This window comes from Dermacentor silvarum, chromosome 2, assembly GCF_013339745.2.
Source record: "Dermacentor silvarum isolate Dsil-2018 chromosome 2, BIME_Dsil_1.4, whole genome shotgun sequence".
In the NCBI taxonomy this organism is placed as follows: domain Eukaryota; kingdom Metazoa; phylum Arthropoda; class Arachnida; order Ixodida; family Ixodidae; genus Dermacentor; species Dermacentor silvarum.
Window position 1 is genome coordinate 196,691,724 of NC_051155.1, and position 60,948 is coordinate 196,752,671.

Below are 60,948 nucleotides of genomic sequence, written 5' to 3' on the forward strand. Positions count from 1 at the left end.
GGTTGTCACCGCAAGCCGCCACGTGTGTTGCCTTGACGACGGCATCACCAGTTCCAGACGGCGACTACATAGTGTCTCCACTAGTTGAAGTACTGTTGACTAGAAATACTGCTGTGCCGCACACCCTCGTGACTGTGGTCGACAACCACGTCCAGCTCCCGCTTCTAAACTTCAGCAACTCAACCCAAGCTCTCCCGCAAGGCATCTCAGTGGCCAACGTATGTATGCACTTGATGAATGCGACGTCGCGGCACTAGACGCCGACACTCGTTCGTCCTTTCTCGCAAGCGGTCCGGCAAGTCACTCCCCGACGAAATTACCACGATGATTGCTCCTGATCTTCCGACTTGTCAAGCCGCGGAACTCCACCACCTCCTAGCGACCTATAGGGATATCTTCGACTTCGATGACCGCCCTCTCGGTCAAACGTCTCTAGTAAGTCATCGAATACATACCGGAGATGCTATTCCTATCAGACGGCGACCCTATCGTGTGTCCCATTCCGAACGCCAGGTCATACAACAAGAAGTCGACAAAATGCTCTACAAAGACGTCATAGAGGCTTCCTCAAGTACGTGGGCGTCACCTGTCGTCTTGGTCAAAAAGAAGGATGGCAGCTGGAGATTTTGCGTCGACTATCGTGCCTTAAACAAAATAACGCGCAAAGACGTATATCCGCTGTAACGTTTGAACGCATGATGGACTCTCTCCTTCGTGGCTACAAATGGTCTATCTGCCTCTGCTACCTAGACGACGTCATTGTGTTTTCCCCAACGTTTGAAAGTCACCTTACCCGTTTGGCGACCATTCTAGCTGTCTTTCGTCGAGCAGGACTCCAGCTCAACTCCAAAAAATGTAGTTTCGGCAGACAACAAATCACTGCGCTTGGTCATCTTGTAAGTGCTACAGGTGTCCGACCTGACCCTGCCAAGATTAGCGCTGTCAAGAACTTCCCTGTGCCCTCGTCTACTAAAGCTGTTCGGAGTTTTGTTGGATTATGTTCGTACTTCCGCCGTTTTATACGCAATTTCGCCATCATAGCCCGACCCCTCACTGACCTTCTCAAGAAGGATGTGCCCTTCACGTGGGGTCCCGACCAAGCGACTGCATTCTCGGCGCTGACCAACTTGCTCACTTCACCGCCTATATTGGCTCACTTAGACCCATCCGCGCCTACTGAGGTTCGCACAGATGCTAGTGGGCATGGAATCGGCGCCGTCCTCGCTCAGCACCAGCATGGCCACACACGTGTTATTGCATACGCCAGCCGCCTGCTCTCCCCATCTGAACGGAACTATTCGATCACAGAGCGCGAGTGCCTTGCATTGGTTTGGGCTGTCGCAAAATTTCGCCCTTATTTGTACGGCCGCGCATTCTCGGTTCTTACCGACCACCACGCTCTTTGTTGGCTGTCCTCGCTCAAAGATCCAGCTGGTCGCCTTGGTCGCTGGGCTCTGAGGCTACAGGAATATACCTTTGAGGTACTTTATAAATCGGGCAGGCTACATCACGATGCCGATTGTCTTTCGCGCCATCCGGTGGACCCTGCTAGCGTCGCTGACCACGGACATGATTCCTGTGTACTGGCCATCTCTGATTTATGCGACACCAGCACCGAACAGCGTCGGGATGCAGCCCTAAAGCTCACCATTCAGCGACTCTCTTCTGCCCGTTCCGACCCTGCTCTACGCCAGTATGTCCTACGCGATAACGTTCTTTACCGTCGCAACATGAAACCTGACCGGCCAGAATTCCTGCTAGTTATTCCCCGACACCTGCGTACCACCATTCTTCAACATCTGCATGATGCTCCAACTGCCGGTCACCTGGGAGTTTGATGCACCTACGACCGCGTGCGACAGCGGTTCTTTTGGCCTGGCTTATATCGTTCGGTGCGCCGATACGTTGCTGCCTGCGAGCGCTGTCAACGCCGCAAACGTCCTGCTCTTCCTCAGGCTGGCCTGCTTCAACCTGTCGACATTCCACCGGAGCCCTTCTTCCGGATCGGCCTTGACTTGCTCGGACCTTTCCCTACGTCCGTATCCGGCAACAAATGGATTGCCGTCGCAACTGACTACGCCACCAGATATGCCATCACGCGCGCCATGCCCAGTAGCTGCGCTACCGACGTTGCAGACTTTCTGCTCAATGACGTCATTCTTCGACACGGAGCTCCGCGTCAGCTTCTTACGGATCGTGGACGCTGTTTCCTTGCAAAGGTCATTGACGAAATTCTGCGTAGCTGCTCTACTGAACATCGCCTTACGACAGCCTATCATCCACAGACCAACGGTCTTACCGAGCGGCTCAACCGAACTCTCACGGATATGCTGTCCATGTACGTCTCTACTGATCACCGCGATTGGGACGCCACCCTACCCTACGTTACTTTTGCCTGCAACTCGTCCCGACATGACACTGCCGGCTATTCGCTGTTCTTTCTCCTGTACGGCCGCAACCCTGCGTTGCCCTTCGAGACGCTCCTTCCTGCTGATCCATCCGTACCAATCGCATATGCTCAGGACGTCCTCTCTCGAGCCAGAATGGCTCGCCAGGTTGCTCACACTAGGCTATGTGCGTCACAGGCCTCCCAAAAAGAGCGCTATGATAGCCGGCACCGCGAAGTGGAGTACCTTCCTGAATCTCTGGTCCTACTCTGGACGCCGTCTCGACGCCAAGGCCTGTGCGAGAAGCTCCTCCCTCGCTACACAGGACTCTACAAAGTTCTCCGCAAGCTCAACGACGTTGACTACCTCATCACTCCTCTCCAACATCGCCCGTATTCTTCTTTTACGTCTGCTGCTGATGTTGTCCATGTGTCGCGGCTAAAACCCTACTACACCAGCAGTGCTGGCTACCTTTAGAAGGCGCCGTGACGGCGCTCAGTCCGCCGGGGGTGATGTTACGAGGCATCGCGTATGAGCCTGCCATTAAAGGACCGCTGTGCTAGGCGAAGAGGAAGAAGACGGGACAAGCCTCGTGAGATGCTGTCAGCCATTATCTGGTAGCAGCAGCCTGTATATATTGTCTCTCCAGTGTACTTGTGAATCCCCGTGACAATATCATTTATTCAGAATGTACATATTCGTCCCCAATTTTCTCACACAATTGCCCGCTTTCTTATGTCAAATACATTTGAACAATATGTGTGTCCGCTACCCATTGCTCATGCATGCGAGCTTCTGTGTCACATAATCATTTCTACATATGCTGCTGAGTACATGCCATTACTAGTGTGTTAATCAGTGTCACTGTCGTTAGTGCAGCTTCTCATTTTCTGTAAATACATGGCACTGCGTAACTATATTAGACAAATTAGACTTTTTAAGCTGTGTAGTGAATCGAGGCGCATATTCCGCACATGGTACGCAACATGGTTGCTTACCGGTGGTTCATGGGGCTTAGCGTCATCTGTGTGAGGAGGGAACACTTCCGGCGGAAAAAAAAATTTGACGTCATATCCGTCAAAAACAGAAATGAAGTCATCTTGTTCTCATAGGCGCGAAATTTGTTTTCGGAGGCCTGCCATTAGAGCTGTATATGCAATTGCCCCGCCATTCGACTCCATGGGCGTTCCGAGTTTTCAGCGCGAAAGGCGATGCTGGAAAAGATCAGCCGTACGGGTGTCGAAATCGCATGGCTGCACAGAACATACTTTCTTCGGAGGCCGACGAACGCTTTGGGCGTAGATTGCGTAGAGTGCTCGTCCTTTCGTCGGGCGCCAAGCCGGTCGGCCAGCGCTTTTGCACGAAAACAACTAAAGTAAACAAGTATCTGACGGTCGCAACTGACTACTTTTGACTGCACAGGTTAAGAAACAATAAAACTACCCGCGTCACCTAATTCAGACAAACGTCGACATCTTAAACAACACAGCATGTAGTAACTTCGACTGTTAGGGTGATCAAAGTGCTGGTCTACTGAACTGAAGCATTGACGTGGGCTATAACTGGTACACATGGAAGTCTAAACAGCGCGAAGGACGCGACAAGTAAGAACAGAAACGGCGAAGCGCAGTGTATACCTGCACTAATGCTAAATTAAATTATGGGGTTTTACGTGCCAAAACCAGTTCTGATTATGAGGCACGCCGTAGTGGGGGACACCGGAAATTTGGACCACATGGGGTTCTTTAACGTGCACCTAAATCGAAGTACACGGGTGTTTTCACATTTCGCCCCCATCGAAATGCTGCCGCCGTGGCCGGGATTCGATCCTGCGGCCTCGTGCTCAGCAGCCCAACACTATAGCTACTGAGCAACCACGGCGGATCCACGGCTATAGCACGTTCTTTTTCTCACGCAACATGCACGCGATCCGTCTTTTTCTTCACCGGCTCTGGTGGCGATAACCCATTCGTGAGCAGCCCAAATGTCACTAGTCCGAGCGACCCTCCACTTATGTTACCTCCAGGATCGGCCGGTCTTCAGCGGTGGATGATAACAAAAGAATGGAATCGAGCGAGAAGAATCGCTGCATTATACCGACCCAGGTTGTACTCGCACCACTGCGAACGTTTACTACAAGTGCAGCTGAGCGAAACGGCTCAAGCCTCGCTGCTTCTAATTTTGCACTAGCTCTCGTTATGAGATACTCAACATTGTTGGCGAAAATGTGATTTTGTTTCCCTTTCTTTCTCTTCCCTCTTTTCATGAAGAATTATGAACCAGCACAAGCATTCAACCGTCTGTGCAACCACCACTGCACTTTCCAAGTTCAGAGTCCACGCATTCGCGACCCTTCCCCATCCTTAATGGTGGGCTTCCCGGCTGCGAGCGGCAAAAGCCGCAATCAAGCCAATTCAGGCGCGTGATGTTGTGCACTTTGGTTACTTGCGAATTGCGACAGCTGCCAACGAAAGACAGAAAGCAGGTCGGCACACCGTTGTTGACGCGTGCACATCCTTATACGCAAGTCTAGGCGTTATTGTGTAGCGGCTGGGGTATGAATCCTTTGGAATAGAAAGCAAACAAAGAATCGCTGAGCTTTAGCCTATTAGTTTTCGACAGCGTTATTGTTTGCTCTTCCAAAGTCGTCGAATTGGCACGCTTGATAGAGGTGCTCCATCTTGTACGCGGTCTTGGCGACCCACTTAGCTAACGTCTGCTGCTATACGAGGCTCCTTATAGATGACGCGCTTCTTTTTCCTGTAACACTTATAAGGCCGTCCGGACAGCTTAATCACACGGCCCGCATTTCACGGCAACGATCGTCTTCTGAAAAGAAGCAGCAGCAACAGTGACACTGTAACAACCGTAACTATATTCCCTCTCGTATCTCTTGTTCTCCTCGCATTCCCGTTTCGCATTGCAGAGGATAACGCAGTGCGCCAAGACGCACGCACCCGCACAAATAGGCGGCGCAGCACAACACGCGCGAAGCCGCGCACGCACATTCAAGTTCGCGATCGCAATGCTTGTCGCATTGACGTCTTTCGTAACATCTCCCTCGATGCCTCTCCATTCTTCGACGTGGCAGTGCGTCGCGTGTAATCCATGCGGGCCTTCTCTCGATATAACGAAACAAAGCTAAGCGCACGCAACCGACCGCGATAGAGGTATGTACGTGCTTCCCGAAGCTGCAGCTGCAGCAGCAGCGCAGCGGTGGCATTGGCAGCGAAGGGCACATAGGTTTCCTCGTACGCGTGCTCTGTGACATATCGGGGCGACGCGCTGGCATTGTGTGCTGCCTGCGAGGATACTTCGATTTACCCGTTCGGATCGTCTGTCTGCTGCTTTCTTTTCTGTTTCTTCTGTTCTTATTTTCTATTTTGGCTTTGAGGGCAGCTTCTTCACCGACCGCTGCGGTGACCTGGCTCTCTTTCTGCGGGTACCCTTGTCGCGCACGCGCGCTTTCGACTATGTAATACCCTTATAGCGAGCCAAGAAAGGAGAAAACAGCCCGCGCGCGCGCGCGCTCTCAGCGGTGGCGATGTTTCTAGCGTTTCCTCCGTGCTGGCGGCGCGTGAACGAGATCCTCCTTCCCTTTGGCGATCTAGCTGGGTGCGTGAGCGCTGCGCGTGCCAGACCCCCACCACCGGCCGCGATATTATTTCCCGGTTCTAGAGGCTTTCCTCCGCGCACCGTTTCTGTCTCTCTTTCTTATCTTTTAAATGTTTTTGTTGCGTCCTACCAGCGCCGAGCGAGTTCTGCACCACGACGTCATTCGGATATACATCGCCAGCGCTGCCTCTCCTTTGCTTTCTGCTCTTCTCTCTTTCTCTCTCTTTCGCGTTCTCCCTTTTCTGTTGTTGTTTCTTCCCGTTGTTCTTCTTGTTTTCGATTACGTTTCTTGCTGCCTCCGGTGGTTCTTTTTGTTTTTTTCAGTGGCTTTTTTTTTTTTGCGCCGGGAGTCGGCCTATGCTATAGCCTGTACAAACACGTTACCCCGCTCGGATCTGCACGTTTCCACCGCCGAGCGTCTTTTGTGCGATAAGAATAGCCTGGTCTGAACTGGCTGACATAATAGGCGAGCAATCTTGCTGCCGCGCACGAAGGTAGCAATGCGCGAGTTTTCGTGCTTTCGATCGAGTACGTTGCTAAGCTTATACACTCCGATACAGTGGTCGAGCGTGGATGTTGCGGCTTTCGGGATGTGTGTTGAGCTCAACGTCGTAGTTTGTGAACGAATAAGTTGTAGCACCCCGAGTTCCATCAAAAAAATTAGGGGCAGCTTCACACTAGTGGTGCGAAGGTGGGCAAACAGCGAAGCTAGTGACTCCACCTAGCTTTATCTCGGTTCGGCCAAGTTTTTGCGAGGTTATACTTCGAGACTCGGCCACGTTTTGCGCAAGATCACCCCGGAATCACCGACAGTCCAAGGAGCAACGAACACTCGGTTATTAAAGTATCTGGACGCTCAAGCGCTCTTGCTCTGTTTGGCGGGCTCGTAACTCCGGATCTTCTGCGAATCGCCGACATTTCGGCGGCGCGATATTCGGGATCGGACCGAAGTCGTCTCACTTGCTCTCAAGTTGCGGCGCGGATGCTTTCTCGCCGCGCTTCCTCTTCTTCGGGAGTGACGCGCTTCTTCGGCCGCCCCATCTTCGCGGCGATGTGCTCGACGCGGAGACGGTGGGGCTTTTGTGTCGCCGAGGCGGCGACGCGGAGCTACATATCCCGTGGGTCGGCGCAGTGACGTCACGGCTTAGCTCCACCTCTGCGCAGCCGTGGTAACCGCTCCGCACGGTGCGGTGACGTCATGGCTCGGCAAAGCTAAGGCGAAGCGATGCGGTGCGCGAGATGACGTCACGGCTCATGCAACTGTGGCGAGGCTCGGCGCGGTCGGGCCAGCTGGGGCGAAGCGTTGCTAGGCGACGCATGGTGACGTCATCGCCAGGCGGAGGTTTTGCAGCGTACACTCGACGGACCATCCTCGAGCTTAAACAGTTTCGCTAGTTCACAGATATGTGCCATTGCGCTTGGACCCTTTCTGCACGACCTCCAGGATCGGCCCACATTTCGGCGTTACACCTGACGGCAAACACCCAGGTTAAACAGCTTCGCTGTTCAAAATGGAAACACATACTACATATAAAGCAGGTAGCACGCGTTGTTGACGAAGCTCCTGCAGGTCCGGAGAAGAGAGAGGTCCGGAGAAAGACAGAAAGAAAGCCTAATTGTGGTGTTGAACGTCGCGAAACGGTCCAGTGTACTCGACGGACGCCGTATGCACTGGAGGGCTATGAATTAATTTTAACCTTTTCGCATTTCGCCCCCATCTCAATGCAGCAGCCGTGGCCGATAATCAAGCCCGCAACCTCACCCTCAGTAGCACAATGCCATAGCCACTGAGCCAACATGGCGAAATAAATAAATAAATAAATAAATAAATAAATAAATAAATAAATAAATAAATAAATGGGTGTCTCGGTGAAACCGAACATAGATAAAACAAAAAAGGATGAATACGAATCCTAACGTTCAAAACGCTTTCTTTCACGAGTTTTCGTAGCTAGTTTCACTGGTTTTTGCTCCAGCCGTGAATTCTTAAACGTTATGTATCACCTACTAGCTGCTCCCGAAACTTACCCCCTTTCCCCGCCTAGGGTAGGAAACCGGACATGCGTCTGGTTGACCTCGCTACCTTTCCTTCCTCCTTTACCACCTCCTCCTCCTACCGTGGTGTGCTGAGATCAAAGATAACGGAGTGATCGAGTAATACCCATGGCTATTGGTGGCTCGGATATATTGTCATAGCTGGTGCACATCTGATCGAGTCTTCTTCTAAAGGGTACCCATTTTGTCCTCTTTCGTTCTCGTCGTAGCTGGGGTGGTTCTGGTCTTGTATAGTGTTTCCTGGGAGTTATTGCAGGAGTCATAATTTTAGTAACTGTTTATGGGAGTCTTTGTGCATGAAGCGTGAATTTGGCATGCGAGGCGTTGAATGGAAAATCGCGGGAGCTGGTACTTGCTGAGGTTAACTCCGGCAGCGAACTACGGCAGTGCTAATAACAACAATGAAAAGGACAAGAACGACAACAGTGTCGGTTTAGGCGAAAACACCCCACCGTCTAACTCGAAAAGGTGCTGGTATTGCTGACGCATAGCTCGCGTTTGCCATGTTTCTCCGGGGTGCAGTGTTGGCGGCACATTGGTTCAGGATAGAGGCGGACACGATTTGGCATTTCTTTTGTTTCATTGTGATAGCAATGTTACGGACACTCCAGGTGCCTTTCTGCCGTCGCCGTCGCCGTGATGTTCCGCCCTAAGTCCAAGGGCGATAACATCGTCGCCGCGCGCCGTATGCTGTATGTGAGTGAAAGTGTGCGAGGGTGAGCCGTACGATTGCGGCTCAATCTCGCGCGCGCAAGGGAGGATAGCGGGGAGGAAGCGCGCCATTCTTCCTTCGCGCGCAAGGCACTGGAGGGAGGGGGGCGTTCTACTCCGGCGGTTGCTCCTTATGGCGCGGCCGCGATCGGTTGCATGCGCGCCGTTGCACGGGCCCTATCTTGAAAGCGATCTGCGATGAGTACCGAGTCTAGGCGCGCCGGGGAGCTCATAGCTTCGTGTGCGCTGTTCTCGCCGCTTAGTTCACGTTGAAGCGAGAGGCAGCATGAAGGTCAATTCGTTCACTGCTGCTGCGGCTCTTCCTCACACCAGCGTTTCGACAGCGAGTGTCCGCGATCATCGAGTGAGATGTGTTATGTCTGCCTCTGCGCGCGTGCCACTATGCTTGTTAATTTAGTTCGTCAGTGAATGTTTACATGTTTATATGGCCGATAAAGCTACCATCCTTACTTCGTATAGCTGTATACTAATTGGCAACCGCAATCGATGCTTCGCCTTTAGGGCGAAACTGTGCCTTTTTTGGTCAAGTGGCGTGGACCTTTCGGGCATCCATCGACATCACATATGGAAGTGGAATTCTCGGTTATTTGTTCTGTTATTTGTAGTTTGTGCGAGTTTCGCGAGACAGCAAAAGCAGTGCAGCACTACGCGATAACGAAACTACTGAAACGCGAAAGCACGGGAGGCGCAGAGTCTAGCGAAAACGAAACCTTTCGACCGCCTGTGCCGTTGTCAAGCACTCGTGTCAATGAGTTCTTTTTTTTTTTCTAGAAATGAAATAGAACTGGACAAATAGCGTTTGCTCTCGTCTTGTAATGCAATACAATGATGCTTTTATAACAAGTGGTTGCGTACTAGTGATAAAATTTAAATGAGGAGGGCCTTCGTCATCGAGCAAGTACTTGAATGTCCCGCGGGAGTTTCTACTCGTGTCGTGCATTTATCTCAATTCCTCGATTACTAAGTGTTTTAGAGTGTCCCGCATTCGTTGCGCAGCGCTCATTGCTAATTAAGGAATATGGACTTATTGAACTGCAATGTGCGACCCTTGATGATTGCCTCTTTCCAAGGGGGTGCGCTTCCCGACGTGACCAGGCCCATCGAGCCCTGCTAACTTTTCTTAAGGACACTGACTTGGCCTCCCGTTTATAGACATTATTTGTATTTTGTTTTGTTCTGTCTGTGTCTCCGTCATTTCTTCATTTCCTCTTTTCTTTCCTCATGTTTTCATTTCCTCTATTCCCTCCTCCTGAAAGAGTAGGCAGGCGTTGTGCCCCTCTCGGTGGCAGTTGTCAGCTTGCTCCCTCCCTATTTCCTTCGTGTCCTTGTGTTATATGTGCACAAACCAAATAATAATAATAATAATAATAATAATAATAATAATAATAATAATAATAATAATAATAATAATAATAATAATAATAATAATAATAATAATAATAATCAATCAATCAATCAATCAATCAATCATGTTTATTTAACGTGCCCAGGAACAACCCTAAGGTCTGAGTGCTGGCGCACGCATACATTACAAACCAAAAACAAGACACTCAGGGAAAAATCATTAAAAAATAAATGAATAAAATAAAAATTGTGAAAAGAAGAGAGTACGGACAACAAAGCGCAAAGTAAATACAAAAGAAAAAGGAGGAGAAGGACACTTGAACAATACATGATATTATAATACAAGGCAAAGCTCGGACAAGAACGATGACAAGGAGTTATGAAAGATATCAAGTTCACGAAAGTAAGCGTTATAAAGATTCTGTATTCTGTGGACAGTTGAGTGTTCGTGATGACAGGCAGGCACATGGAAAGGTCTATGTTCTCTGGTGATCTTGCGTGGGATGCGGAACATGACACAGCTGAGAAGTTCGGGACACGTGAGGTTACCGTGAAGGAGTTTAAAGAGAAACAGAAGGTCAGCGCGATTACGTCGGTCGCGAAGCGAAGGCAATGACAATCCAACAGTGCTAGTACAGGGTGCAATGTCCAGGTTTGCAAAGCGGTGATTATATATGCTTAGAAACTTTTTCTGGACACGATCTATAATGTCACTGTTGGATCTAGAAGAGCCATTCCAGACGACCGACGCATATTCGAGTTGAGGAAGGCAGATGGTTGTGTATAATTTGCGGAACGGTGTAGGAGACTTGAATTCCCTCGATAGTCTGCATACAGAACCAAGAGAGCGCATACCCCGCATTGCAACACGTTTAGTGTGAGCCGAAAAGTGTAAGGTTGCGTCAAAAAGTACACCAAGATCATTGATCTCGCAGATCTTACACAACGGCACAGAATCTATAGAATAAGAAAAATAAATACTTGCTGTTTTGCGTGTGAAAGTCATGACTTTGGTCTTAGCAGCATTCAAAGTAAGGTTATTATCCTTGCACCATTTAGAAAAGGAAAACAGGTCAGACTGCAGGGCGTGACAGTCATCAACAGTGTGAATTTTCTTAAAAATCTTGATGTCATCGGCATATAGAAGGAAAGAAGAGTTCCGAATAACAGAAAGAACGTCATTAATAAAAATTAAAAAAAGGAGTGGTCCTAATACTGACCCTTGAGGGACGCCGCTAGTTGCCGAGTAAGAAGAAGATGTTTGGCCATTGACGTTAATATAACAAGATCTATCAAGAAGATAACTGCGCAAGAGATTCACAACTGACGAGTCAACATCAAGGTGCGTAAGCTTGATCAGAAGCAGCGAGTGGCTGACTACATCAAAAGCCTTGCTGAGATCACAGTAAATGGTGTCAACTTGCCCCCTTTGAAGTACCGGCGTGGAGATCTGTGTCATGAAACTTGCGAGATTTGTGATAGTGGAGCGGCCGGTGAGAAATCCATGCTGATTCGGAATGAGCGAGTTCTTCACAGTAAAAGACAATATGTTGTGAAGAGCAAGCTCAAAAATCTTGGACGTAGCACAGAGAAGAGAAATTGGGCGATAATTCGACACATCTGATTTACATCCAGACTTAAATACAGGAAAAACACGAGCAGTTTTCCACATGTGAGGGAAAGTGGAAGTAGTCAAAGAGTTATTAAATATAGATGTCAATACAGGAGCAAATATACTGCCGTAAGCTTTTAGAATTGCGGAAGGGATGCCGTCAGGGCCGCAGGATAGGGAAGGCTTCAAGCGCCTAAGGCATTCGTGGACAAGCTCTTCATCAAACAGCACAGCACTAGATGTAGGAAGCGTCGTGTGCTGCTGACTGACATCAGCGTTGAAAATAATAATAATAATAATAATAATAATAATAATAATAATAATAATAATAATAATAATAATAATAATAATAATAATAATAATAATAATAATAATAATAATAATAATAATAATAATGCTCTGTTCGCGATAATATTTATGACGCTTTAGAGATTATCGAGCACTAATTTATCACCATATACTGTGGTGTTGTGGACTCGCAGTCAGTAGCAGGTGGACAACAGCAGTAAATCGTAAGGCCATTACTCACAGATGACCATGAGAAGTCATGCAGATGCCGAGAGAAAAATAATCGAAAGTATAAGATCTCGTAATATTGACATAACCGTTGCAGTCACTCGACTCGAGTAAATCACGAAGACCTGCGAGTTATTTAAATATGCGTACTATCTTTACTGTTGCCATGGTAGCGTTCTCGACAACACAGGTGCATAGCTAGGTGCTTCTAATGTGCGTGCAGCGTTCACCATCACCAGATTCGGTGAGCGATGTGCGCACACATGCACGCACATATAAAGCTGTTGATCAGGCGTGATGTAAGCATGTTATGTAGGCCATCCGCCATTATTAGTCCAGTGGGGTTGCATTCGGCGACACTGTCTCTCTGCTGTCCCATCCAATATGGTTCTCCTGCGTGAACATCAGGCTGCGCTACAGTGGATATATGCGTCATTTTAGGGGATGAAACAAGTGCGACCTTGGCAGGCATTTATGTGTGGCCGAAAGTCCGGGTACCCGTTTTATGTTTTATTTCCTGTAAGATTTTACACCGCCGCTTGCACTTGAATTCAGTTCTTTTTCGAGGACGCCTTCAACTGTTCACATCTGAGATGTCTGATTGGCAAGCCGTTTCTGATGCAGTATCTGCAGGTAAGTTGCAAGCGCTCCGGCAGCAACGCTCGTCATGTGCAGGGAACATTGGTCTGAAAAGGTGTGGGAAAACAGACGCAATTGAATGTCACTTTTGGCTACCATCTGACACTTGCTGCGTTAAACAAAAATGACGATGATAAAAATATGTTGAGGGATGGCTCGGAGGCCTTTTATATATGTTGGCTTCTAATGATATATATAAGGCGTTCAGTTTCGCCGGTATAGATTCCCCGCAATAAAATCTTGCGCCACGGCTTCCCTGTGCGGTCTGTTTCATGTAATATGGCGTTACATAACAGTCTCGCCTGGTGCACGCATGTCGTGCATACGCATGTTTTGCCAACACACCTGCGCGACAAGCACCTCGACGTAGTAATAGTGGCGCCCACTATCGCATGCTGAACGAAACGGGCGGCACGAAACACAACCTCCGGGATCGGACGGCGCGCAGGGGAGATGTAGGTCAGCATTTGAAATACAGCGCGTAATTTCACAGGCAGTATATGAAGTGTATCCACAAAGAATGTCAACACAGCGCCCGACGAGCGAATTGCAGAGTGCACGCACACATTACACCCGTATCTAACTGCGAGACGTTGGCATCTCCGAGACCGCACAGTCAGCGTGGAATTCAAGCCATTGCGTGCTGCAGGCGTATACGCTTAAATCTGAGCGCTCGGCGTTGCAAATAGCAGAAACAACTCAAAAGGCATAAATGAATTTAGGACCAGATACTTGCCTCTCTTGTAAAACTAGGGATCGTTCTGTTTACTGCAATAAACTGTTACATAAATTAAAAAAAAAAATAAAAGAAACCGACACACATGTGCGCACATGTTTGTCAGTTTCTTTTATTTTGTCGCTTGAGTAATAGTATAGCGCTGTGAACCGAACGACGCCACATCAATTAGTCCCAGTCGAAGCAGTATAAAACTAGGGAGCGCAAAGTTGTACTGAACGTTAATAACGAGAAAAGACGACGGTGCCGTAACGAAAGCCTACACTATCGTGTTCTATAGTCATGCACCGTTCCTCGTTGCGAATACTGTGGTCGTTCAATTCTGATTCTGACCAGCTAGTCTATACTCAAAAGTTTTCTGGGCTACGACTACTTACCGCACAATTACAGTGATAACACGTACTGGAATTCAATACTGAGGAGCACACGGTTTTCCTTGTAGAAAGCGTCGGCTTCTTTTGCCGCAACTGGCAGCAAACTTACATTTATTGCTCATGGAAACCCGCATCTTACCCGCCATATCTGAAAATCAGAGGAGTGCTGGCAGTGAAATGGGATTTGAAGGCAAATCCAGATGGCTGTTGCATTAAGGATGATCCGAGATCACTCAGCCAGCCTCGTATAGTCGTTACCTTTGCCCTTGCGTTCTTCTCTTCTGATCCTCTGCGGAAGCGAACTCGCAGCAGGCTCGTTTTCGATGACGTAGCAGCCATCATCCCTCTGCCAGGACAGCACGTCTTCCATAGCTGATGGATCCCTGAACACTGGCAGGTCCATGAAACCGCACACAGCGACTGAGCAGAGACATTGAAACTTCTGTTGCGGATGATTTTTTTCGGAGGCTAAAAATGATTGTTGAAGCAATATCTACTGATAAAAAAAATTGGAGGACGCTTAAGCTTCGCCTTTGAGAGTAGAACGTGATAGCGATATCGGGACCCGTTCGCATCGCATCGTTCGCATACGGCAAGTAGGCTTCATTCACTGCAACACTGAATGTGGGAAAGCCAGCTTACAAAGACCAAGCTTACGCCAATCCCCTTAAAGTCGACTTCAGTTTTAAACTGAAATGCATTGCTGGAAAGACGTTTTCCCAGGGGCAATATATGTGGTCTTATATTAAAATATGAAGGCCCTAGCACCTTTTATTTTTTTTATTAATTGTTTGCTATTGCCCCGACGCGCGCAGGTGTGGTAGAAATGATGGAAAAGGGGTTTGTGTTTGAGTTTCCTCGTAGAAGAATAAGGTTTTCTCGTACATTCAAATTACAATCCGACGCCGATTGGTAAACAGTCCGACGGAGAATCCGACGCCGAATGGTAAAGTCGTACTTTATGATTTTTCCGACGGACTTCACTAAGAGAAATTCACTTTTTGTTCACCATAACCTTGCACCACGTGGAGGGCCTGCGCGCTCGATGTGGTTGGATGATTTTTCTCCCCTACCGGCGCCGTCACCGAATTTTCTGCGATACGTGGCTTTAAACGCTATCGCGTTAATATATTTTGTTATAATATGGCAGCAGAGTGGAAGCTATGGGCGTGCTAGGTGTGCTCGAGACTGTGCGCGATGCGGCGGGACACGTGGCTCGTGGACACGCGCATACTTCGCATGATCGTGGTATTTATTGCCCATCCCAGATGGAGCTTGCACTCGTATATTCCACTTTAGTACAATGTTATTATAATACAGAATAGCGATAACATAGAGGTAATATAGAGGCAGACTGTCACATATTTAGCCCGAAATCAAATTTTGAGGACGGCGTTGTGCGGGAATATAGGGTAAGAATATTTTCATGCGCAATAGGGCGAGAAAAGTTTTTCAGAATGGAACGGCGTCTGAAAATGACAGGGTTTCAATTTAACTACGGAAATGTGTACTGTAGACTAAACATTAAAAAAAAAGGGACTGGGTGAGTTCTCGCTAATTACCTAACTGATAGTCGTATTTGACGGTGGAGGTTACATCTGCCCATCGAAATAACATTGGTACGACATCATAATCACGCTATCTATCCAAAGCAACAGTTCAAAAAATTGTGAGAGTAAAGAAAGAAAGAAAGAAAGAAGGAAGGAAGGAAAGAAAGAAAACACCATGTGTGCGAGTGAGATCATGCGTAGTAGGAATAATTACTTCCTTTAAATTTCATTGTATGCATGCGTGTGCGCTTTACAAAACGTCAGGAACTGGGTGTCAAATGCTGCGCTTCTACAATTTCGGGAATAGTGAAATGCAATAAAGATGACGTTCCTTGTTAAATTTGCTACTTTTTTCTGTGCTTTCTTGGACATAATGTTTATTTATGTTTACTTTATATATATATCGAATTACGTATAGTGTGAGCGCGACCCATGACTGACTCTTCATCTCTACACATCATCGTCACATGTACAAATTCCTCATCTGTATTTATCATCATCAGCCGGCCAGCTTGTTCTTCTTCGTCGTAGCTCGAGCTCGGCTGGAATAAAAGGTTCCTTATAAGTGGTGGAGGTGCTTTTCGTTCCCCGAGACCTCTCGCCCTTTTGACTGGAGCTCCACTTGGGTCGCCGCATACCACCTACTGCCATATGTCTGCACAAGACAATCCGAGCACGTCCGCTACTACCACCCCAGCACAGCCTTCGCCGTCCGTCGTGGCCATCCACAACCGCCACCGTGACCCACCAGTCTTCGCTGGTCTGCGGGGAAATGACGTCGAGGAATGGCTACAAAACTACAACCTGGCAGGCGACTTCAATAAGTGGGATAACACACAAAGTTGCACAATAGACAGTTTTAGCAGAGCGCCACTTACGCTCCGCTCCACCCAGATTCCATGCTCTGAGATACTGCAGGGAACTGCATTTCGCATAAGATAAGCGCGTCTTGGCGAGACGCGAGCGACGCGCTATCAACTCGGCTGCAAAACGACGAAGAGGCCAAGTAGACACGCTGTCACGCTCCGCTTAGTCGGCTTTGTAGCGGAGCGAGGGATGCGATCTTCGTTCCGATGACAGTACGAGCGTTGTGTGTAAGCACACTAGCGTTCCCGCTAAGCGGTTGTGTGGCATTTGCTAGCATATGCCGGTCTGAGCGGAGCGGACAGCAAGCGCTCAGCCAAAACACTCTCTCTAATGTCCCCTTCCACCTCACCGATGTCGCGAAAACCTGGTTTTGGAACCATCAGCCTGATCTCCCCGACTGGGAAACGTTCACACAGCAACTTCGCCAGATCTTCGGCGCTTCCCCTGTTCGCTCTGAGGTCGCGAAGAAGAAGCTTGGTGGTCCAGTTCCCCGGGGAATCGTACACATCATATATTGAGGATGTGCTAGCTTTGTGCAAACGTGTCAATGCCACCATGTCCGCGACCGACCGCATACGGCATATTATTAAGGGCATAAACACCATCGCCTCTAGCGCTCTCGCCACGCAAAATCCTGCCACCATCCGAGATGCAATAGCCACTTGCCAGCGCCTAGAGGAACTTCAGTCTCTACGGCTATGCACCGATAACACAGACCTCCGTCTGCCTTCAACAGTGGAATTGCGCACGCTCATACGTGATATCGTTCGGGAGGAACTTCACGGGCGGTGCTCTTCCTGTGCGACAGAACCTGGCGTCGCCCCTTCTCCGACCGGCTTACGCGAGATAATCAAGCAAGAGATTACCTCTGCGTCACGCCTAACGTGCTCCGACGGCCCCTGCGCTCGACATGTGCGAACATATGCCGACGTCGCGGCTCTCCCTCCGGTCACCGCGGCCCCTCTACCAACGGACCACTGTGTCCCTGTGGCTTCACTGTCGCCACCAGTGCGCGTACAGCTTTACCGCTCCGCTCCGCTTCCTGCTCGACCCTTTTGCTACTCCCGTGGCTATCCGCGGGTATATCTCCCGGTTCTGTAGACGGCGTCAACAGGATGAGCAATGTGGTTATACACCCGAAGAGCGAACAGGCGTCCGTCCAGCAACGGGCTACCAGGGAACCTCCTACCGATCTTGATTTCACCGATCACCCTCTGCTCCGTACCCTACGAACACGCCTCCCAATTCTCTAGAATCTCGCCGCAGGTCGCCTTCTCCACGTTGTCGTTCCATATCACCTCTCCGACCTGCTTCTCATGCCTCCAAGCCCACTCGGAAAACTCTCCGATGCAGGTTTAGGAGGGGAAACTGCATCCGCCGGACAGCCTACAATTTCTCCAGAGCGACCGTCTAACTTGTCAGTGTTTGCGGAAGGTGTGCCCGTCGAAGCTCTCGTTGACACAGGTGCCGCCATTTCGATTATTCGCGCAGACTTTTGTTCCCGCCTCCGGAAAGTGATGACGCCTTATTGCGGCCCGTCTCTTCGTGCAGCGACCAACGCCGTTCTTCGTCCCATCGCGCAATGTACAGTTCGAGTATTCATTGGCGGAATACATCATCACATTGTTTTTGCTGTGTTTCCCGAGTGTTCCCACGAAGTTATTTTAGGCTGGGATTTCTTGTCTTCGGCGTCCGCTGCTATCTCTTGTCGTGAGCGACTCGTACACCTCAATGCCACCGGTTACTCTCTTCCTGATTATGAAGAACGCATGCGCCTCGTCACCTCCTCCGATTATGTTCCTTGGCCATCTAGAGAAGATATTATAAGTGTCAATTCCAGTGACATTCGGGATGGCGACGTTCTCATTCTTCCCTACGGTCACACGCTATCTACAGGAATTCTTATTACTCCTGGCCTTGTTCGCTTCTCTCATGGCTCTGCATTCCTCACCGCGTTAAACCAAACTACCGAACCTCGACTGCTACCCCGTGGATCAAGTGTCACTTGCGCTGTTGATACACAGACTAATGCAGTTGTTGCCCTTGCACCTGTGCGACCAGAGTCAACGTCGTCGCCACTCCCAGCCTCTTCCACACCGCTGTCGGCAACCATAAGCCCTGACCTGACCGCTGCCCAGAGTTGCGTTCTGCTCGCACTATTAGAAAAACACCGTTCCTTGTTCGACATCAATTCGCTAGCCCTCAGATAACGGCTGCCGCGACTCATCGCATACACACTGACGGCTCCCGCATTCTGACACATGCTTCGACAGAATATAATACGACCTTCCTAGAACTTTTTTGTGATCCCCTTTAGATTCGATATATCCGGGTTCATGTATCGAACACACATATAACGAATTATTGTGTATATCGAACAGCTGTAAAATCCCCTTGAAAATCCCATGCAACTGTATAGAGCTGGTGCACGCGTAGATAGAACGCCCGTTCACCAGCACATTCGATATATGGAACGCGGCGCCACGCCGATCGAAGACCTCAAAGTGCACTTCTTTGTGCACTTTGAGATCTTTAAGCACCTGGAGGTGGAGAAAAGAACGTGTGGTCAGTTGAGCCCCTCGAGCTGTTCGGCTAGCCCGCGTGCTACCTGGAACGTCGGAATTCCTTCTTTCCGACACTCAACCCATGGGCTGAGTGTCTATTCGTGAGTTCATTTTCCGCAAGCGATGGCCGCTGCAAGTGCAAAGAAATGAACCCACTTGGACTTTGCAATGAAGTTGAAAGTGATACAGCTATTTTCTTTGTAGGTAAATAAAGTGTGCTTGCTTTTTTTTTTTCGAATTGCGTGCGATAACTTAGCGACCCTCAGACGCACCAATCGTTAAGCTGCCGTTTGCCTCAGGGCCTATTATTTCATATATCGAATTACCTATATATCGAACTTTTTGGTGATCCCCTTCAGATTCGATATATCCGGGCTCGACTGTAGTATTGTTTGTCTTTGTGACTTGGAGTCTGCCGATAATATATTAGAAATCGGCACCGGAGTCGAACTAAACGCTGTAGAAAATTTTCTGCTCAAGGCTTTTGGTGGTTTGACGGCACTGCACTTTGCTGGCAATGTAGTTTTACCTTGCTCCATGAACAGGTCCCTCAGACGTAGCGGGAAGTTCTCATCAACTATGAGCTGCGCGTTGTCAGCGACACGCTCGCACTTGGATGCCAGGTTCCAGTCAGCAGGCGGCTGTCCGTGTCGTCTTGCCAGGTCGTTCAGCTTGGCCGTGCAGTTAAGCTTCCGACGGCAGCGGGAAACGTGCGAGGAGAAACGAAGAGGAGTAAGAAACAGGACCGGCGATTTGAGTGCTGCCAAAGCCGCGTAAGCTGTTTATTTGCTACGTGTTTCTCCTTGTGGTACGGAAAGCGCATTTCATTGCGCTGTTATCGGGATCCTTGCTCAACTAGAGCGCCGAGTAGGCGCCTGATGTTCCTTATTTGTTTCATTCTGCAATACTACAGGTCAACGGCCCTTACAGAACAACAAGTTAAAGAAGACAACACAAACAAGAAGCAAAGGCAATGAGTCATCTGAGCAAGAACAACACAGTAGCAGAACAGCAACGTTTCATAATAATAATATTTCAGGAAAGCTCTAATATAATATTGTGCGAGGAAAAGCGGCAACCAAGCGCTCAACTAACTATAAGACAAGGACATCAATAATGTTACAATCATGGTTATATTGTCATGGAACAGTTATTTCAATATAGTTTAATGATACCGACAGAGGCGCCAAGCTCCGTGACCAAACAAAGAATAACATGAAATAGCGACTCGTATCGCGCGTGGATTCGCCATATTGCGTGTTCATGCAGATTGCCGCGTTTAATCAATGTATTGAACAGAAACAGCGCAGTATATATATATATATATATATATATATATATATATATATATATATATATATATATCGCCTTTTTCTCCATCGGTTACAATCGTTACCATAAATATCGACATATATATATATATCGCCTTTTTTCTACATCGTTACAATCGTTACAATAAATATCGACATTATTTCACCAAAACATTTACGGTTACGTATTGTTAGTGGCGACTTAACTATCCAATATGAAGTATTATAGGTAAAACCTAGCCCAACTTTTCTATTTCAGTACAGTTGATTCCCGTTAATTCAACCCTTGAGGAACAGCAAGATTTGGTCGAATTATCCGCAAAGGTCGCCTAAATCCACTGCGGCGAAATGAACAGATTCAACTCTTTTTTACTGCTTGAACAATCCGTCAACTGCAGGATGCTTCAATAGAGCATTACAATAACTTTACAATGAAGATAGTCGTTGGTCGGTGGCCACAGACCTCAACACTCGTCGGCGCAGACAAAATAGTAAAATTAGACATCGCCCAGGGCACAGCGTAAGTCGTCGTTATCGCTGCAGAACAGGTTTCTGCCGTCAGTTTGTCGACTAGGGAACAAGTAGAGCCATCTGCCGAGTTTCTTGTGTATTCATGCTTTTAGTAACCACAGCGTGCACGAGAGGAAGCCGGCGGGGGGTCGAGTGAACCGAAGCGACTTGCTTTCACGTTTGAACTAAACCAGTTTTTCTTGCAAAGTAATGTCGCCAGAACTTTCCATGCGTGCAAATTGAGCAAGAAGTCAAATTAACCGAGGTCGAATTAACGAGAGTCCGCTGTAGTTGGGAAACGCATATATACTGTAACACTACACAACAGCTGAACTAACTTGAATAGCATTTGCATTAAAAAATATAAGTCAAATTGCAATGACTGATGGAAGTAGCACTTTGAATTAGGCTCACAAATATTTTAGGAAATATGAAGGCTATAGCTGGCTTCGGCATTTCAAAGCAAATTTTCGAATGCAAGTCAAAACGATTTTTTTTTATATTACAGCGGCCGTAGCTTCTCAAATGTACAAAATTGGCACATTATATATGCTTGGCTCTAAGGCACAAGTGACTGTATTCATGCGCTAGGTACTCAACATGTCTCCCGTCATTACTCGATTTCTCCTCGCATTACCCTCCTCCCGGCGCAGCAGAGTGGTAATAAAGAAGTCTCAGTCCGGTCTCCCTGCTGTTCCCTAAATTATTCCTTTCCCCCTCCCCCTTCTTTCTCTACTGCGAATGACATGCAGTTCGGATGACATCTTTGTATATTGCATGTATCTATGTTATAAATGGTGTGTATCTATGGATGTATGGTGCGGAAACCGCATGGAGATACATGTGGAATAATTGGACTGTACACGGAAACATTTCAGTAGCGTACCACCCCATTTCGTGTTGCCCGCAGAGTTCTTGCTATATATTTTTCGTTAGTGTTCCTCTAACGTTTTTAATGATTTGCCGTGCCTAGCAAAGAGAGCTCATCCGTACCCGAATTCCGACGGTGAGGAAGATCGCTTGGTGCGTGAGGGCGTAGCCGTGCTGGTGCCCGCCCGTCATGGCCACCCAACAGCTGTCGTTCAGTTGGGAGCAGTTGCGGCTGGCAAAGAGTTGCTGCAGGCAGCCGTCAGACACCCACTCGATCACGTCGGGCGCTGCCAGCTCGGGCTCGTCGTCCGAGGTCCGCGCTCGAAACGCATCGGCGGCGATCGGTGGGATCTTTCCAGAGACCCTTGAGCAGCAGACCACGTGCCACTGGAGAGGGAAAGTGTGACCTTTTGTTACGAGTAATACTCTTGAGGGAGTGATTGCGTAGGGTCCCGTGAAGAAATAAGAAACTAAATCAGAAAGAGTGCTTCCCCTCTATCAATGCCTGCTACCAATAACCGACAGATGAGGATGGTGCTATACAGCGCTCGCAGTTTCAAATGGTCCGGTAAATTTGCCTGCATTAAATTTCTTTGGGAATAGACCCTCCGGTTCTTGCTGAAAACTCACTGAGGTGTATGCGCAGTTCTTGGATGCTGAACAGTCATGAGTACGCATCCTCGTATAGCTCTTCCAAAAGTGCCGGTGATGCACACCGGCGGTGAATGACTGTGTACCTTTAGTCGGTGAAGTTAGATCATGCTTGGCGCATTATTTCTCAAAATTCTCACTCAAATTGTGCGCATAATGAATGATTTTCTTTACACACGAGATACGTTTAGATGCTGTTTAGATCCGCGTGACAGTCGCTGCAGACGTCGCACCTCCGTAAAATGTTCACTTGAGCAACGAGATGGTTGCGTCGCAAACTGTGAATAGTGCGAGTCACTTGTGGGGGTCCTTGCATCTCGCACTCTTCACAGAGTCTACTTTCTAGATCTCATAAAAACTATGTTATGAAAGACGAACATAATGAATAAACTCACGTGTCTGGCGTATGCTGGCTTCCTGTCTTCCGACGACACGCGCAGTGGCGATGTCCACGAGAGTTGACGTTTTGTGCTGGACGGCCCGAATGTCTTCAATCGTCACGTGCACTCTTTCTGTTGGTTTGGAAGTTATGTTGTTCTCGCTGTCACTTGCCTGGTCAATAAGCTTCTGCAGGCGATCTGCGTTAGCAATCGTCAACCGAGTACGGGAAATGCATGTGCAAAGCAAGTCACGGGCGTTTTTTCTCGATATATACAGTCGAACGCTTTCATACTGAAGTGCTTGGGGCCTTCAAGATCATTCGTTGTACATGTCACTTCGTTGTAAATGTAGTGCACCTCAATCAACCAATCAATCAATCAATCAATCAATCAATCAATCATAAAAAAGAAACTTTATTATATGATTGCAAAATTTAATACTGAAATATTTAGACCGACAGCCGGAATGGCTAGTGACCGATCCAATACAATAAATCAAGAACTATTAGCCATCTTGTACAAACTGTTACTGGTAATAAATACAGATAATTCCCATAGGTAACTACTAATTAGTGACCAGCTATTTTTACAACATGAACAACCACATAATAATCTACATCAACAACAAAAAACACACAAAAAGAAAAAAATAAGACAAACTAGAGCAGTATACGAAATGAAAAGTCTATCAGAAAAAGGTCCAGACTGCTTGGTTAGAGAGGAAGTAGCGCTTAGGTATTATGTCGAAACTTGTAAGTTTTATTTCAACAGGTAAGTCATTCCACATTTTAGCACCGGAAAATTCGATTAGCCTTTCACCGTATATACTGAAGCACACAGGGAGATTGAGATTGCCGTTGCTTGCGTGTCGTATGTTTAGCAACGGGGAAATGAAGACCTTACGAGGCAGATGTCTATTAGTGTTTATTATCTTGCTTAACAGCCCGCTTTTGTAAGCGGAGTAACGGTGTTAGGTAAGTTGCGTTTGTTTGGCCCCATGATTCGCAACAATAGCTAAGGTGGCAGAGAAATTGGCTAAAATACAAAGATCGGTGCAAAGTCAATTCGAAGTACTGTCGTGCACGTATGAGAGTGTAAAAGCTGAAGGACAACTTTTTACAAATGGTGTGGATTTGGTATTTCCATTGAAGGTTACTATCGAATATAATTCCCAGATATTTAACGATGTAAACACGTTCAATTGTTTTGTCGCTGTACGTAACTACAAATTGGTGACCAGCTATCTTTACAACATGAAAAACTACATAATAATATACATCAACAGCAAAACACACAAAAGAAAAAAGAAAAAAAATTAATCGAAGCGTAATTGTAGTTTTTTATTAATGAATCGAAAATAATGTATTTAGTCTTTTCAGCATTTAATAACAGTTGATTGCCGCGAAACCACTTTGAAACAGCTTGCAGTTCGTAGGACACAATGTGTTGCAAGAATTCAAGTTTACTTCCTGCCAATAATATCGCAGTACCGTCTGCATACATTAAAGCATTTGACAACTGCAATACTCGCGGGAAATCATTAGCACATAAAGAGAACAAAATGGGACACAATACGGACCCTTGCGGCACACCAGATGTGACGTTTCTTGATGCGGATAGACATGACATGACAAGAACTTTATTTCAGTTCTGAGGAACTAAGATTTAGGCGAGCCGAAGGCTCCCCCAGATTAAGTCGGTGGCTCCGCCCACGATGGGACCGGGAGACCAAGTCCCGTCGCGATGTCGTGGGCCCTCTGGACAGCCTGGTGTTGGATTTGAAGATTGCTGCTCTTGAGGGATTCCTCCCATTGCTCTTTCGTGATGGGTGGAGAGGCGTTAAGGGCTGGGGCAAAACCAGAGCATGTGATCAAAAGAGCATGAGTCATGACCACATTTGGAGCACGACTGTGAATGGTCAGGGTTATCCTGTTAAGGGACCGGGCAGTGGGATACGAACGGGTTTGCAGAAGTCTGAGTGTGCTAGCCTGAGGTTTGTTCAATTTGGGGTGGGGGGGGGGTGGAAATTTCCTCCTGCCGAGACGATAATGGGAAACAATTTCGTGGAAGGTACATAATGGATCTTTGTGGATGTTGACCTCGTTCCGAGCCTGGCTACCCCTGACAGCGCGGTACGTGAAATCGCGCGCTATCCGGTGGGCCTGCTCGTTAGGATTACATCCGAGCGGGTTAACTGAGGCATCTATATGGGCTGGGAACCACGAGATGTGGTATCCTCCTTCGCTGCTCTCCCGAGTTCGTTGAAGTGCTTTGTTCACAATATGGTTCGCCTGTTCAGACACTAGTGCGGCCGAGAAGGATCTAACTGCTGTGCGTGAGTCCGAGGAGATGATAAGGGGAACTTTTGCGCTGTGAAAAGCCAGAGCGATCGCCGCTTCCTCCGCCACATGTGCAAACTTAGTATAGACAGAAGCTGCATTAAGCAGGTTGCCCTCCGCGTCTACAACCGAGACAGCGAACTTATCCCCACTGCCATATCTGGCAGCATCGACAAAGAGGGCCCCTAGTTTGTGCTGATTGATCTTTTTAAGGATCGACTTGGCTCTCGCGAATCTTCTACCCTCGTTATGCACTGGGTGGATGTTTCGCGGTACGGGGTCAACCATGATGCGAGTTCTGGCTTGCTGGGTCAGGCTAATTTTGGTCCCGGTTCATGTCTGGGTTGGATACCCGCTTCTTCTAAAATTTTGATCCCTGGCTTAGAGGACGACAATCTTATTATTTGAGCCACTGTGTGAGCTTCTATTAGCTCATCGATAGTGTTGTGGAGTCCTAGCTCCAGCAGCTTCTCGGTGCTCGTGGACTGCGGAAGGCCGAGCACGCGCTTGATACCGGTTCTGATTAGAGAGTCGAGTTTGGCCTTTTCCGCCTTACCCCAATTAAGGTACGGCGCGATGTAGGTAACATGACTTAAGAAGAATGCCTGGTAAGCTCTGAGCAGATTGTCCTCTTTGAGACCGCCTCTCCGATTGGAGATGCGGGCTAAAAGTCTTAGGACATTACTAGCCTGTCCAGTGAGCCTGTTGACGGCCGTCGAGTTACAGCCCTTAGCATCAATGTGGAGACCTAGAATCTTGATCGAGTCCATCCTTGGTATGGGATGTCCATTCTTAGCTCGAATTTCTATCGGCAGAACTTTCAGAGGACTCAAGGCTTCTGACCCCTTGTCGGGACTGTCGGTATAACAGTAGTTCTGATTTAGCGGGGGAGAGTTCAAGGCCCGTGCTGGAAAGAAAGTTTTCCGTTGCCTCCAACGCGCTTTGTAACGAGTGTTCGAGCATGGCAAGCGAGCCGCCCGGCGCCCAGATCATGATGTCGTCCGCATATATGGCGTGACCCACGTTTGGGATTGCATCCAGACAAATGGAGAGCTTGTGCATGGCTATATTAAATAACAGTGGGGAGAGGACCGAGCCCTGCGGGGTGCCGCAGTTGCCTAGCTGGTAGGGCCCTCCCGAGACCGTGCCTAGTCGGAGGTGTGCCTTGCGATCCGCGAGGAAAGATTTGGTGTAGTCATGAAAACGCTGACCCAGGTTAAGAGAGGAAATCTCTGTTAGGATATGTCTATGCGCGACTCTGTCGAAGGCCTTGGAGAGGTCTAGTGCCAGGATCCCTCTCACGTCACGAGTCTTGTTATCAAAGATTGCACTCTTAAGCAAAAGCATAGCGTCCTATGTGGACAACGCCTGTCTAAAGCCAATTAGGTTGTGTCTTGTTCTCAATATGCTCAGTGATCCTGTTGTGTATCGCGTGCTCCGCAACCTTGGCGATGCATGATGTAAGGGATATGGGCCGCAGGTTGTTTATATGTGGGGGTTTGCCTGGTTTTGGTATGAGTACCACTTTTGCGGTACGCCAGTCTATCGGGACCTGTCCAGTTTTCCATACCTCGTTTATTTCGGCCGTGACTATCTCGATTGCCCTATCATCTAAGTTCCTGAGGAGTTTGTTCGTGACTCCATCGGGTCCCCGGGCTGATCTGCCATTCAGATTGAAGAGAACATGTCTGATCTCTGATACGGTGAAGGGTTGGTCTAGATCAGGTGCCGAGAGTCCCATGTTGTTTACATCTACCGGGCGATCTCCGTCCTTGGCGAGGGGGAGATAGGTATATGCTAAGTTGTTGGCTAATTCCCTCTCGGTGAGACCGCTTGCGATTTGCTTATTTATGAGCCTATCCGTCGCGAGGCTAAGGGTACCCTTAGACTGTTTATCGTTGAGTAGACTTTTCATTAAGCTCCATTTGCTACCTCTTCACATACGCCCGTCCGTTTCGGTACACGTCTCGTCCCATTGCTGCCGGGCGAGCTGGGCCGAATAGGACTCAATCTCCTTGTTAAGATGCGCGATTTTCGCTCTGAGTCTACGATTGAGCTTTTGGGTCTTCCACCTGGTTGAGAGGGCATGTTTTGCTTCCAGAAGGTGAGCTATTCTCGAGTCCATTTTAGGAACCTCCAGATCCGTAGTGATTTCCTTGGTTGCTTCTTTAACTGCCTTGTTGAGATTCTCTAGCAGATCTGCATACATCTCGTCTGGTGGGGCTGTTTCTGCTCTGATTTTTCGAAAGAGATCCCAGTCCACATACTCATATCTGGCGGGCTGACTGGATTTAACACGCAACAGAATTTCGAGTATGTGATGGTCACTGCCTAGCCCCTCCTGAAGGTTGTCCCACGTGCCTTCGATACCTCGGAGGAAGGTGAGATCGGGGGTTGTATCTCGACTAACCGAGTTACCGGATCTGGTGGGGAGCCTAGGGTCTGTTATAAGTATTAAGCCGAGCTCTGAGGCGTTGAAGGCCAAGTTCGTCCCTTTTGTACTTTTATAACCGTACCCCCACTCCGTATTGCGGATAGAAACCCTTTGATTTGTACTTTCTTTTCGCGATTTAAGATAACTGGAAAAGAAGTCTTGAGAGCTACCAACAATACCGTAGCACTTCAGTTTTACCTAACAGTGCCGATCGAGTGACAAATGGTATAAGATTCCTTATCTATATCGATGAAAATTCCGATAACTATCTTTTGCTGGTTAAGGGCACAGTTGATGGCTTGGGATAGAGTAAGGACAGCAGTTGATGTAGAGCTTCTTGAGACGAAACCATGCTGCTAAAAGCAAATCGCGTTATTTTTGCTAAGGAAGTTCTTCAGCTACTGTGGGATTAATTTTTCGAAAATATTGTTTTTAGTGCTTAATATGGATATCGGCCTGTAGCTACCGGGAATGTTGTCGTTGCCGTTTTTTGTACACTGGCGTGACTTCGGCCAATTTTAACATATCCGGATAGTAATTGACGCTTAACGAATAGTTAAATAAATGACAAAGTGGAGCACTCAAGATTCCTGTATTTTTTTCAGTACCCTAGCTTGTATGCCATGAGATTATTCGTTGATATGCCATCGACAGCATTATTCCTTCGTTATACAGGTCATTTCGTTGTAGAGGCACTCGACTGCAGTTCTTAATCGCGGCCTCTTGTGTTTGCGTGCGAAAGTTTATTTACAGACATAAAGCTTTCTGGGTTGTTCATCGAGCGTATAACTGGAAGTTACGTCTCTGATACTAAAACAAAGCACTGGCATTCCTTTTGAATGAGTGCGTGCACTTCATCGATATTATCGCAGGGCATATATAGCTCCAACGTCCTTATTGAAAAATCCATATGCCTCATAACTCCTATACCCTATAATCCGATATGAAACATATAGGATCCCATACAAAAACGCATCTTTCCCATATGTCATATGATGTTATTGGATATGGGAGTTATTGGGAATACGGTTTTTTTTTTTCAATAGGGACGACGCATACACAACTTCGATCTCATGGCGACTGGTCAGATAAGCTATAGGCGAATAACGACATGCATCTTCCCTCAGCCTTGCACTGCATGCTACAGACTTTCGCGTTAGCTTAGGCGCTTTCAATTATAGCTTGAAGCACACAGCGTTTTCTTTCTATGGCGTTGTATATGTAGCTCATTTACACGCTCATGTCTGGCGAACTACGCCCATCTAAATAAATGACTTAGAGGTGCATTTGAGGTTTTTATCTTTTATCGTTGCTCTGTGAATCAAACGATATCTTACACTAGCTGACATGATGCAATGCTTTTACAATTCCTTGCACGCTTCCTGACCTAGTCTTTGGGTGCTATACTGCATGCGAAGACGCCTGTTGTGGTCCTGACAAGGCTTCATCGCGCTTCAGAGGTGTGTTGCGGCGCAGACACTTTTTACCAATAATGAATGATTTTTTCTGGGCGTGTTTTCTTATTGTAATTGCTAGGTGGCTACGCAAGAAGGCTTGGCTAATAGCTGTATTCCTTTATTATAAAACCTGCACTCAAATTTTGCGATGGAAACTCTGACTACCGGCGAACACATAAGCGCAGTCGCTCTGCGATGCAAGAAATGATGTGGTTTTACCGAGTAGTCAATGATAGCCGATTAGGCAGTGTCCATTTGCAGCTAGTCGCTAGCAGAAACTTCCCGTTGAAGTAAAATTTTGTTCGTCAATGTGCTTGCATAAGGGCACCATCACTATGCAAAAACAAGTGCCCTGCCTTAAAACGCCCACTAGAACGCAGACAGTACAACCGTTAGAGAACATATTTTGTTCAGTGTCCTCAAAAAAGTGTTCCCAGTGCGAGTGGTTCCTAACACTCCTTCTGCCCTTTCTGAAGCGCTTGAATGGGCGCTTAAGAGACATGCTATAAATATAAATGAATCTAGATTAATTAATTGCTACAGAGGTGTTCGAAGAGCGTAACTTCCACATCGAATACAAATATTTTGGGAGAAGAACGACCTTCGGGTATTATACTGAATAGCAAATATTTCTAATTTTTAAACAATGTGAAGTATCAAGGTTGCCTGAAGTTCCTTCGGAAGAAAGGGCTTACTTACGCTACTTAATATAGACATGTAATTACGTTAACCACTGGAAGTCAGTTCAACTGATCAGAAGCTTGTAAATGATAAACAAGTCAACTATGATCCTATCGGTTTCTACATGACACTGATAGTAATTAGACAAAGGTCACCTAATGCCCGTAGTAGACTTGCGTTCATTGACGCAGCTAAGTATAATAGCGTAGCCTTTTTCATTCCCAACAAATCCAAGTGGTTGACCAAATAATAAAGTGCTTTGCTTAAATGGACACAACAAATTCGTATAGGTTAAATAAGGCGAGGCGTGCTTGTTCAACCATTGGAAACTATTGTGCAAAAGTGATCTCCTCGACGCGTTAGCTGATCAACCGTTACCTGTGCGTAGCAACCGGGGCTTCGTTGCAGCAAAATTGCGCGGAAGAGTCTCCACCTGCATCGGTCTTCCTTCCTGTAGACTGCAGTAATAACTCTTGTTATTCCTTGTAGTATTCGACAGAGCCGAATATTCGAAATAGTTCAATTTGGAATCGAATACGAAAAACTATCAGTAATTTTGAATATTCGCGCACCCCTATGAATTACGTTTCTTGAACGCCGAAAGCGGCTGGTCTTACCGCGCACAGAGACATTGTAAGCCTGAAAAGGCGCTAAAACCATGGATAGGTTTCGACACAACCTTGAAGATTTCGCACTAGCTGATTATGGCGTCAGGGCTTTTTTGATGGCGTCTGCACAGATCTAATCAACATTTTTATCAACGCAATATAACTATACGGTTTTATTTCGTTATAAAGGAAAATAAAAACGATGACTCAGTATGGCAACATTCAAAAATTTTTTATTCACAGAAAGCACTGAAAAAATGCGAACATATAGCTAGAAATCCATGACGTAACACTGACGTGCCGACGCTGCGGTTTGCGCGCGAAATAAAGAAAAATAAACTTTAGCCTTTATTTTCCCCTCTAGAATAAGGCGAATGGAATGACCAAAAGGCGAGCATTGAAAGGGTGAAAACAACTCTCTGAAAAAATACTTCACGATTCAAAACTGATTTAGTGTTGCTATTCTGTGTCATTTAAGGCGCACACTATAATAATAATTAATAATTAACATAGTCATGCTTGACATCACCATGTTAGACCTCAGTGCATGAGTAGCAGTGCTTCAGATCGAGCACCAATTGTGCCTCTCTTCTAGATTTCACTGACAGATACAGTCCCTCTCCAACGCACTGTTACGACTGAAATATCGTGCACTCTTCGTTCAGACCACAGGCGCGAATACCGACCTCACTGCCCATCGACCCACAAGACAATGAAGGCAGAAGATCATACGGAAAAAGCTATATTTCTCCTGCGTGTACCGTTATTTGTTTAAATATATTACTTCACCGGACGCGTGTAGTAACGAACTACTGGCTTTATGCTATACGTTGGCAACACTTTCAATACCGGAGAGAAATCTGTCAAATGAAATCAACGGTTTTGTTGTTTCTCGAAAACGACTGGCCAGTTCGGATGCTCTCGCCTGCGTGGTGCTTTCACCACGTCGTCCATTCCTATAGCGTTCCGTTTCCCTGTTCCTCTACTCCCGTGTAGTGCAGCCAGTCGGACGTCTTCCTCGGTTTAGCATCCCTGCCATATTTCCTCTCTTTTCTCTTTCTCCTCATAATATCAGCCTTCAAGCGACTTACAAAAAAAAAAAAAAATGCTCGCTCTCCGGTAGTCGAGAGTAGATGTAAGCATGAAATGGCTACCGGCAAAGCAGATTGGGTCTGAAAACTTACTGAATCGAAATGAACCTGTTTTGAAATGAACTTCGTTGCAAGTCTCGTCCCGATAGACAAAAGAGCCATAAACGTCTCGTCACGTAGCGTGGCGCCATCTATCGAAGATGATCGAAGATCACCCGCGCCGCGGAACTCGCGGACCGTTGGCGTTGAAAAGAGCACAGGCAACCCTGTCTCAACGCCAAAAGATGTCAATCAAGTGTATAATGCACTGTATCTGCCTTTTGAACGTCACTATTGGAAATGACAAATAAAAGTTCAGCGTACTAAAAGTTACAGCTTCAGTGATTTATTGTGAACAAACATTAGGAAGAACTCGGAAGCAATATCTTTTTGTAACTTGTTTGGGCAGTAACTAGCGTATGTAATGCGGCCCTGTACAAAGGGTTGGGGCCAGAGACCACATTTTCTTAAGTTTTGATTGGTTGCCTGGATCATCTCGTTTTGCTCTAGCAACGATGCCCGGATGTTGTCGCTTGAGTTTGGCTCAAGGTCACTTGAAGGTCGCCGACAACAGGAGTTAAAAGCATTTCAAGCTTAAAATGGCAGTTTGCACTTTGACTAGTGTACGCTGCATAGTGTGCTATGCACACAGCTGCTCAGCAGGAACGTTAATGAGAGAAAGGGAGAGAGAGAGAGATTGGTCGACAGGGAAAAGTAAAGCCTGCTAAGCGCACCGTAACTATAATCTAGCGCGCTGCTGCCACCTGGACACTGGTCAAGCAGTGTGGGGAAGGAGGAGAAGAGATGGCAAGATGACAAAGAGAGATAGGAAGGAATTTGAGTCCTTGGAGAAACTGACAGCTCTGCTGGCATAAAATGCTCTGCCAACGGTAAACGCCCTCAGTGGAAACGCCGAAAGCAAAAATTCCCGCGGCATCCGTTACCTTTTGGGTGCGAATCCCGGTACGTCGCGATAAGGCACGCCCTCAATCCTGAACGATCGATGAACTTGGCCAGGCTACAATGTGCCTTATCTCGCACGTGAGCGGATCCGCGTAGCCAGAGGAGGCTTTCCTCATTGTCGACGGAAAGGCCAAGTGCGCAGTACTCAATAAATAGCGTTTGACGGGCTGCAGCGAACGCAAATATTTGGGCACAGAACGCTGATGTCAAAAAGTTACAGTAAACGTTTCACTTCGTGGACGCGGGTGACGCGTAAGCGTATGGGTGCTCCATAGCACCCATATACGATTACGCTATAGCACCCATACGCGCGTGCGACGCCTAGACTTACCGCATCGCAGATCGCTTTCAAGATCTATAGGGCTCGCGCAGCCGCGCCATAAGCAGCAGCCGCGCCGGAGTGCACCGGTGTCTGCATCCAAGTGCACCGGCCTTGTGCTATCTATAGGAGGCGTTGACTGCCCTTCATTGAGCATGCGGTTCATCCACTTCGATCGCTTCGTCGCTTTTGCAGTCAAACGCACTGCGAATCTCTGTACATATAACCTCGAACGTGCATGCTGCGCATGCTCGTCGATACCATGACAGCACGAAGGCGCCCGCGCGTAAGTGCCTCGAACCTCCGTATAATTGCTACTGCACTTGAAACTGTCGTTGCACGCATACGCGCGTTTCTTCGGTGCGCGTGCGACTTACCGTCAGCGACGCGCAGTCCCAGCGCGGCGTCCAAGTACACAGCGTCCATGTTGGCCGCGAGCGCGTCCACTGCACCTTCCAGCGCGGACAAGACGCGCCAGTCCAGCGGCCGCCGATCTGCAGTGCTGGGCTCTAGAGGTGCCTGGACGCAGAAGATACGCGTAAGCAACGCCGCGAAAAGAACTGCGTAGCGCAGCGCACGTCCGCTTCGCGTAGTGTACATGACGCCTCTGTGCATGCCCTTCGATTGGAAGGCGATCCACTTCCTTTTTCCACGTGGAGCTCCTTAAGACCCGCCGCCAGGGGCTCTGATCGGTCCGCTAAGCGCTCTGTGTCCGCATGGTGTTAAACCATTCATGACCGCTCTCTGGAAGCTCGCGACACGGGTATAAACGAGCGCAACAGGCGCATCCGGTCAGGCAAACGCGGCTCAAGCGCGACTGTGGCGCCGCGCACGACGCTTACAAGCTTCTGCAAAGAGAGCGAAGAATAACCAAAGCACCTAAAGCGTTGGAGTCTTAGGACGATCTCTGAGGAATCAATAATGCAGAGACGCGATCACGACAACTTTGCGCTTCGCCATCAAAAGCAAAGGGCAAAATGGTATTTACTGCCAGGTTTTGCTTAAGTCCCAAGGCATGATTTCTTTCTTTGCTAAGCTGCGACATCTTCCTCCTCCCCCGCACCTCCTCCCCCTCGCAGCCAGTGTCGTCCACCATGTTCTTCTTCCTAACTTGCATGCGCAGAGTGGTGGAGCACACAACTTCGGGTCGTCCACGGCCGTTTTGACATCGCGATAGATAACGCGGAGCAAAAAGCAGTTAGAAACATATACTGGAAGAAGCGCAGCATTGTCCTAACATTGTCCTAACATTGTCCTCCATTCCAGCGTCATCTCTAGACAATGAACATATTACTTGGTTTGCTCACACCAATAACTTCATAGTGCCCACACGTACGAACTGATTACGGCAAATAAACGGCCCAATTTTCGGCTATTTCATGATCAAATTTCGTACCATTCGTCATAAAATCTTCTCAGCCATTACATAGTTTTAAAAAAGAACATGAAGAAGTTCTTATTACAACCTATAATTATGCTTAACATCTGACAGCGTGTGTACTTGTTTGGTTTTGTTATATGCGTTCTTGTATTTCGATAGTTATCCGTTTATGTAAAACATGCGCTTGCCTGTCTGGTTTTGTACCTAAAGATTTTGTATTCTTAAGATGCTCTTTCCAGATTTGCCTCTGATACTTAACCTTTTCTGCCAGTAGTGATAAATCTTTCTATTGTTATTTTGTTTCTTTCGATATTATTTTGGATTTCTTTTATCTGTGTATAATTTCTGTCTCTGCCATTATATTTGCTCCATGTTTGCATATTTCTGCGCAGGAGGTCCAAATACAGTATAATACCAGCGCCGTAAGGGCGCAGAAAATGGCATTAACTTGCTAATGCCTTAACTTTTAATGACATTAGGGTGGTGCCACACGGACGAAAGAAATGCCATTTGCCTTAATGTCATTCGTTATCTAATGCGTTTGTCAAAACTCATTCGATCCGCCGCAGTGGCTTAGCGGCTATGGTGTTTTGGATCGACTCCCGGCTGCAGCGGCCGTATTTCGATGGGGGTTCGCCGAAACACAAGAACGCCCGTGTCCTGTCCATTTGGGGCACGTTAAAGATTCCCTGGTGGTCAAATTTAATCCGGAGTCCCCCACTACGACGTGCTTCATAATCAAATCGCAGTTTTGCCAAGTAAAACTCCAGAATTCCATTCACTTCAGAACTAATTCTACTGAGGAATGCATGCTTTCGACGCCATAGCTTGCCCAGTGAAATATAATTGAAATATTTGCAGTATAATTTAAGTATCCTCCTATTATGTAAAAAATATATAATTTATGCATGACTTTCCAGAACAAAGCTCCTGCAAGGAGTTGTATTCGGCGAACCTCCTCAGGTAGGCGTTGGCACGGCTTCGACGGTGCAGGCGCAATTTTCCTTTTGGGCTTCGGATTCAACATGTGATGGCTGAAGTTGCTATGGTTGCTTGAAACGTTGTAAAAAGCAGCAACAAATTCAAGCTAACGGCACCGTAGCATGCTTGTTTTAGAGCGAAGCTCGTAGGCGCACGTTCCTCCGGCTAGCGTCGGCGTCGGCGTTTTCCCTTGGCGTTTTCCCTCGGCTTAACCGAGCGAATGAGCACAGGGAAAGATGAAAGCGAACGCAGGGCGTAGCGTGAGGAAAAAAAGCGTAGCACCATAGCATACTCGACTTGAAGCGCAAAAAAAGGAAGGAAGACGAGACAGGACGAGCGCTAACTTCAAACTAAAGTTTATTCTCAGAAAACCAGGCGCTTTTATCTGTCGACACTGATCAGAAGCACAATACACCATTGCGCAAGCGTGCTCCAATCCCGCCAGAAAGTTTAAGATAGTTGTAAAATTCAATCGCGACGTGGCTATGTGCATAAAAACAAATAAAAAGAACCCAAAAGCTCCGAGAACGTAAGACGCAGAAGCAAGCTAGGAATCAGGCCCTCAGCAGCTAAAAACGCCTTGTCGAGATATGCTATTTCACTTGTGTAAAGGTTAATCGAGGGCTGGCTGGCACACGTGGAACCGTTTTTGTGAATGTAGAAAGCCTCTACAACCTCCCTAGTTATCTTACCTCGGTGCCGAAAGAGGACTTATGTGTCGTGTAGAACGGCTTTACATCCGCATTGTCGGCAGTGTACGGCAAGATGCGAATATGGTGACCCTTTTAGGGAGCTGTCGTGCTTTCCGAGTATAATGTTTAAACAGTGGCCTGTCTGTCCGATGTATTTATGTCCACATAAATAAGGATTGAGTTCCACAATTACATGCACAAGTAACGAATGCTCTGCCGTGTCTCGGGGTGCACTGAGCTTGTTTTGGCTTCCCCTTCCTGCGCATGCGCTTTTGAAGAGCTGGACAAGTAGCGCCTAGCTTGTTCTTAGCAGTGAAAACAACATCAACATTATATCGGGAGACCACTTTCGCATAGCCTGCTTGTTTCACACCATGGACACTGTTCACTGTTCAGATGGCGCTACGACATTTCATGTTTCGCCCCAGTATTGTCGACGCCGGCCGCTAGAGAGGCGATGAAAATGATACGCCATTCCGAACGACAACGGCTTCCTTATCGTCGCTCGTTTGAGAGGTATGACCTGCGCTTTGACGAAAGCAAGCTCACAATTGTTCCCGCTGCTCATATCGATTGCGAACGCGTGCTATCATATGCAGAGCATGCGCACTTTGATATTTTCACAACTCGGACAGTCTTCTTTCGTGATAAGCGATTGAAAGTATCACGGCAAATGTATACAGCGTCTCTATAGTTTTGCTGGTTTTGACACTGGCCGTCCCAAAGCTTCACTTGTAGTGGCGCATAGATCGCGCGCGAACTGCAATGCACGGTGCCTATAGAATCGCTTCACACCATAGCATGCTTATTTTAGAGCGCAGCTCTTAGGCGCCCGTTCCTGCGGCGAGCGTCGGCGTGGGCGTCGGCGTTTTCCCTCGGCGTAAACGAGCGAACGAGCACAGCGGAAGATGAAAGCGAACGCGTGAGAAGTAAAGCGTAGTGCCTAGCAAGATTTGCGACGACCGCTACGAGATTGCGCTAGATGAGCGCGCCCTCTAAAGGGCCCTCTACGCACCCGTGGCAGCGGCGGCGCCGGCGGAGCGAGGAAAAAAAAAGAAACAAGTAGCTCGACTTCTCGCATAGCGTTCGCCACAAGCGTTTCCCGGTAAAGGTTACGGTTGCATAAGCTGCAGTTGCCGGGAAGCGGCAACTGTGTGGCCGATCTTTATAGTATAGCACCGCGTCGCATTAGGGAGTATCGTAATCGTCGGTGAATTTTTTTTAGAATTTCACTATTCCTGAAGGGAAAATAAACTTGGAAGTGCATTTACTTTATATTTAGGACTTTAAAATTGCTCACTTCTGGAGATACTGTAATCAACATGACCACGTCAAATGTAATTAAATTTGGACGTGTGGCAGCTCCACCGAAAAAGAAAGGTCATTAGGGAACTTAATTAAGGCATTAACGATCCAATGGCATTTCGTGCGCCCATGTGCACACGTATAAATTTATGACTACGGGACCTCCATCATATGTGGAAGTTCTATCATTCTGAACCATTAAAATTCTTATTCTGATTCTGTGACCGAGGACCGATTTCTGTGCTAGCGGTGGTTGGCGAAGTGCAGGGTTCGTGTCCGATCTCGCGGCGTCATTTTCGACGATCTGTATATAAAACACGCTTTAGCCTAACCGTGCACTTCGTCATCAACAGCGTTTTGGACTACGTTAGTGAAAACTTGACGGACGAAAACAGCTTCCAGCTGGAAGCTGTTTTAGCGTGTCCGGTATTCCGCTAAACGCAGGCAGTTCGGCCGGAGTAACGGTTGAGCGAGGTCGCATACGTGAGTGGCCTGCACGGTGCCCCCAGCCACTTGGTGGAGCAGAGCTCGACCAGACAAACACAGAGTTATTACTGCAGCTACTCAGTGTATTATATTTCGCTGACGGTGTAAACCTTTGGCAGCGACGTCATCATCAATACGATTACGCCGCTTGGAGGCGATTGCAGGCGATTTGTCAAGTAGCTGCGTAAATATTTAAGGGAGTTACCACAGAAACCATAGCAGTGTAGTTTATTAAGTAGTATATTGTGGTCAACACCGTCGAAAGCTTTCTTAATGTCTAAAAATATACCGATCACCATATCTTTACTATTAGGTTAGCTAATAATTGAGTTTGTAACGGTAATTACTGCTGTACTACTAGACCTATTTGGCCTAAGCCATCTTGATTTGGAGATATGGTATTATACTAAAGCAGGCATTTTCTTATCCTTTTAGCGATTACTTTGCAAATAATGTGTTAATTGCTGAAAGCACAGAGATAGGCCTGCAGTTTTGAATAAGTTGGGAGTGGGTCACCGCTCGTCTAGATTGGTGTGACCTTGGTTTTATTCAGTAAGTCTGAATAAGTACCACTACAGATAGCTCTGTTACATATTTTTTCTATGCACATGCTTATTATCTCTATATTTGATTTTAGTGTGTGTACAGTAACCTCACCATTTACAGCTGCTCGTCCAGTAGGGAGAGCGTTTATCTTTGAATGGATTTCAAAATCTGTGATTTCGAAAAGCTCAAATGAGTTCACGACACCGTCAGGTAATCTAAGTCTGCTCATAGCGGGAAGTTTTAGTGAGGTGTGCCTCCCATTGCAACTGAAATAGTCGTTAAACTCACTTGCCAATAAAAATTTCGAGCATTCGTCATAGTTTAAGTCAGGTAGTTTAGGGGTTTCCATATTTTTAATGACCGAGTTCATTACAGTCACAGTCATCTATGATTCTCTTGATTTAGCAAAATGAGACGACTATAATACTTCTTTCTGAGGCGCAGTGCAGTACATAATTTATTTCTAAACATTTTTATTGCTCTCTAAAATACTTGTTATGTTTGTTATGCTTATGCTTCCTCAACCAGTGTTCTTTTTAAGCAAGATAACTCAAGAGCATCAGTTGTTATCCGGGGTTGAATCGGCTGCTCATAATTTTTTTTTTTTTTTTGACGAGAAGGCGACTGTGTAATGCATTGCGCCATACTTTTGGGGAAGCACTGATACATATAGTGTCTGCATCTGGGGCTCGCTCTATTTGCTCTGGTGTGGTGTTAAGACAAATCTACATGACGCTTTCTGCCTCGTTATCAACCATAATGAGCGGAAGTTGCACAATTCTTATCGGAAAATTACGCTCGAACCACTATGGAATGACCTGCCAATTTCAGTGTTTTCTTCGCTCTTTTCTCTTGTTCTTGCCTGTCGTTGGCACCTTGCCAAAGATCTCAGCGATAGCATCTGCGTCACAGGCGTCGTTGCACGAATGTAGGGTGGTCAGAAACATCTACACGCAGTTCTCAGTCTCTCTTTGTAGACAGTGCAACGGGCACACTGATTAAGGCAAGAGTCACTGTCGTTGGAGCTCGGCCCGGGCGAGTGTTCCCAACCAGGTAGCGAGGGCTCCTGCTCCCACGCTCGTCATGTGCAACGAACATCCGTCTGCAAACGTGAGAGGAAGCGTACAGGGATAGTATTTAGAACGCTCTTTATTCATTGGCATTTCAGGTCAGAATGGCCATGTTAACAGCTGAACACACTTTGGAGAAGTTATTGCGTTGTTCATTGAGGAATGACTGATCTTAAGAGGCATTCATGCGGGAGACTTATCCATGAGATCTGGCGTGGAATTAGCGTAACTTATTTCCAGTGACCGTCCTTTCCGTCCCATTGCAAGAAGGAAGGTAGTGCATCGCCGCCAAGAAGATGATAAAGCCTGGAAGCTCATCCCTTCGCATGCCATCGGGGGAATTTGCGGCATCGGGCCATCCTTTTTGTCCTTCACCGAGGTATAGCTAAAGCAATTCAATCGTCGCAACATACGGCACTTCCGTCATTGTCGGCTTCCGTCTGAGGGAAGCAGAACCACGAGACCTGACGTTAAAATTTACAGTTGAGACTTCCCGGCGAAATCATCGCCGCTGGAAAACATTACTGAAACAGGAGGCAGATGAACACGCCTCGCAAAGCGCAGTCTCCACAGCTCGCACGCGGCGAGCATGTAGAAATTCCATGCATTGCATCATATTCCATCATATTGACGCCCTACGAATAAGGGGCTAAAGTCTGCCACGTGTGAAGCAGCGACTCACCGTCATCGACTCTTTCTTCACGCTTCACCCTACGCCGATGTTGCCGATACCTTCTGTGCCGCCGCGTTTCGAAGCACCCGTCGGATCGCTGCCAGGACAGAGCGGCTTCCATAACAGATGTGTTCTTGAACACGTCTCGATCCAGGAAGTCGCATACAGTGACTGCAACCATCCCAAAATGCATGGATTATACGATGCCTGTTCAGTGACTTTTTTTTTATTGTTATCACTGACTCATTAGGGAACAGGGTACTTTATTTGCGCTGAATTGTGCGTCCTATACTGCGCGTTCCGACATCGTAAGTTCATACGGAAGCAAACATTCGTAGTAAGGTGGAAAGCTTGATGCATTCATTGGATCAACCTGGAAAACTACGGCAGCACAAAAAGGAAGGACACAGGACAGCGCGCAGCCTGCGTTCTTCCTTTTTGCGTTGCCGTCGTTTGCCGCGCTGGTCCAAAGAATTCAAGCATTCCTAACTCCTTATGCAAACGTGCGAGCTACATAGCACAGACAACAGCTTTTTGCCCTTTTCAGCTTCTCGACTGCATTCTTTCGTCTAGATAGCTTGGCTACCTATACTAAGTGGTTCGTTTTGAGAAAGGAAAGGTTGGCGCTATCTTCTGCAGCCCCTGATCTTGTGCTGCCCTCAGTAACGCCCCGTTCCCTTCCGAAAGCCGTAGATAATCTCCTTTGAGTGTGAAATCGCTGCTTAGAAATTGGTTATTCCCGTAGGACACGCCATACTCGAGTCTGAAGTCATCATTAGCGCGCAGAATGCGGTGCGCGTCGCAAGCGTTTCTACCAGCCATATCGTATGCGAGTGTTTAATTTCTACTAAGCGGGCATGGCTTTGGTTAACCTCCCCACCTTTCCCTTCTCGTTTCTCTATCTCTCTATTAAGCGCCGGTCTGACAATCCTGCTGACTCGTGTTCAAAATTTGAAGCTGTCCAGAGCTGACTTTATTTAGCTATAACGACCATTACCACTATCATAGTAGCGTTATTAGTTTCAGATGGGCGCACAGCATTTTGCGCAATAGCGTCCAGTTCAACGCCTGTCGAATCCATTAACAAATGCTAGAAAGTGGGTGTGCGAATATTAACATTTTTTACAGCAAATCAAATGTTAAACCAAACTATTCAATGCGGTCTTCAAATTTATTGGCCACTATTAGAAATTGAATATTTTGTCCCTATATTTCTTGTGGGGACATGTATGGTGGTCTCGGGTGTCGTGTGCAGCAAGAGCAATTGCACCAACGAAGCAAGCTGTTCGAGATAAGTAGTTAATACGGCTGTTACATAATGGTTGATACGGTAGTGAACGGATGTCATTATACTATCAGTCACGTGTGCGGCTGCCTACCCTGCTCGAAAAAAAGGTCCCTCTTGTGCGCCGGGAAGCCTTTTTCTGCCACCGACTGGGCTTCATCGGCCACCTGGGCACACTTGGAAGCCAGGTTCCGCGCTGCTGAAGGCTGCCCGTAGAGCTCGGAAAATTCTTCCATGACAGCGGTGCAGTTCATCTGTGGAGAAATGAAGGATCTACTGTTGACTCTCTGACGCGAAGTGCCCACGTAGCATGCGTGGGACGGATAATGTGCGTGTGACCGGAACTTATCATGGAATCAAACAAACGCACTTGCAAGATACTGGTTCACTAGAGTAATTTCTTTCTCGTGCCATTCAGGGCGCACCTGCACAGCAGTTCTGCCGGCGCCACGATGCACGTAGTTGTTACCTTTAAGCGTGTAAAATTGGTTTAGCCCATTTAAGAACTCTAAAATAGCTCATTGCTCTTATATTTTCCATTCACTCCGCTATAAGAATTGAAACTGCCGGCAGTATTTCCGGACAGTGGCTGTGCAGCCAAACTTGTGGTGAAATCGGTTTATTGATTGGTCTTTCAATGAGCAAAACTGGTACAGAACCAGGCTAGTGCCATAGCAAGGGAAAAGAAATACAGTAGTTGGAAGTAAAGCCACATTTCTAAAACCGTGCTTTTTCTGCCCGTTAATGTCGAACTGTACGCGAAAAGTGTGTCACACGCGCACAATGAATTTCTTGAAACGGTGTAGAAGAACACTCGTCTTACACGGAAGGATGATCACTGTGTTGTCGTAACGACGAGACGTAAAAGGTAACGTGAATACAAGTAAACGATCACAGCACAGAAGTCCCTTCAGCTGACTTCGAACCTCGGTCGTGGGGAGCGTTAATGGTATCAGTGTTTCGCGAGGTAGCCGTTGCGGAAGGCGCTGCGATGCATGAAAGAACTTAAATAATTTTGACCACAAATATTGCACCGTGGACGCCGTGGTGGGGTAAAATCGAGAAAGACTAGGGGAATCAAAGACCAAGGAAGAGAAAAGGGTGTAAAGGATAAGTACGAATGAGGTTAGTAAGAATGTTTCACGCCATCTGAGTAATATTACCGTATAAAGTCCCCCACCTTCCTTGGGCGCCTTTGCAGAGCCACAATTTGCCTTTGCCTTTTGTGGCATTGAGTGCAGATAGAGAGAGAGAAAGAGAGACGAGAGGGAAAGCAGAGAGATTAACCAGACGCACGTCCGGTTTGCTACCCTGCTCTGGGGAGCGGGGATATACAAACGAAAAGACAGAGGGGAAGGAGAAAGAGCACTAGTGGAGCGCATACGTGAAGATACACAGCAAGTCTATAAATGGCAGCAGGGAAATGTCAACCTGAGGTGTTGCAGGAATGTTTTCGACGCTTTCCGCATCAGCGACGCGCATGGCCATGGTTAAAGGATCTCCGTTTAAGAAAACCTATGATGCCTATTGAAGGCATGGAAGCACTGGAAACAGGGCGCCTATTACTTCTAAGGCGCTTAGAACTCACGGTGTCTCCAGCTTAGTAAAAATCACGCGAAGAGCATCATCAACCACTGACTGCAGCATGGTGACGACCTGCCGTTCTTGCTCTGGTAATTTATCGGGAGCTAATGGACAGTGTAAATTGTTCAAGTACGTTCCCACGTTAAGAACCTTACTGGCGCGAGTGGTATTCATTCATAGGGAACTTTTGAATCAGACCGCTCATAAAGGATACTTCAGTGAATTTGATAGAGTTAACAAAAAATAAATTCTGGGGTTTTACGTGCAAAACCACGATCTGATTATGAAGTACGCCGTTGTGGGGGACTCCTGAGTCATTTCGACCCCCTGAGGTCCTTTAGCCTGCAGACAATGGTACACGATCGTTTTTCCATTTGGACCCCATCGGAATGCGGCCGCCTCGGCTGGGATTTGATTCCGCGGCCTCCTGCGCAGTGCAATGTCAAAGCCGCTAAGCAGTCACGGCAGGTGCTCTAGATAGAGTGGCCAACCGTACGAATAAATGCCTCTGGTACAAAGTACCAATTCAAAGCAGCTACTTTCATTGTTTTCAGTTTAAGAGTGCAGTGATGAGAGAACTCGTTGCACAATACTGTTACCGTTCTCGTGGTTTAGCGAAACCAATTCCAACTCTGTAGGTAACGTTTACATCATCACAGACTATCCCGAGCCAACATGCCGTTTTCTAGCGGTTCTGTTGTCCGCTTATTCAGAAAGGCCAAACTTGCGTGCCTTCAGTAGCTGCCTACCTTGAAAGCAATGGTGAGGAAGAGCACCTGGTGGGTCAGGCGGTAGCCGCTGTGCTGTCCCCCCGTCATGGTCTCCCAACATGTTCTACTCACGTCCCGGCAGTGGGCGCTGGTGAAGATCTGCGTGATGCACTCATCCGAACCCCCCTCGGTGATCTCGTGGTACGGCGCGGTACCCGACGCGTTCTCGGCTGGTTCCACGCCAGCCTTAATAGGTGTGTCAGTCCAGAAGTTGTGCTTGAGTATTCCGCGCGACACTGCGTAAGAAAAGCGGGTGCTAAGAGAAGCCACTAGTACCGTATTTCACGTCTAGTGCTGCGCTGCCAAACTTGAGCACGTCTGTTAAAGATTTTAGACATAGCACCAACAAACGGTAAGACTGGCTGCCACAGATAAGGAAAGCCACAGGAACGCATGTAAAGCTACAGCCCTTTACAAGTAAAACGTTTGCGCTTATACGTGTCGGCAGCTGACGCGCATGTTACAAAGAAGACATTATCCCGGTACAAGTGAAATTCCAGCCTGTGAAATTTGCAACTTCAGTCCAGTTGCTCTGATTTCCAAAGGACAGACATATTTCCGAGAAATAAAATCGCGTTTCTCTCGGTCTTACTTAATCATCGCCCGACGTCAAATAATACCTGTGCTCAATGTTTTCGCACAGAGTCGTGTAACTTGTACCTGTATAAGCAGTAACCGCTGCGAGGCAGACGCGTGTACGTATGAGGAGCAGCGTGGTGGGCGTGGTGTCGATCACATCACCACATATTCCGTGAAAAGACCCCGGAATCCGTTCCAGCCATAGTAAGTTCTCGATTTAGTTTATTGAGACACGCTTCTCTTTACCCCTCCACGTGCCTGCTTCATTCCCCACAATCTTTATCTGGCGATGAAATTTTATCTCTAAAAATTCGGGAAGAGGTGGCCCTTATATACACCTTCCCGCGGTTCAAGTTCTATCATCTGAAGATCATGTCGAATGTCTGAAGTTAGCTGCTCCCAAGTTTAAATCGCGTGCGCGTCATCTACTACCTTGGACTTGCCTTGGGACAAAGGCTGTCCGTGAAAAGGCGCTCTTGGCTGTCATTTACAAACTGACAAACCTTACGATTATGATTGGTGGCAATTCAGAAGTCACTCATGCAGTATGCACGCGGAACGGGGCTCCACAATTCGATACACAGCCTTCAAAGCTTAAGGGTCACTAATTTTAATAAAAAATGCTACGGTAGCTACCCGAATCCTGCTTGCACAAGTGGTCTGCGTCCTTTGGCGGGAACAATATTCGCGACAAGTTAGCGAATACGTATAACAAAATTTCGCCATTTTTTTGTCTTTAATTTGGGGAATATGGTATATGTTTATGTCCGAAAATGAAAACACGATCGTATTCAAAGACAACCCATTTTGTGTGATACTCCTAGAGTACTTGTACACAAAAATATTAAGAATGAAATGCGACCCGCAGTTCTCTAATTTCGTATTCTGATGCAAACGTTTCGACAAAGCAACAAACCTACCATTTGACGTTCGCATTATGTCGCATAGCACGCCAGTCTAGAAGCCGGGCGGAGCAGATAACAGCTGCGCTCCTGCTTTTGGCTGGCAAAGGCAAGACTGGCTTCACCCTTTCGCCCGCAGCCACCTGCCTCACATGGGGGTTTGCCTTTTTGTTGAGACCATGGTCGAGATACGGAACACAAACAATTTCGAATTATAAAAAAAAATGTAGTCGTTTTCGAATACGATAGTCCTTCGAGCTTCTGCTGCAAACACATACCATAATGGCGGTATTTCAAAATGTTAATATATTTTTTGTTAAATATGCATTTATTAAGTTTAATTTAGAGGTGTGCGGATATTCGAAAAGTTCGAATATTATATTTTTAATATTGGTAGTGATTCGAAAAATAAATATTCGAAAATGTCGAATAACCGGTTGATACGAATTTTCGCACCAAATCGAATATATTGTTAACCTCAAATCGAATTTATTTTTGGCTGTGCGAGAGAAAACACGGTTATTAGCATTTGTTTCTGTCTAATCTAAGAATGTTCGGGCAATTTTGTGCTGAATCTTGTGACGATTTTGTGCCGATTTCGCGATTTTGCTTGTAAAGCAGACTTAGCCACTAAACGTGTTAACTTTGCGAAAAAGCCAGTCTCTCAGTAGCGAGGGGTACGTGCTTGCGAACAGCGCGGGTGCATTTTTTTTTATTTTTTATTTTTATTTTGCAGCATCACCCCCACTTCTGATCTCACTACTTGACAGCAAGTGCTGTGAATGACGACTGGCACAGGGTCAAGTGTTTCTGAGTTTACGGATATTTGATGCGGCATAATAAGGCATAGGCTGGCGAGATCAGATAGTGAGAATTGCTAAATTTTCCAAGTTATTGTGATCGAAATACACAATGTTTTAGTATAGCGGCTTACTAGTCTAGTTTTCTAACATTGACAATGTATTTGCAATGTTCCAACATAACAAATTAGCCCAACTTGCTTATAAACGCGTGTGCATATCATTATTCGATATTCGAAGCTAAGTATTCGTATTCGATTCGTATTCGAAAATTTTGCTATTCGCCCGCCCATAGGTTAATTGTTAACGAAACCTTTTGGCCGCCAACGCGCATAAACCACCTGTGAAAGCAGTGTTTGCGTACCTGGCACAGCGTTCTTTCACTGAAATTAGGGAAACTTCAACTTTGAGGGCAATGTATAACTTAATTCCCACATTATGCCCCATGAGAACCCACGCGAATAAAGAAAAAAATAAAGAAAAAAAAAACAGGAAAGAGAGACGCATCATGCATGCACCTAACAGCATCGATCGCATGCTTTTCGATCCGAAATACTCACTTATGGGTAGATCCGTTGTCTTAAGAACCAGTTCAGTGGCCGCGTCTCCGAATTGTCTTGCTCTCCTTTGGAGAGACTTGATTTCCTCCACGCTCACGCTGAAACTCGCGGGAAACTGTCCTGAGGCGCCCAATGACTCGTTTTCAGCGCGAGGTTGGATCATGTTGAGAATCGTCTGCAGACGGTCTGCGGTAACAAAGCCGACATGAGTGTTCCACTTGATTCAATTAGCTTAGTTACTCCGAACGTCAGTCTGAAAGTCGTAATAAGTGTGAAGGCTATAGGAGCTACCATATGGGCTACCATAGGAGCTACCATATAAGAATCTCGAGATCAAGTAAAGGACCGCAAAAAGAGCGATGGAATGAAAGATGTTAGGCGTAACGTTAAGAGACAAGAAGAGAGTGGTGTGGACCAGAGAACAAACGGGCATAGCGGATATTCTAATTGACGTTACCAGAAAAAAAAAAGAATGAAGCTGGGCAGGCCATATAAGGTGTAGGATGGATAACCGGTAGACAATTAGAGTTACAGAATGGGTGCCAACAGAAGGGAAAGCACTCAAGGACTGCAGAAAACTTTAGGTGGGGTGATCAAGTTGAGAAATTCGCAGGCTCAAGTTGGAATCAGCTTGCGCAAGGCAAGGGTAATTGGAGAACGCAGGGAGAAGTCTTCGTCCTGCAGTGGACATAAAAATATGATGATGATGATGATGATGATGACGACGACGACGACGACGACGACGATGATGATGATGATGATGATGATAGAAGCACTGTCCCCCGCCCGAACTCCCCGTACACGTGCCGGAGACCTTTTTCATCATTGGACTATGCTCGTTGTTTTGCACAGCCCTGGGAATGGCTACTATAGTGGCGCGCCTCTATACCAACAAACGAATGAACGGGCACATTCAGCACCCTACTTCCGCCCCCCTCATTATCTTTCGCACAACTCTTGTTCACAGCAAAATTAAAATGGTTTCCCGAGCCTGCCATGCTTTGTGTGTTCACTGTATAGGTGCTGTCAAGCGGCGAAGACGCAGTACAGAGCAATGTAGGTGAGACGAAGCAATCATATGGGCTTCATTATCCCTATCGTCACGACCGTAATGAATCTCGGCGCCGCAGCACAGTTGGTGATTGTTGTGAGCAGACGGACGGACCAAGGAATGAAGGAACTGGTCGACCAACTGTGATCGATTAGACAGCCACCCAACCAACCGAGCAAGTGAGGAACGAAAGCATACGTTCGGCTTACCCCATACGTCGGCGCATAACTTTTGTTCGCAGTAAGCGGCCATTTACACCGTATCTAGAAGTATCGCCACGATCATCATCATTGACAAGATGATGATGATTTCACCGCTCTCCCGCCTACCTGGGTAACTGGGTAGCCAGTGGTCGAATGGGTAGTGCATCGGGCTGCTGAGTTGAGGTAACAGGGTTCGAAGCCAACCATCGGACCAACTTATGTCACTGAGTATTCGGCAAACGTGTGCATACGTGCCGCTCTTCAACGAAGCTCTTTCAGGCCGACATAGGTCACTGTAGACGCGCGACTCGGTAGGTACCACTGTTCGAAGAAACTCTTCGACGCCATCTTGGAGTACTGGGTAAGGGCCACTCGGTCGGTGCTGGTCTGCACGCTTAACTCGAACGCTCCGCAGCGTGGCCTGGCCATTTCGCTTTGCCGAGATAAGCAAACCGCAACGTGCTTCCCAGGTGCACGTGAGAGCGCAGCCACGAACGAAACGTGGCGAAACGGACTTGTCAAGTGAGCGCACTCTCCCCACCGCTCAGACACAAGCGAAAGACAAGTCGAACAGTCAAATCGAGGTGCGCTCCAGCTATCGTCCGCCGCCGCAATCATACCGAGATAACAGCGCACAACACTTCGCGGCGCTGGCCTCAGTCAAGTCGGTCCAGGCCACGCTGCGGAGCGTTCGAGTTAAGCGCGCTGACGGCGGTACGTCTTGGATGCCTACTTGAGTAACTGCGTATGTGCCACTGGGAATGCGCCGCTCTACAATCGCAAAAAAGATCCCTTAAAGGCGTCCTCACCAGGCCAGATAGCAAATTTTGGTTATACGCTGAAAGTTGTTACGTGCTCTCTAGGGAGCTTTCTGCCGCAAGAACTTCAACAGCGGAGCTGTTTAAGCCGGCCGTTAGTCCGTCCGCAGTTGACAAAAAATGTGGGCCAATCCTGGCGGCAGTGCAGAAAGGGTCCAAGAGCAATGGCACATACCTCTGTGAACTAGCGAAGCTGAGCCTGGCTAAGTCTAGATAAGCATGGTTGGGGGTACTTAAGCTTAGTGAGTCATCGATAGCCAATGAATAGCTAATCGATAATTGATCAATAATCAATAAATTCTGGGGAAATGCTGGGGATGACTTGGTAGTGCTTAGCCTAGCCCAAACACGTGGCCAATACTTTACGATAGCCAATCAATAGCTAACCAATAATATATCAATAATCAATAAATTCCTGAAAATGTTGGGGATGATTTGGTAGTGTTTAGCTTAGCCCAAAAGCCAGGACTAGCTAGGCGCCAGTCTAGGATTGCGCCTCCAGTGCAAGCTACGCTAATTGTTTTTATCAAATTGGTTCACTAATAGCCGAGATAGATATATTGCAGTGCAACGAACCCATGATATCAGGAGGCGAGCGCCACTGCCAAGAAAACTCTCTCCACTTGCCCCGTCTAGCCTCCACAAGCGAAATTCCTTCCCTGCGTTCTCTCATGCCGGAGCCGGAGGATCGCGTGACGCATACGTCACGGGCTCCACTTCTCTTATTATGATTTTTTTTTCTCGCTTTCTTGCTGCGCGGCGCACTTCCGGTGACGGCCTCGAGCGCGAGCTGTTGCATTTGTCTTGTTTCGCGCAGCGCACAATTTTGCGCGCTGTGCACGAGAACACCTGACTAGTGGTATAAGACAGTGCTGCACGAACACTGAGGCAGACGCAAGCGGATCACAGAGCATGATCGCGCGCTGAACACGATAGAAAATGACATCGTTTCGTTCTCAGCGCGCGCAACTGCACGACGTGGGAACAAGCCGACGAAACGGAAGTACATCTCTCTTGCTGCGGTACGAAGTAAAACAAGAGCATCTAAACATTAGGTTTGTGTGTTTTATTATTTCTCCAAACTTTATTTCGTCTATTGAAGCAACAGATTACACAAATAACAGATGTTGCCTTGAATAATTCTCGAAGTGTCATGTGTCACTATGAGCGAAGTCACAACATACACATGTACGTAGGCAAGCTTGCTGATATACGTAATCCCCGTCTTGAAGGGCGGCGCCCGCGAGGAGAAAAGCTACCTGCGTTTAGTTTGAAATTTCAGTTCTTACCGCGGCGCGTAGGGATGTAACACTTAGTAGACACGATCGTTAGCGCGCGTTGTATGCACTGCGCTGGCCAGCTCAATATGGACAGACCTCCGATGCTGTTTCTCCGATGCTGAGCGGAAGCGAACCCACGTCACAAGCTTTCCTCAAGTACAGCAACCCCAAGCATTAACAGGCTGCGCCACAAATGCACTGGGTATGTGCCGCTTTTCAATGAACGCCTTTCACGCCAACGCTGTAGTGAACTGCGCCATGAACGCACTGTGCATATGCCGCTCTTCAATGAACACCTCGCCAACTTGAATCACTGAGTATGTGCCAATAAGTGTGCGGCCAAGCAGCTAACAACACTCAGCGTTCGCAGGCACCGGCGCGCCACGCTTCTAGTCTCGGAGGCCACACGCGCACTTCTCGGCAGTGCCACAAGATGGCGCTGCGTGTCCAGACAGAAGCGCGAGAGAGGAGCCCGGTTGCCGTATGACGCGTTTCTCAGCGTTCACACGCATCAGTGCGCGCCGTACATTTAGGACGCTATGCGCTGGCTTCGCGGCGGCGGCTGCTCTAGATGGCGCCCAGCGTTCTTAGGGAAGCGCGAGATAGGAGTCCCGATTGCGGTACACGCCTCACACATAACTCGTTTCGACGGTGGCAATACGTTGCGTCGCTGTATTGATTCAATGCCAACGCATTATCGTCCACAGTCGTCATGAGATGGGTCGTGCCGCAATTTTTTTTTCTCCACGTCGATGATGTCCTCCGACCGGAGTAGAGAATATTTCAATAAACTTATTTCACCAACAACACGTAATGGCGTAGTCTTTATCAAAGGCTTTAAGCCACTTTGCGTGTGATCGGAACTGTAGGCGGGTCCTGTTTCAAGGCTCTTTAGCAAGCGCTTCGAATGTTAAGAGAGTAAGGGGTACTGTATCTCTCAGTTTATCTGCTTTCGGGGCAATTGCTCCGAAAGCACAGAGACTGAAAATTGGATCAATAGCGCGCCTATGTGAGCTAGTTAGTGCATAAACAGAACAAAAGCTGCGTTCAGTCTGTTGGGCTGAGCGATAGAGAAATATTTTACTTTTGCAATTACTGAGTGCGTCGTGTTTGGAACTTTCATCTGATTTACTGCTACATTTTTGTTTATTTGTTTTTTTTTACTCTTTATTCGTCCTGCTAAGGGTTATAAGCCACCATTCACGCACAATAAACTCTCCAAATGGTAGTAGCAGCGTACTGTCTTCTGTATTCCCGTCTAGCCTCGTTTTTAGCATGCACTGATTGCGTGAAAATTGGACGTATCCCACGTGTGGCATCCGCACGTGTGCTTCACGGCACGTGAGTAAACACGCCGCAATCAAGGCTGACTTATGGGCTAAGAGGTACCACTCAGACACGATGTCACTGCTAGCGACAGCCAGCAATGTGGAAGTCGAATAGCGGTGTCCCACCAGTCAAAAAACGGTTTCCTTATGGCAAAAGTAGAAGTTCTCCCCTGACGGCAGTATAACCCGGTCGTGAAAGTCGATACTCGCGTTGCCCTAAAAGGCTAATACTGAACTTTACTGCTGGACCATACCGTTGGTAGAACATACTACTCAAACACACACACTGCTATAAAAGAGTCCAGTACGCACCGCCAACGAAGAAAAATCCAGACGCGGCATCCACGTACGTCATCCGCAGCCTATATCCAAGTGCGTCCACTAGCTCTTCCAGCGCCTGTAAAATGCGCACCTCGAGCGGAACAGTGTAATCAGCACGGCGGGCTTCGACGGCGTGGCGGCAGTATTGCTCATTTCCCAGAAAGAGCAGAAGGGTGATTACAAGTGCGATAGGTTTCCCAGGCACCGACATGTATGCTCCTGCATTGATAAAAAGAGGTAAACGTACAAAGGGCAGTAACAAAGAAGTAGGAGAAATACGTAATATAGGAACCGTGGGTTTTAAAAACTCTGGAAGTTCTTGCCCTGTCGCAGACCACGCATGCCGTACTTAAATTGCGGGATGAAAAGTGAGGCTACAAATTCATTGAGAATGCATATGCTAGGCATAAGCATGCGTTGACAAAATTATTTTTACCGCTCGGAATAGTTTCTTGTTATCCGGCTGGCTTCCGAGCCGAGCACATTAATTGTTAACCTCATTAAACGCAGCCTTTCACACCATGTTCCATACCTCGGGCTCCTCCTGCCTGCAGACGTCTTCTGAGAGCTCTGAATGTTGACTGCCACAACAGCTGTCTGTGTTGCCATGCGAGCAGCTGCGATGACGTCAGACAAATGTTTTGTTAAACAACTCCGCGAGAAAAGAAGAGTAACAGAGCCGAATATTAGGCAACCTCAAGCATTCGCTGTAGATGAGTCGACTCAGCCGCGCGGGAGAGAAGCAGAGTTGCGCTGACCGCTGCCCGGATGTAAACAAAGTTTAGAAGTCCGCCTTTGAGGACTTCCTGCCCCGTAATCAAAGAAGCAATACGAAAGACACTGCGGTTCAAATTTAGCGTCTCCCAGCTTGAGCCGCGAGGCAGCATAATACTAACAATCTGGCGGTGTTTTATGTATAGGGACGCGCAATTAAAGGCTGCGATCTACGTTTTTGTGCATCGGCCCGCAAGTGTAGACTTTTCCACCCGTCGTCGGCAGAGGAGTCCGGTTACGTTAGGCACGTATAGTAAAGGGTGACGTCACTGTTAGTTTCCCGTCGTGAGGGTTCATATTGCTACAGGGAGATTCTATATACAATGGATATATTTACAGGGCAAGGCGCACAGTGCTACAGAAATGGTTAAGGCGAGCGCGTGCACACGAGATAGCTACACCGTCGTCGTCGTCATCGTCCAAGCACCGACCACAGGATCGCCGCTCGTGACATTACACGCCGGCGGCAGAAGCACCGTCCCGGTGCAATTAGGGCTCGGACCGAGAGTGGTACGGCTTAAGGGGCGAGACCTGTCACGCGCGATTGTTGCAGAGGCTGATTTAGGATTTATCGGGGCGATGCGAACGTGAGCGCAGTTTTTCGCATAGGCTAACGCGACGTGACGGGAACCACAGCAAGACGAGCGATCCTGGAGGGAAGTTCACATCCCGGTGTCGGCGGTCATAGAGACATTTTTTATTGACCTGTGAAGCCGATAAGCGATCGCGGGCAACCTGCCGGGCGATGTCAGCACGGGCAAGATCATCACGAGCATATACAGGCAGAGGATGTGTCTGCGTGAGGATAGAGTATGGTGTCCATTGGCAATGGTGGGTCGTAGCCAAACAGTAGATAAAAAGGTGAGTAGCCAGCTGTGTCGAGACGGGAAGAGTTGTAGACGAAGGTCACAAAAGGCAAGTTGATTTCCCAGTCTCGGTAGTACTCCGACACGTACATAGCAAGCATATCTGTGAGAATACTGTTGAGGCGTTCGGTAAGGCCGTTTGTCTGTGGATGGTACGCAGTGGTGAACTTGTGATTGGTCGCGCAGGAACTAAGAATGTCGTCGACTACTTTAGACAGGAAGCAGCGGCCGTGGTCCGTGATTAACTGACGAGGAGCACCGTGGCGCAGGATGACATCGTGAAGAATGAAATCGGCTACATCAGTAGCACAGCTGGTGGGAAGTGCTCGTGTAGCAACGTACCGCGTTGCGTTGTTAGTGGCGACTGCAGTCTATCTATTGCCAGTGGTTGACATGGGGAAAGACCCTAGAAGATCAAGCCCCACCCGGAAAAATGGTTCATCAGGGATGTCAAGGGGCTGAAGGCTGCCAGCAGGCAGTAGGGCACGAGTCTTGCGTCTCTGGCAGAGGTCACAAGCCGCAACGTACTGTCGCACAGAACGGTATAGAGACCAGGCCAAAAGAAGCGCCGACGGATGCGGTCATACGTGCGTGACACGCCTAGATGTCCGGCGGTCGGTGCATCGTGAAGTGGCGCAAAACAGCAGAGCGAAGACGCGCGGGAACAACAAGCAAAAGCTCAGCGCCGTCAGGCCCGGCGTTGTAGCGGTGTCAGGTGTCGTTGTAGGGACAACAACATCCGTAGGGAAGGGTCAGGGTGTGGTGAGTTCAGACCGTCTATAATAGGTCGCAAAGATGAGTCACGGCGCTGTTCGTCAGCTATAGGATCGACGATAACATTCGAGTAAGTTCCAAATCATGCAGGCGCGTCTTGCGCTGAGCGAAATAACATTAAGTTAGCGGGTGAAATGCAGTCCCAGGGAAAAAGCATAATAAATACATGCGTCAATATTGAACAATGGCTACCTGCTTCATGATATTTATGAACAAAACGTCTGCTTAATCGCCCTTCAGTGAAATTGTACATGACAGGAATATGAAACACGCCTACTGACATGCAGTGATTGCATCGCTGCTCATTTCAGAAATGCGAAGCTGCAGAGTTGCATTAAGTGTTTTGCATTAGTCGTGTGCTATATAAAAATCGTGGGGGCTAAGCAATAAAGCTCCAGATGTCTATATTTAGGCTCAGCACGCTGCGGCTATCCAGGAATGGTCACATTGTGCATTTAAATAAATAAAATAAATTAATTATGATTTCGTATCCAGCCTGCAGCTGCATAGAAACAGTGTTTTATTAATAGAAAGGCAGAATGGTCGCCCTGAGCTTGTGCACTCTAACCGTCTAGCCTGCGCTGGGGGATGAAAAGAAGGGAACGAAAGAGGGATGAATGGTTAATAAAACTGAGGTGCGATGAGTGCTCGTCGTTTACACAACAGCGTACATGAAGCCATCAGATCATCATGAAGATCAGTCTTGCGTTTCACAAATCTGTATCATATGGCTCGTACTGTTAGCGTAACAAATCTCTGTTAAGGCCAAGGAACCAAAACAAAATCCCCCGAGAATGGTACGGTGCTTGAATAGTTTCAAGTACGTCGCTTCCGGTTAAACGCTGGCCAGACGCAAAATATGCCCGCCAGTGTTTCTGGCGCATGGCAGCGGTCGCAATCTGGGTTTTGCCGTATAGACGGGCCTCGCTGTAAGGTTGGAACGCGTTTCAAATTTTTTTTTTGTCCACTGCGGACAAAACGCTGTGGGACCGTATCTGTAGACCCTGTTTGCCTGCAGTGGGGCAGACACAGAGGTTGGTGACTACCTTGTTCCAAGACACTGTAGCTGCAGTGTCTTCGAGCAAAGCAGTTGCACCAACTACAGTAACGAAACACGCGATGCGTTGTCGCTGAATGCTAGCAGGACGTATACGGTGCAGAATAATTACCATGGTAAGGTTGCAGGGATCGATAAGCATGGGAAAAAGTGTAATCTATAGTTCGCTCTGTCAGCTCATGGAGACGCGAAACTCGACCCGTTGTCACAAAGCAGGCCTCACGGTTAGCGCCGGAGCGTACGCCGCCACTCCTCCTCCGCGGCCCCTACCCTGCTCAGTCGCTCGTACGTCACCAGTTTTCCTACCGTGGACATACCTACCTACACTGCATCGACGTCGATGAGCACAGTTCAACCAAGTAAAGTCGATTACAAAAACCAGTGTTTATAGTGCGGTCCGAGTGCAATCCAGTATCCAGTGCTGCGTCACAGGTCTGTTCAGATTATTGTAAGATGCCATATGCAACTTGCGACATGCCGTTCTCGATTGATATGCTCTGTTATTTGCCACAGCACCAAGCGCATCTACCATTTTCGTAATGTTTACTGCTCACGTGAGATGAGGACGCGCCTTCCGCGAAGTCGCGCAATCGTTCATTGCGCTCTTTCCTGAAGAAATAGAAATGATTGAACAGAGCCAACTAATATCATATCGAATAGTTTCAGTTTATCCGTAGTTTCAATTTGTGCGTAAACCATTTCGTAGAATGTCCCGATTCCGCATCACAGAGTACATTAGCAAATTTCGTCCTTTGCGGTGTTGCCGTTTCGTCCGCTTCGTAAAATATACCCTTTTGGGACGTTTACGTTAAATGTGAACTTTAATACGGTTCAAACGATTGCGCCATCCAATGTGGACCGTCTAGTATGTAGAAGAACCGCACGATGGCGGCACTTTACCGCGCACCGTTGCGTTAACTCGTATGCTTCACTGTAGTGCACAGATATTGCGCAGAAAAGCTTGACAGCATGGCGGCAAACAGTGCTGTTTTTTCTATGTTCAACGCAATGTGAACTTCTGAAGGTCTAGATGTTAGAACACTAGGAATGGAGTGGCCCTTCCAAACCATTACCTGGCTATCCCGTACCACTGAAGCCGGTAACCAAACGATAATTCGCCTGCTGATTTTAAGTTTCAAGTTTATTTCTTCAAAGCTAATACAAATTTTGTGCAAACACTGTATGGCCCCTTAGCCAAAGGCTAGTAGTGGGGCATTTACAAATATTTAATTGACTGTAAGCTTGCTAATGACGCATTAATGCACTGAAGAAATATCAGGAAAACAGCTTTTAGAAGAACAGTATAGATTGAAAAGTACACTCGGTTAGTAAAGTTACTACGAAACAAAATCTCGTTTCCTACTTAACATAAAAAAACATTTATATAGAAGTACATAGTATTGACATAGTACATAGTATGTCCACTGCAGGACGAAGAACTCTCCAATTACCACTGTATTGCGCTGGCTGATTCCAAGTTATGCCTACACGTTTCCCATTGTCATCACACTTCAAGTTCTCTACCGTCCTCGACTGCACGTCCCTTCTCTTGGCACCCATTTTCGTAATGTACCTGTCCAAATAAAAATTATGCAGATCCCACGCACTGTGGCACCCGATGTTATGCGAATCATCGTGCAGTTAGCTGGTCACCCACCATCGTTTGGGATTTCGCAAAGCGTTGTCAGGTGGACCAATGTATTTGTGCAAGGCGAGCAGTTGTGGGTTGGACGCGAGCGTGTGTGTCACGACAGCAGAAAGAAGACGACAGTGACGACAATCGTATGACGATGACGACATGGTTTCTAGTCCGGTCGTTTGACTCGTTCGAGTTTATATGCCGACTGTTGGGTTCTACACAGGTACTGGACGGTTGTGAGCCCGGATTGTGACGTCATTTGCGACTAAGTATCGTACAGCTTTAGGTACCTATGTCTATATGTCATGTGGTCTAGGTTAAAACAACGCTGGAATTTGTACTCCGGCGAATGAACTTGGAACCTGTTCGACGTGAGCCGATCATGAAGGCGTGGTACAATGTCGCACAGCTTCTACATTGCATTAGCATGCTTAGAAGAAAAGGACTGAGGAATATGGGCCGATCCCAAAAGCTGTGAATTCTAATGAAGCGTGTCAGAACACTAGCTGTCGCGAGGGAAGAATGCGGGAAACTGGTCAACGCCTCTTAGACTGCAGGCCTGCGCACTGTGCTTTATGACGTCATGCTACTTGAACGAAAATTTCCACTGCCAAGGGCGTCATGACGAAAGTGGCGGACGTCAAAATCACCGTGGCTTACTCGGAAGCATCCCCAGTGTATTATATGGCAGTCGAGCAAGGTAGCATGACGTCATGGATCGAAGTGCACAGTCCCTGTGCTATTCAGGAGGCGTTGAACTGGTACGCGACGCACGCGCCAAAGGTATCAAGCAGCTAGTTAGGTTATGTCACGAGAGAATAATTGCATAAAACTTACAAATTGTGTGGTTCGAGTGCTCTCTAGTCATATCGAAAGCAGACGGAAAGCTGGTCCACTATGTAGTAGTAGTAGTACAGGAATTCATGTGTATAGGCCAAAAATTTCAGGAGCAATAAACAGGTGGTTGACTGGAGGCGACTTCAAACCAGACCTACACGAACCCGGTACATCTTACTCGCATGTTTCCGGACTTACATCCTGAGGCGAAATGTAAATTATTTGATGATAGAGGAGCCACCCTAGAGCATATACTCTGGGATTGTAAAATAGTTATGAGGAGAATTGTAGTCCCCCCGGATGAACTAAGGGCACGGTGGAGAGCCCCACTGACTAGCTCTGATCTCCAGGACCAATTTTGGGCCATCCAGCAAGCCCGGGAAGCTACCGAGAGACAGGGTCTCTCTGCTGCTCCCGGCGCGACCTAGACCCAGGCCATCAATTTGCAGAATATTCATTAAAGTTGTCTCACACGCACACAACCACAACATTCAGGCTATCATCTTGGATGGCCAACATACCGCCACGACATCGTGTTGAGACACCCGACAAATTATCAGAGATACAATACCATTCAAATGACAATGAAGAGTGACAGTTTAGTCTTTGTGAGGAAAAAGGTAACTCACCGGCATCAATTCTTTCTTCATGCGTGGCACTATGCTGATGCTTCTTGGGGGACATACCTCGATGACCTTGACATACCGCGATGATTTCTGACAGGACATAGCGACTTCAATAAGGCATGCGTGTTCTTGAACACGTCTCGATGCAGTAATTCACGTCGCGGTCACAGCGAGCCCCCATCATGAATGGATAATAAGGAAATTAACTTGTAGAACGAATGTCTTTCAGTGGCTCATTTTTCCCTTGCACCATCGGTCAATGGAATCCACTGCCATAACAAATTACTGAATGACGAACTGAAGTGTCGTTTCAAGCTTTGTTGTTGGACGTACAAGGGCCTGCGCGGTAGTTTGTTTGCTCCACGTCGGCCTCATCCAAACACTATTTATTCTCGCCCCCCTGCAATGATGCAATCAGGCGCTGCAGGTATCTAAATAAATAAATAAATAAATAAATAAATAAATAAATAAATAAATAAATAAATAAATAAATAAATAAATAAATAAATAAATAAATAAATAATAAATAAATAAATAAATAAATAAATAAATAAATAAATAAATAAATAAATAAATAAATAAATAAATAAATAAATAATATGCAGTAATTACGATGCCTATCTAGAGCAATGTCTGTCCTTTGTTTCACGATAATAAATTGAAGTGAACGAACGCTTCACTCCACCGCAATAACGAAGATGCACAGTTCGGTAAACGTAAAAATGCTGTAAGCGACGAAGAACCTGAAAAATCCCCCAATTTTCCGACACATAAAGTGACAAAAACGACAAACGCTCCATTGTGGCGAATAGGTTAAGTGTGCACACTGCTCAAGAAATATTAAAGCATCACCCGAAAGTTGTAAAAGCGGCACGCTAGCGCAACTGTAAACGTTCATGAGCAGTGCGGCTGTGCTTGAGATTGCAGACTACATTGCATACGGCTGGCTACGAAGCCGGTAGCATTCATTCTTTAGCCTCTAACACAACACGCACGTATGGGCAGTACCTCTGTCTCCGCGTTCTTGCAGACGACCAGCCGAGCGTTCTGAATATCGAGTGCCTCGTTGGCTGTCTGCTTTGTTTCCCGAGTGGCGGCTATGACGTCACCTAATTGTTTCCATTGTAAAATTTTCTCCCTACCTTCAACCTTCCTTCATGTAATAGAATACCACCAGAAAAAGAAAAAAAAAAAAGACTCAGCTGGGCTTTGTTACAAGTAGAAAAATGCACAACCGCTGCCTGTATAGCGGCCCAGACAGTCTCTTTTGTTATACTGCATGAAAGCAACGAGCGATGCGCAGGAGAGAGAGAGAGAGAGAGAGAGAAAGTAACGAGAGGGAAGGCAGGTAGGCCAACTAAGCGAGCGTCCGGTTTGCTACTCCACACAGGGGTAAGGGATGGGGGTAATAGAAAGAAGAAAAGAGGGAGGACTATATAAACGGTCACTAAGTCAGGTGAACTTCAAAAAATTGCACTTCAAGATTGCACTTCAAAAATTGGAGGACGCTTAAGCTTCACCTTTAAGAGTAGAACGCGATAGAGTTATCGGGACCCGTTCGCATCGCATCGTTCGCATACGGCAAGTAGGCTTCGATTCACTGCAACACTGAACGTGGGAAAGCCAGCTTACAAAGACCAAGCTTACACCGATCCTCTTAAAGTCGGCTTCACTTTTAAACTGAAATGAATTGCTGGAAAGACGTTTTTCCAGGGGAAATATAAGTGGTCTTATATTAAAATGTGGAGGCCCTATCACCTTTCTTTATTATTTTATTAATTGTTTGCTATTGCCCCGACGCGCGCAGGTCTGGTAGAAATGCTGGAAAAGGGGTTTGTGTTTGAGTTTCCTCGTAGCAGAATTAGGTTTTCTCGTACATTCAAATTACAATCCGGACGCCGATTGGTAAACAATCCGACGGTGAATCCGACGCCGAATGGTAAAGTCGTACTTTACCATTTTTCTGACGGATTTCACTGTGAGAAATTCAATTTTTTGTTCACCAAAACCTTGCACCACGTGGAGGGCCTGCGCGGTCGATGTGGTTGGATGATTTTCTCCGCCACCCGCGATCACACGCCGGTTGCCGACGCCGGATTTTCTGCGACACGGGGCCCTAAACGCTATCGCGTTAAAATTGCACTACAGAGCACAAATAGCATTTTGTGCCAGCGACGAATCTGGCCACGGTCCGCGTATCTTTGACTCAGAAAATGGTCTCCAGTCCACCCCGTCTAAAGTTGTACGGACAGAGAGGCGTTGGACCTTGTAGCGAGGGCACATTCACAACATAATCTCCATCGTCTCTTCGCACCTACAGGAGTCGCGCTATTGGCCATTCCAGTACTGTAGGAATAAGAGTTAGTAAACGCCACTCCCAGCAATAAGCGGTACAGCAACGGTGCATTTCTAGGCGCATGCATGAAGCGTACGGCATACTCGTATACGATAAAATACAGGTGCCATTTTACCTCGCGATGCCGAGATCATATGCGCTATCGAAGCTCCGGTGCAGGAACACTGATTAACAACGGACATATACGCGATTGCACCTGCTTTTTTTCTCTCTTCTGCTGAGGAAAAGCGCATCCGGTGAAATTTTACGCTAGGGAGAACTTGATGTCAGCACACCAGGTACCAGTGAAATTGTGTGAAATCAGTCTTCTATATATGGCCGAACTTCCGAAGATTTTTTTTTTGTAATTTGTATGCGCTGATTTCCATTGGTTAGTCGCCTTCGCTGATGATGTGTTTGCATCACAATTGGCTGGCGCGTCTTCATACGAAATACTCTAGCACATGGTCTTGTCACTATTACTGCTACCATTTCTTAACATTCTTGTAATAGCGCAACCTGCGGCAATTATTATTATTACTTTTGCTTCTGTCGTACTCTATTCTTTGTCATCGTTCTACTTTCAAATCTGGCTCTCGTTTTTTTTTTCTGTGTGTTACCCCTCGCTATCTTCAATTTCTATATTTCTGTCCACACCTTCCTGAAGAGTAGGCAGGCGTTCTGCCCCATCGGGTGGCAGCTGCCAGCCGGCTGTTTCATTTCTCTTTCAAGTGTATATACATTTTCAATGCAAATAATAATAATAATAATAATAATAATAA

General features: G+C 47.2%; 2 protein-coding genes across 4 annotated transcripts; both read right to left on the reverse strand.

Moving 5' to 3' along the window:
• Positions 1 to 12,738: 12,738 nt before the first annotated feature.
• LOC119442399 (UPF0764 protein C16orf89 homolog) lies at positions 12,739 to 33,369 on the reverse strand. Of its 2 annotated transcripts, XM_037707262.2 has the most exons (6): positions 33,021 to 33,346; positions 22,728 to 22,910; positions 21,805 to 22,068; positions 19,521 to 19,680; positions 14,269 to 14,430; positions 12,739 to 12,947 (listed from the first exon to the last, which is right to left on the reverse strand). In XM_037707262.2, the coding sequence occupies exons 3-6, from the start codon at positions 21,871 to 21,873 to the stop codon at positions 12,844 to 12,846; spliced, it is 495 nt and encodes a 164-aa protein (XP_037563190.1). In that variant the 5' UTR covers positions 21,874 to 22,068; positions 22,728 to 22,910; positions 33,021 to 33,346; the 3' UTR covers positions 12,739 to 12,843. The 2 variants fall into 2 exon arrangements, with proteins under 2 accessions (XP_037563190.1, XP_049518071.1); XM_049662114.1 differs by lacking the exons at positions 12,739 to 12,947; positions 14,269 to 14,430; positions 19,521 to 19,680 and having other exon boundaries at positions 21,892 to 22,068; positions 33,021 to 33,369.
• Positions 33,370 to 37,613: 4,244 nt separating this feature from the next.
• LOC119442400 (UPF0764 protein C16orf89 homolog) lies at positions 37,614 to 58,173 on the reverse strand. 2 transcript variants are annotated; one of them, XM_049662115.1, is made up of 7 exons: positions 57,835 to 58,173; positions 51,250 to 51,477; positions 46,258 to 46,443; positions 43,396 to 43,652; positions 41,157 to 41,316; positions 39,787 to 39,948; positions 37,614 to 39,136 (listed from the first exon to the last, which is right to left on the reverse strand). In XM_049662115.1, exons 1-7 carry the CDS (start codon positions 57,887 to 57,889, stop codon positions 39,045 to 39,047), a joined length of 1,140 nt encoding a protein of 379 aa, XP_049518072.1. In that variant the 5' UTR covers positions 57,890 to 58,173; the 3' UTR covers positions 37,614 to 39,044. The 2 variants fall into 2 exon arrangements, with proteins under 2 accessions (XP_049518072.1, XP_049518073.1); XM_049662116.1 differs by lacking the exon at positions 57,835 to 58,173 and adding an exon at positions 51,791 to 51,927.
• Between the last annotated feature and the right edge of the window lie 2,775 nt (positions 58,174 to 60,948).

Bases quoted from the DNA above. Each gene is read 5' to 3' on its own strand.
- LOC119442400 (XM_049662115.1), bottom strand. From the start codon at position 57,889: ATGTCCCCCAAGAAGCATCAGCATAGTGCCACGCATGAAGAAAGAATT. The intron at 51,478-57,834 runs GTGAGTTACCTT...TTATCAATGCAG, and splicing joins TGAAGAAAGAATTGATGCCG to GAGCATACATGTCGGTGCCT. The intron at 46,444-51,249 runs GTGCGTACTGGA...TTGTTACCGCAG, and splicing joins TGGATTTTTCTTCGTTGGCG to ACCGTCTGCAGACGATTCTC.
- LOC119442399 (XM_049662114.1), bottom strand. From the start codon at position 33,258: ATGCACAGAGGCGTCATGTACACTACGCGAAGCGGACGTGCGCTGCGC. The intron at 22,911-33,020 runs GTAAGTCGCACG...TTGCTAACGCAG, and splicing joins GGGACTGCGCGTCGCTGACG to ATCGCCTGCAGAAGCTTATT. The intron at 22,069-22,727 runs GTGAGTTTATTC...TTCCCTCTCCAG, and splicing joins AGCCAGCATACGCCAGACAC to TGGCACGTGGTCTGCTGCTC.